The 72,089-nt window shown below is 38.1% G+C and overlaps 2 protein-coding genes and 1 long non-coding RNA gene across 5 annotated transcripts; all 3 read left to right on the top strand.

Moving 5' to 3' along the window:
- The first annotated feature begins 30,727 nt into the window (after nucleotides 1-30,727).
- Nucleotides 30,728-32,025, top strand: LOC143518280 (E3 SUMO-protein ligase ZBED1-like). 2 transcript variants are annotated; one of them, XM_077010731.1, is made up of 3 exons: nucleotides 30,728-30,897; nucleotides 30,988-31,386; nucleotides 31,481-32,025. In XM_077010731.1, exons 1-3 carry the CDS (start codon nucleotides 30,826-30,828, stop codon nucleotides 31,886-31,888), a joined length of 879 nt encoding a protein of 292 aa, XP_076866846.1. In that variant the 5' UTR covers nucleotides 30,728-30,825; the 3' UTR covers nucleotides 31,889-32,025. The 2 variants fall into 2 exon arrangements, with proteins under 2 accessions (XP_076866846.1, XP_076866847.1); XM_077010732.1 differs by having other exon boundaries at nucleotides 30,988-31,065.
- Nucleotides 32,026-32,848: 823 nt separating this feature from the next.
- On the top strand, nucleotides 32,849-34,584 carry LOC143518281 (uncharacterized). Its single transcript, XR_013132139.1, has 3 exons — nucleotides 32,849-33,071; nucleotides 33,386-33,570; nucleotides 33,981-34,584. It is a non-coding gene; the product is annotated as an uncharacterized LOC143518281 (long non-coding RNA).
- Nucleotides 34,585-37,263: 2,679 nt separating this feature from the next.
- Nucleotides 37,264-40,414, top strand: LOC143519518 (uncharacterized). 2 transcript variants are annotated; one of them, XM_077013059.1, is made up of 5 exons: nucleotides 37,264-37,794; nucleotides 37,976-38,870; nucleotides 39,051-39,212; nucleotides 39,301-39,390; nucleotides 39,720-40,414. In XM_077013059.1, exons 2-5 carry the CDS (start codon nucleotides 38,835-38,837, stop codon nucleotides 40,047-40,049), a joined length of 618 nt encoding a protein of 205 aa, XP_076869174.1. In that variant the 5' UTR covers nucleotides 37,264-37,794; nucleotides 37,976-38,834; the 3' UTR covers nucleotides 40,050-40,414. The 2 variants fall into 2 exon arrangements, with proteins under 2 accessions (XP_076869174.1, XP_076869175.1); XM_077013060.1 differs by having other exon boundaries at nucleotides 39,057-39,212.
- The last annotated feature ends 31,675 nt before the right edge of the window (nucleotides 40,415-72,089 follow it).

Below are 72,089 nucleotides of genomic sequence, written 5' to 3' on the forward strand. Positions count from 1 at the left end.
AGAGTTTTCTTTTCACCTACTGCTTGAGTCCACATCAGGTTTTTCTAAATGGACAGCAGAATCCTTTCATATCTAAAAGGAACAGACATTGAAGAGAGGTTGATACAGGACACCAACATTTTTATTACTGAATCATGATTGATGCAATGACTTTTTTATATTTTTCACTCTTTATGAGTTTTGGCTGACTTGGTCTTTTTCATTTTTCCACCCATACCTTTTGAGCACAACTCGAACAGAACAGCAGAAGACAGAACAAGCATTAGAAGATGAAGGTAATCAAAGACACATTGAATACAACATGTGTACATAATAAATTGTCAGCATTAAACAGTAATTGGTGTGACACTAGTGTGCAATATTCTGTAAGATTCTGTTTGGTCATGTAGAGTTTTCTTTTCACCTACTGTTTAAGTCCACATCAGGTTCTTTCAAATGGACAGCAGAATCTTTTTCATATCTAAAAGGTATAGACATTGAAGAGAGTGTCATGCAGGACACCAATATTTTCATTACTGAATCATGATTTATGCAATGACATTTTATATTTTTCACTCTTTATGAGTTTTGGCTGACTTGGTCTTTTTCATTTTTCTACCCATACCTTTTGAGCACAACTCGAACGGAACAGCAGAGGACAGAACAAGCATTAGAAGATGAAGGTAATCAAAGACACAATGAATACAACATGTGTACATAATAAATTGTCTGCATTAAACAGTAATTGGTGTGACACTAGTGTGCAATATTCTGTAAGATTCTGTTTGGTCATATAGAGTTTTCTTTTCACCTACTGCTTGAGTCCACACCAGGTTCTTCCAAATGGACAGCAGAATCTTTTTCATATCTAAAATGTATAGACATTGAAGAGAGTGTGATGCAGGACACCAACATTTTCATTACTGAATCATGATTGATGCAATGACATTTTATATTTTTCACTCTTTATGAGTTTTGGATGACTTTTCATTTTTCCTCCCATACCTTTTGAGCACAACTCGAACGGAACAGCAGAGGACAGAACAAGCATTAGAAGATGAAGGTAATCAAAGACACATTGAATACAACATGTGTACATAATAAATTGTCAGCATTAAACAGTAATTGGTGTGACACTAGTGTGCAATATTCTGTATGATTCTGTTTGGTCATGTAGAGTTTTCTTTTCACCTACTGCTTGAGTCCACATCAGGTTCTTCCAAATGGACAGCAGAATCCTTTTCATATCTAAAAGGTATAGACATTGAAGAGAGGTTGATACAGGACACCAACATTTTTATTACTGAATCATGATTGATGCAATGACATTTTATATTTTTCACTCTTTATGAGTTTTGGATGACTTGGTCTTTTTCATTTTTCCACCCATACCTTTTGAGCACAACTCGAACGGAACAGCAGAGGACAGAACAAGCATTAGAAGATGAAGGTAATCAAAGACACATTGAATACAACATGTGTACATAATAAATTGTCAGCATTAAACAGTAATTGGTGTGACACTAGTGTGCAATATTCTGTAAGATTCTGTTTGGTCATGTAGAGTTTTCTTTTCACCTACTGCTTGAGTCCACATCAGGTTCTTCCAAATGGACAGCAGAATCCTTTTCATATCTAAAAGGTATAGACATTGAAGAGAGGTTGATACTGGACACCAACATTTTCATTACTTAATCATGATTGATGGAATGACATTTTATATTTTTCACTCTTTATGAGTTTTGGCTGACTTGGTCTTTTTCATTTTTCCACCCATACCTTTTGAGCACAACTCGAACAGAACAGCAGAGGACAGAACAAGCATTAGAAGATGAAGGTAATCAAAGACACATTGAATACAACATGTGTACATAATAAATTGTCTGCATTAAACAGTAATTGGTGTGACACTACTGTGCAATATTCTGTAAGATTCTGTTTGGTCATGTAGAGTTTTCTTTTCACCTACTGCTTGAGTCCACATCAGGTTTTTCCAAATGGACAGCAGAATCCTTTCATATCTAAAAGGTATAGACATTGAAGAGAGGTTGATACAGGACACCAACATTTTTATTACTGAATCATGATTGATGCAATGACTTTTTTATATTTTTCACTCTTTATGAGTTTTGGCTGACTTGGTCTTTTTCATTTTTCCACCCATACCTTTTGAGCACAACTCGAACAGAACAGCAGAAGACAGAACAAGCATTAGAAGATGAAGGTAATCAAAGACACATTGAATACAACATGTGTACATAATAAATTGTCAGCATTAAACAGTAATTGGTGTGACACTAGTGTGCAATATTCTGTAAGATTCTGTTTGGTCATGTAGAGTTTTCTTTTCACCTACTGTTTAAGTCCACATCAGGTTCTTTCAAATGGACAGCAGAATCTTTTTCATATCTAAAAGGTATAGACATTGAAGAGAGTGTCATGCAGGACACCAATATTTTCATTACTGAATCATGATTTATGCAATGACATTTTATATTTTTCACTCTTTATGAGTTTTGGCTGACTTGGTCTTTTTCATTTTTCTACCCATACCTTTTGAGCACAACTCGAACGGAACAGCAGAGGACAGAACAAGCATTAGAAGATGAAGGTAATCAAAGACACAATGAATACAACATGTGTACATAATAAATTGTCTGCATTAAACAGTAATTGGTGTGACACTACTGTGCAATATTCTGTAAGATTCTGTTTGGTCATGTAGAGTTTTCTTTTCACCTACTGCTTGAGTCCACATCAGGTTTTTCCAAATGGACAGCAGAATCCTTTCATATCTAAAAGGTATAGACATTGAAGAGAGGTTGATACAGGACACCAACATTTTTATTACTGAATCATGATTGATGCAATGACTTTTTTATATTTTTCACTCTATGAGTTTTGGCTGACTTGGTCTTTTTCATTTTTCCACCCATACCTTTTGAGCACAACTCGAACAGAACAGCAGAAGACAGAACAAGCATTAGAAGATGAAGGTAATCAAAGACACATTGAATACAACATGTGTACATAATAAATTGTCAGCATTAAACAGTAATTGGTGTGACACTAGTGTGCAATATTCTGTAAGATTCTGTTTGGTCATGTAGAGTTTTCTTTTCACCTACTGTTTAAGTCCACATCAGGTTCTTTCAAATGGACAGCAGAATCTTTTTCATATCTAAAAGGTATAGACATTGAAGAGAGTGTCATGCAGGACACCAATATTTTCATTACTGAATCATGATTTATGCAATGACATTTTATATTTTTCACTCTTTATGAGTTTTGGCTGACTTGGTCTTTTTCATTTTTCTACCCATACCTTTTAAGCACAACTCGAACGGAACAGCAGAGGACAGAACAAGCATTAGAAGATGAAGGTAATCAAAGACACAATGAATACAACATGTGTACATAATAAATTGTCTGCATTAAACAGTAATTGGTGTGACACTAGTGTGCAATATTCTCTAAGATTCTGTTTGGTCATGTAGAGTTTTCTTTTCACCTACTGCTTGAGTCCACATCAGGTTGTTCCAAATGGACAGCAGAATCCTTTTCATATCTAAAAGGTAAAGACACTGAAGAGAGTGTCATGCAGGACACCAATATTTTCATTACTGAATCATGATTTATGCAATGACATTTTATATTTTTCACTCTTTATGAGTTTTGGATGACTTGGTCTTTTTCATTTTTCCACCCATACCTTTTGAGCACAACTCGAACGGAACAGCAGAGGACAGAACAAGCATTAGAAGATGAAGGTAATCAAAGACACATTGAATACAACATGTGTACATAATAAATTGTCAGCATTAAACAGTAATTGGTGTGACACTAGTGTGCAATATTCTGTAAGATTCTGTTTGGTCATATAGAGTTTTCTTTTCACCTACTGCTTGAGTCCACACCAGGTTCTTCCAAATGGACAGCAGAATCTTTTTCATATCTAAAAGGTATAGACATTGAAGAGAGTGTGATGCAAGACACCAACATTTTCATTACTGAATCATGATTGATGCAATGACATTTTATATTTTTCACTCTTTATGAGTTTTGGATGACTTTTCATTTTTCCACCCATACCTTTTGAGCACAACTCGCACGGAACAGCAGAGGACAGAACAAGCATTAGAAGATGAAGGTAATCAAAGACACATTGAATACAACATGTGTACATAATAAATTGTCAGCATTAAACAGTAATTGGTGTGACACTAGTGTGCAATATTCTGTAAGATTCTGTTTGGTCATGTAGATTTTTCTTTACACCTACTGCTTGAGTCCACATCAGGTTCTTCCAAATGGACAGCAGAATCCTTTTCATATCTAAAAGGTATAGACATTGAAGAGAGGTTGATACAGGACACCAACATTTTTATTACTGAATCATGATTGATGCAATGACATTTTATATTTTTCATTCTTTATGAGTTTTGGATGACTTGGTCTTTTTCATTTTTCCACCCATACCTTTTGAGCACAACTCGAACGGAACAGCAGAGGACAGAACAAGCATTAGAAGATGAAGGTAATCAAAGACACATTGAATACAACATGTGTACATAATAAATTGTCTGCATTAAACAGTAATTGGTGTGACACTACTGTGCAATATTCTGTAAGATTCTGTTTGGTCATGTAGAGTTTTCTTTTCACCTACTGCTTGAGTCCACATCAGGTTTTTCCAAATGGACAGCAGAATCCTTTCATATCTAAAAGGTATAGACATTGAAGAGAGGTTGATACAGGACACCAACATTTTTATTACTGAATCATGATTGATGCAATGACTTTTTTATATTTTTCACTCTTTATGAGTTTTGGCTGACTTGGTCTTTTTCATTTTTCCACCCATACCTTTTGAGCACAACTCGAACAGAACAGCAGAAGACAGAACAAGCATTAGAAGATGAAGGTAATCAAAGACACATTGAATACAACATGTGTACATAATAAATTGTCAGCATTAAACAGTAATTGGTGTGACACTAGTGTGCAATATTCTGTAAGATTCTGTTTGGTCATGTAGAGTTTTCTTTTCACCTACTGTTTAAGTCCACATCAGGTTCTTTCAAATGGACAGCAGAATCTTTTTCATATCTAAAAGGTATAGACATTGAAGAGAGTGTCATGCAGGACACCAATATTTTCATTACTGAATCATGATTTATGCAATGACATTTTATATTTTTCACTCTTTATGAGTTTTGGCTGACTTGGTCTTTTTCATTTTTCTACCCATACCTTTTGAGCACAACTCGAACGGAACAGCAGAGGACAGAACAAGCATTAGAAGATGAAGGTAATCAAAGACACAATGAATACAACATGTGTACATAATAAATTGTCTGCATTAAACAGTAATTGGTGTGACACTACTGTGCAATATTCTGTAAGATTCTGTTTGGTCATGTAGAGTTTTCTTTTCACCTACTGCTTGAGTCCACATCAGGTTTTTCCAAATGGACAGCAGAATCCTTTCATATCTAAAAGGTATAGACATTGAAGAGAGGTTGATACAGGACACCAACATTTTTATTACTGAATCATGATTGATGCAATGACTTTTTTATATTTTTCACTCTATGAGTTTTGGCTGACTTGGTCTTTTTCATTTTTCCACCCATACCTTTTGAGCACAACTCGAACAGAACAGCAGAAGACAGAACAAGCATTAGAAGATGAAGGTAATCAAAGACACATTGAATACAACATGTGTACATAATAAATTGTCAGCATTAAACAGTAATTGGTGTGACACTAGTGTGCAATATTCTGTAAGATTCTGTTTGGTCATGTAGAGTTTTCTTTTCACCTACTGTTTAAGTCCACATCAGGTTCTTTCAAATGGACAGCAGAATCTTTTTCATATCTAAAAGGTATAGACATTGAAGAGAGTGTCATGCAGGACACCAATATTTTCATTACTGAATCATGATTTATGCAATGACATTTTATATTTTTCACTCTTTATGAGTTTTGGCTGACTTGGTCTTTTTCATTTTTCTACCCATACCTTTTAAGCACAACTCGAACGGAACAGCAGAGGACAGAACAAGCATTAGAAGATGAAGGTAATCAAAGACACATTGAATACAACATGTGTACATAATAAATTGTCAGCATTAAACAGTAATTGGTGTGACACTAGTGTGCAATATTCTGTAAGATTCTGTTTGGTCATATAGAGTTTTCTTTTCACCTACTGCTTGAGTCCACACCAGGTTCTTCCAAATGGACAGCAGAATCTTTTTCATATCTAAAAGGTATAGACATTGAAGAGAGTGTGATGCAAGACACCAACATTTTCATTACTGAATCATGATTGATGCAATGACATTTTATATTTTTCACTCTTTATGAGTTTTGGATGACTTTTCATTTTTCCACCCATACCTTTTGAGCACAACTCGCACGGAACAGCAGAGGACAGAACAAGCATTAGAAGATGAAGGTAATCAAAGACACATTGAATACAACATGTGTACATAATAAATTGTCAGCATTAAACAGTAATTGGTGTGACACTAGTGTGCAATATTCTGTAAGATTCTGTTTGGTCATGTAGATTTTTCTTTACACCTACTGCTTGAGTCCACATCAGGTTCTTCCAAATGGACAGCAGAATCCTTTTCATATCTAAAAGGTATAGACATTGAAGAGAGGTTGATACAGGACACCAACATTTTTATTACTGAATCATGATTGATGCAATGACATTTTATATTTTTCATTCTTTATGAGTTTTGGATGACTTGGTCTTTTTCATTTTTCCACCCATACCTTTTGAGCACAACTCGAACGGAACAGCAGAGGACAGAACAAGCATTAGAAGATGAAGGTAATCAAAGACACATTGAATACAACATGTGTACATAATAAATTGTCTGCATTAAACAGTAATTGGTGTGACACTACTGTGCAATATTCTGTAAGATTCTGTTTGGTCATGTAGAGTTTTCTTTTCACCTACTGCTTGAGTCCACATCAGGTTTTTCCAAATGGACAGCAGAATCCTTTCATATCTAAAAGGTATAGACATTGAAGAGAGGTTGATACAGGACACCAACATTTTTATTACTGAATCATGATTGATGCAATGACTTTTTTATATTTTTCACTCTTTATGAGTTTTGGCTGACTTGGTCTTTTTCATTTTTCCACCCATACCTTTTGAGCACAACTCGAACAGAACAGCAGAAGACAGAACAAGCATTAGAAGATGAAGGTAATCAAAGACACATTGAATACAACATGTGTACATAATAAATTGTCAGCATTAAACAGTAATTGGTGTGACACTAGTGTGCAATATTCTGTAAGATTCTGTTTGGTCATGTAGAGTTTTCTTTTCACCTACTGTTTAAGTCCACATCAGGTTCTTTCAAATGGACAGCAGAATCTTTTTCATATCTAAAAGGTATAGACATTGAAGAGAGTGTCATGCAGGACACCAATATTTTCATTACTGAATCATGATTTATGCAATGACATTTTATATTTTTCACTCTTTATGAGTTTTGGCTGACTTGGTCTTTTTCATTTTTCTACCCATACCTTTTGAGCACAACTCGAACGGAACAGCAGAGGACAGAACAAGCATTAGAAGATGAAGGTAATCAAAGACACAATGAATACAACATGTGTACATAATAAATTGTCTGCATTAAACAGTAATTGGTGTGACACTACTGTGCAATATTCTGTAAGATTCTGTTTGGTCATGTAGAGTTTTCTTTTCACCTACTGCTTGAGTCCACATCAGGTTTTTCCAAATGGACAGCAGAATCCTTTCATATCTAAAAGGTATAGACATTGAAGAGAGGTTGATACAGGACACCAACATTTTTATTACTGAATCATGATTGATGCAATGACTTTTTTATATTTTTCACTCTATGAGTTTTGGCTGACTTGGTCTTTTTCATTTTTCCACCCATACCTTTTGAGCACAACTCGAACAGAACAGCAGAAGACAGAACAAGCATTAGAAGATGAAGGTAATCAAAGACACATTGAATACAACATGTGTACATAATAAATTGTCCGCATTAAACAGTAATTGGTGTGACACTAGTGTGCAATATTCTGTAAGATTCTGTTTGGTCATGTAGAGTTTTCTTTTCACCTACTGTTTAAGTCCACATCAGGTTCTTTCAAATGGACAGCAGAATCTTTTTCATATCTAAAAGGTATAGACATTGAAGAGAGTGTCATGCAGGACACCAATATTTTCATTACTGAATCATGATTTATGCAATGACATTTTATATTTTTCACTCTTTATGAGTTTTGGCTGACTTGGTCTTTTTCATTTTTCTACCCATACCTTTTAAGCACAACTCGAACGGAACAGCAGAGGACAGAACAAGCATTAGAAGATGAAGGTAATCAAAGACACAATGAATACAACATGTGTACATAATAAATTGTCTGCATTAAACAGTAATTGGTGTGACACTAGTGTGCAATATTCTCTAAGATTCTGTTTGGTCATGTAGAGTTTTCTTTTCACCTACTGCTTGAGTCCACATCAGGTTGTTCCAAATGGACAGCAGAATCCTTTTCATATCTAAAAGGTAAAGACACTGAAGAGAGTGTCATGCAGGACACCAATATTTTCATTACTGAATCATGATTTATGCAATGACATTTTATATTTTTCACTCTTTATGAGTTTTGGATGACTTGGTCTTTTTCATTTTTCCACCCATACCTTTTGAGCACAACTCGAACGGAACAGCAGAGGACAGAACAAGCATTAGAAGATGAAGGTAATCAAAGACACATTGAATACAACATGTGTACATAATAAATTGTCAGCATTAAACAGTAATTGGTGTGACACTAGTGTGCAATATTCTGTAAGATTCTGTTTGGTCATATAGAGTTTTCTTTTCACCTACTGCTTGAGTCCACACCAGGTTCTTCCAAATGGACAGCAGAATCTTTTTCATATCTAAAAGGTATAGACATTGAAGAGAGTGTGATGCAAGACACCAACATTTTCATTACTGAATCATGATTGATGCAATGACATTTTATATTTTTCACTCTTTATGAGTTTTGGATGACTTTTCATTTTTCCACCCATACCTTTTGAGCACAACTCGCACGGAACAGCAGAGGACAGAACAAGCATTAGAAGATGAAGGTAATCAAAGACACATTGAATACAACATGTGTACATAATAAATTGTCAGCATTAAACAGTAATTGGTGTGACACTAGTGTGCAATATTCTGTAAGATTCTGTTTGGTCATGTAGATTTTTCTTTACACCTACTGCTTGAGTCCACATCAGGTTCTTCCAAATGGACAGCAGAATCCTTTTCATATCTAAAAGGTATAGACATTGAAGAGAGGTTGATACAGGACACCAACATTTTTATTACTGAATCATGATTGATGCAATGACATTTTATATTTTTCATTCTTTATGAGTTTTGGATGACTTGGTCTTTTTCATTTTTCCACCCATACCTTTTGAGCACAACTCGAACGGAACAGCAGAGGACAGAACAAGCATTAGAAGATGAAGGTAATCAAAGACACATTGAATACAACATGTGTACATAATAAATTGTCTGCATTAAACAGTAATTGGTGTGACACTACTGTGCAATATTCTGTAAGATTCTGTTTGGTCATGTAGAGTTTTCTTTTCACCTACTGCTTGAGTCCACATCAAGTTCTTCCAAATGGACAGCAGAATCCTTTTCATATCTAAAAGGTATAGACCAGAGGTGGGGACTCGAGTCACAACGTGAATTGTTACCGGGCGGGGTGTAAAATGGACACAAATTAAGTATTATATCGCGATCGATCGCCAGTGGTTGTTGCCAGAGCGAACTTGTAACTCATTGAATCATAGATAAGGATCAGAGGTAAATAAACTAGATTTTTTTTTCAGCGTGAGAAATCTGGGGGGCCTTATAAGAAAAGGCTCTTCCCCCTACTGTTACCTTATTAATTTGTGGAACTAATAAAAGACCAGCACCTGTATTCTGTAAGATTCTGTTTGGTCATGTAGAGTTTTCTTTTCACCTACTGCTTGAGTCCACATCAGGTTCTTCCAAATGGACAGCAGAATCCTTTTCATATGTAAAAGGTAAAGACATTGAAGAGAATTTGATACAGGACACCAACATTTTTATTACTGAATCATGATTGATGCAATGACATTTTATATTTTTCACTCTTTATGAGTTTTGTCTGACTTGGTCTTTTTCATTTTTCCACCCATACCTTTTGAGCACAACTCGAACGGAACAGCAGAGGACAGAACAAGCATTAGAAGATGAAGGTAATCAAAGACACATTGAATACAACATGTGTACATAATAAATTGTCAGCATTAAACAGTAATTGGTGTGACACTACTGTGCAATATTCTGTAAGATTCTGTTTGGTCATGTAGAGTTTTCTTTTCACCTACTGCTTGAGTCCACATCAGGTTCTTCCAAATGGACAGCAGAATCCTTTTCATATGTAAAAGGTAAAGACATTGAAGAGAATTTGATACAGGACACCAACATTTTTATTACTGAATCATGATTGATGCAATGACATTTTATATTTTTCACTCTTTATGAGTTTTGGCTGACTTGGTCTTTTTCATTTTTCCACCCATACCTTTTGAGCACAACTCGAACGGAACAGCAGAGGACAGAACAAGCATTAGAAGATGAAGGTAATCAAAGACACATTGAATACAACATGTGTACATAATAAATTGTCAGCATTAAACAGTAATTGGTGTGACACTACTGTGCAATATTCTGTAAGATTCTGTTTGGTCATGTAGAGTTTTCTTTTCACCTACTGCTTGAGTCCACATCAGGTTCTTCCAAATGGACAGCAGAATCCTTTCATATCTAAAAGGTAAAGACATTGAAGAGAGGTTGATACAGGACACCAACATTTTTATTACTGAATCATGATTGATGCAATGACATTTTATATTTTTCACTCTTTATGAGTTTTGGATGACTTGGTCTTTTTCATTTTAAGATGTTATCTAGTACAGATATTATTGTTTATTGCGTTTTTAAAGCTGTACTGTCGTCTCAGTTTTTCTTTATTTAGTTTATTAAGAAAGGAAAAAAAAAATTTCGGGGGGGAGGGGGGGGGGGGTAGCGGGCCCAGGTTTAAAGGTCACGGTTCGCTACTGGCATGCGCATTGCGATTACGACGTCACCGCATCAACGGACAAACTTCTCAAAAAAGCTTATATTTCAAGCACAAAGTGGACTTTTGCTTTCTTTCCAGTGTATTTCATCTATAGTTATATTTTGAAACGGTTTATGGGATTAAATTATTAACTTCATCAAGCGTTTTAACCATTGATCTGTAATATAGATCAATGGTTTTAACAACCCACTTTGAATTAACCTTCATTTTATAATTACCCCAGGCGTTTATTTGGATTGAAACATTATTCCCATGAACAGCACACTTTTGGATTCTGGAGGGCGCAGTTCTTACATAAAACATCCAGGCATCACCTGCTCAGTTTTTAATTGGAATTAAATTGTGATTTCTGGGACATTGGGACATTAGGATATCCGGCACATTTCAAATTCTGTGCATTGACATAATGTCATGAGATGGACTGAACAGCTTTTGTATAGTGGAAAGGTGATTTTGATATACACGAAGGAAGTCATTTAAATAAAGTCATGAAGTCATTTAACTGTCCAAGGTGCTGAAATGAACTTGATATTCATTGGATATTTTACGTATATATTATAAATAATGCATAGTTCGATTTTTCAGATTGAACAAAAAAAAAAAAAAAAAACCAGTAGTGGCAACTAAAAATGTGCCCTGTTGGCTATCAGGCACCGGTGAGGTGGGCACTGGGTATTGATCTATTGGCCCTTGTGATCCTCCTGTAACTGAGCCCGTCATTCTCATCACTGTCATTAAGAAACCTAGCGCAGCGCGTTTCCTCTCGGCTCCCTGATCCAGGGCCTCCACGCTCAATATCATTATTGAAGTTATGGGGTCACACACCCGGTGGCGGATTTGAACTCTCGTCGTTCTGCGTGACTGACCAGTGCGCTACCCATTACACCAAGAACGGGCAAGGTCAAAGGTCAAAAATTCATAATATACAAAGATAAAATATTCGAAACGTGCGCATGCGCATTGCGATTATGCCGTGACACCGCACCAACGGATAAACCTCTCAAAGAAGCCTATGTTTCAAGCACAAAGTGGACTTTTGCTTTCTTTCCATTTTATTTCACCTATAGTTATAGTTTGAAACGATTTATCGTATTAAATTACTAATTTCATCAGGCGTTTTAAGAACCCACCTTGAATTAACCTTCATTTTATGATTACTTTCATTCCATAAACCCCAGGCGCTTATTTGGATTGAAACATTAGTCCCATGACCAACACACTTTTGTATTCACACTTTTTGTAGTTTTTAAAACAGACTATTCATATATAAGGCCACTGGAAACATGTCAGCACCAGCTAAGTCTCTTTATTAAGAGCTGAGCAGATCTCTCCAAAAGCCGCCGGGCGCAGTGGCGCGTACCTGTAATCCACGTTACTTGGAGGCTGAGCTTGGAGGAGCTTGTGAGTTCGGGGCTTCTGGGCTGCACCGCGCTGTGTTGATCGGTTGTCCGCACTAAGCTCGCTGTCGATATGGTGTCCCTGAGGGAGCTTCAGGCCACCAGGTCGGAAACAGAGCAGGTCAAAGCCCCCTTACCGATCAGTAGTGGGAGCGCATCTGAGAACAGACGCTGTAGCGCAGCCCGAGCGATAAAGTGTGACCGAACCTTTTACAGCGCACCTGTCTGACTTTTGTGCTGGAACCTGCTTGACTGATTTTATGTCTAAAACTCATCTCAACGTGTTTGATTAGCTCGTTAATTTAGCATCAGAATTAAAGTGATAATTTCGTGCCAAATCTGAGGCTAACAAAAACTGTTTGGAATTTTTAATGGCAGATTAAAAGCAAAATGAGTTAACCACAACAGCAATGAACTCATTTTATTGCCTTGTAAAGCATATAAAATTATAAAATTGTTGTGATTTCTGGAACATTCCAAATTCGGCACGTTGATAATGCGATAGGATTCAGTGCAATGTTGATATTGATATACATGAACGAAATCATTTAACTGAATTCATGAAGTCATTTAACTGTCCATGATGCCGAAATGAACTTGATATTCATTCGATAATTTACATACATGTTATGATATGTATATATAACAGTGGCGTGCACACATAGACATCAGGTGGTGCTAAAGCACCACCAACTCTGCCCTTTATCAACGAAAGTGCCCTTTTGAAACTTCGTTTTTTTTTTTTATTATTATTATCATTTTACTGAGGTCGGTTTGAAATGATCTTTTGAAAGCCTGAGCGATTAAAAACAATGCCCTGAAATGAGCCACCACCTCACACACCCGACCTCTCTCTTCCTTTAACACCAGATGCGCTGCAGCAGTTCAGTTCAGCGAGTGGAAGGAAGCGTCTTCAGCACAGCACACACGCTCACAGATAGACTTCTTCTCCCGTCCCCACCAGCCAGGTCTCATACACATCAAGTCAAATCGTACCGTTTGCCCTCTAAGCCCAAAGTGAAATCATTTTCTTGTGTTGTAAAATGTCTCATACAGCACTAAACTACTAAGCATTTTTAGCCGACTGGTCACCTGATAAACTAGTCGCACTAGCCCAAATCAATGATAGATAACGTGAGGACGACCACATACAAATAATTAAGGTAGAGTTTGCAAATCTATGTGTTAAGCTGAACGTCTTCTGTTGTATAGGTTTTGTTAGGCAACATAAATTACATTCATTTGTGAAAGAAGAAACGGGAAGTTCCCCATTACCTGTGAAAAATGCCCATCTGCATTCATGTAATGACAACATTCAGTAGCCTATAACTCCTTCTCCTACTTTACGGTCTTTTACTGTCTTAATTGTAGGCCTATATTGATTTACTAATTGCAAAATATATGCAACAAGGCCTGCAGTCAGTGGAGGGTAAACAGAAGTTACCTGAAGGACATGACTGTATATTGGATATGAGGTGGGACCAAGTCAGTGTTTTGCAAGTCTCAAGTAAGTCCAAGTCTTTATCCTCAAGTCCCGAGTCAAGTCTCAAGCAAAGACAGTCAAGTCAAGTCAAGTCTCGAGTCAAGACAGGCAACAGTCAAGTCAAGTCCCAAGTCTGAAACTTGGAATTTCAAGTCCTTTCCAGTCTTTTTTTTTTTTTTTAACCAATGTTGCAGGTATATTTTAAATGTAAATAATAGACATGTGTTCTTTTTTAAATCTGTAATCTCCTCAAATCTTGATAAAACATGTGCAACTGAAAACACGAAGTATAAAAAAAATTTAAATTACACCTCTTTATTGCACAGTTCAATTTGTTAAAATTAGCTGCAAAAATATTCATACTTTAAACTACAATTTTCCAGAAATAAATATTCTGTGAAAAAGTCATAAGTAGAACTCCATGTTCAAATAAAAAGTGCTGATATTTTCACAGTACAATACAAAGAACCATAACAGCATTTTTCCCTCTCTTCTCTTATCTGGTTTCTTGGAGAACATGTGTGTCCATGTGTGAGTGACACGTAGATGTCTTCAAATACACAATCCATGCTGAGATAGAACTGGATATGATGGTGACAGAGAGAGGCTCTCTTCCCTGAGTTCAGATACAGAACCCCGGGTTGCCAACTCTCACGCATTGAGCGTGAGACACGCATTTGACTGTCTTCACACGCTCTCACGCCACACATCCGATTTCAATCAATCAATCAAATTTTATTTATATAGCGCTTTTTACAACAGTTGTTGTCACAAAGCAGCTTTACAAGTGCCGAGTCCTAGCCCCCAGTGAGCAAGCCAAGGGCGACAGTGGCAAGGAAAAACTCCCTAGTTTTTTGCATGAGGAAGAAACCTTGAGAGGAACCAAGACTCAGGAGGGGAACCCATCCTCCTCTGGCCGACACCGGTCACCATGACAACAACAACAATTTAAACAGAAAGAAATAAAGAAAAGGAAAAGATGTAGTAATGTCCATCATGGTGTAGGCTCATCCGGTCAGGCAGTAGGTGGCTGGCACTGGATGGATCGCTTGTCTCTCCTCATCTCATTTTTCCTCGAGCAGGCGGGCAGCCATGTGGAGAAAATAAAACAGGGAAAATTAGCTCTGTATGAGGACATATACAGGACAGATAAAATTTAACACATTTCAGGAGTGTGGCAGCAACTCCGGCATTAAGTTAAACTATTACAGCCTAGCTAAAAAGGCAGAACCAGAAGGTAACATAGGCTTGGGGGCATTCTGAGACAATGGCATCCATCCACTGCCCTGTCAACAAACTTGAGTGACCACGAGCATTGACAGGACGACAGCACCAGCGCCCCAGTCTACCATAAAACCCTTCGTCTATAAACCCCTGGATCTGTACATTTATCTAAGGGGGGATATTAATTATCAAACGCTAAACCAAATAGGTGGGTTTTCAACCTAGACTTAAAGATTTTGACTGTGTCAGAGTCCCGTATGCAATTTGGAAGGTTGTTCCAAAGCTGGGGGGCGTTATAAGAAAAGGCTCTTCCCCCGTATTGATTTTAAAATTCTATTATTAACATATAAAGCACTGCACGGGCTTGCTCCTGAATACCTCCAGGAACTTATTTCCTACTATGAACCCCCACGTCCACTAAGATCACAGAGTGCTGGTCTTTTATTAGTTCCACAAATGAATGAGGTAACAGTAGGGGAAGAGCCTTTTCTTATAAGGCCCCCCAGATTTCTCACGCCGAAAAAAAAAATCTAGTTTATTTACCTCTGATCCTTATCTATGATTCAATGAGTTACAAGTTCGCTCTGGCAACAACCACTGGCGATCGATCGATCGCGATATAATACTTAATTTGTGTCCATTTTACACCCCGCCCGGTAACAATTCACGTTGTGACTCGAGTCCCCACCTCTGGTCTATACCTTTTAGATATGAAAAGGATTCTGCTGTCCATTTGGAAGAACTTGATGTGGACTCAAGCAGTAGGTGAAAAGAAAACTCTACATGACCAAACAGAATCTTACAGAATATTGCACACTAGTGTCACACCAATTACTGTTTAATGCAGACAATTTATTATGTACACATGTTGTATTCAATGTGTCTTTGATTACCTTCATCTTCTACTGCTTGTTCTGTCCTCTGCTGTTCCGATCGAGTTGTGCTCAAAAGGTATGGGTGGAAAAATGAAAAAGAACAAGTCATCCAAAACTCATAAAGAGTGAAAAATATAAAATGTCATTGCATAAATCATGATTAAGTAATGAAAATATTGGTGTCCTGCATGACACTCTCTTCAGTGTCTTTACCTTTTAGATATGAAAAGGATTCTGCTGTCCATTTGGAACAACCTGATGTGGACTCAAGCAGTAGGTGAAAAGAAAACTCTACATGACCAAACAGAATCTTACAGAATATTGCACACTAGTGTCACACCAATTACTGTTTAATGCAGACAATTTATTATGTACACATGTTGTATTCAATGTGTCTTTGATTACCTTCATCTTCTACTGCTTGTTCTGTCCTCTGCTGTTCCGTTCGAGTTGTGCTCAAAAGGTATGGGTGGAAAAATGAAAAAGACCAAGTCAGCCAAAACTCATAAAGAGTGAAAAATATAAAATGTCATTGCATAAATCATGATTAAGTAATGAAAATATTGGTGTCCTGCATGACACTCTCTTCAGTGTCTTTACCTTTTAGATATGAAAAGGATTCTGCTGTCCATTTGGAACAACCTGATGTGGACTCAAGCAGTAGGTGAAAAGAAAACTCTACATGACCAAACAGAATCTTACAGAATATTGCACACTAGTGTCACACCAATTACTGTTTAATGCAGACAATTTATTATGTACACATGTTGTATTCAATGTGTCTTTGATTACCTTCATCTTCTAATGCTTGTTCTGTCCTCTGCTGTTCCGTTCGAGTTGTGCTCAAAAGGTATGGGTGGAAAAATGAAAAAGACCAAGTCAGACAAAACTCATAAAGAGTGAAAAATATAAAATGTCATTGCATCAATCATGATTCAGTAATAAAAATGTTGGTGTCCTGTACCAACCTCTCTTCAATGTCTATACCTTTTAGATATGAAAAGCATTCTGCTGTCCATTTGGAACAACATGATGTGGACTCAAGCAGTAGGTGAAAAGAAAACTCTACATGACCAAACAGAATCTTACAGAATATTGCACACTAGTGTCACACCAATTACTGTTTAATGCTGACAATTTATTATGTACACATGTTGTATTCAATGTGTCTTTGATTACCTTCATCTTCTAATGCTTGTTCTGTCCTTTGCTGTTCCGTTCGAGTTGTGCTCAAAAGGTATGGGTGGAAAAATGAAAAAGACCAAGTCATCCAAAACTCATAAAGAGTGAAAAATATAAAATGTCATTGCATCAATCATGATTCAGTAATGAAAATGTTGGTGTCCTGCATCACACTCTCTTCAATGTCTATACCTTTTAGATATGAAAAAGATTCTGCTGTCCATTTGGAAGAACCTGATGTGGACTCAAGCAGTAGGTGAAAAGAAAACTACATGACCAAACAGAATCTTACAGAATATTGCACACTAGTGTCACACCAATTACTGTTTAATGCGGACAATTTATTATGTACACATGTTGTATTCAATGTGTCTTTGATTACCTTCATCTTCTAATGCTTGTTCTGTCCTCTGCTGTTCCGTTCGAGTTGTGCTCAAAAGGTATGGGTGGAAAAATGAAAAAGACCAAGTCAGACAAAACTCATAAAGAGTGAAAAATATAAAATGTCATTGCATCAATCATGATTCAGTAATAAAAATGTTGGTGTCCTGTATCAACCTCTCTTCAATGTCTATACCTTTTAGATATGAAAAGGATTCTGCTGTCCATTTGGAAGAACCTGATGTGGACTCAAGCAGTAGGTGAAAAGAAAACTCTACATGACCAAACAGAATCTTACAGAATATTGCACACTAGTGTCACACCAATTACTGTTTAATGCAGACAATTTATTATGTACACATGTTGTATTCAATGTGTCTTTGATTACCTTCATCTTCTAATGCTTGTTCTGTCCTCTGCTGTTCCGTTCGAGTTGTGCTCAAAAGGTATGGGTGGAAAAATGAAAAAGACCAAGTCAGCCAAAACTCATAAAGAGTGAAAAATATAAAATGTCATTGCATAAATCATGATTCAGTAATAAAAATGTTGGTGTCCTGTATCGAATTCTCTTCAATGTCTTTACCTTTTACATATGAAAAGGATTCTGCTGTCCATTTGGAAGAACCTGATGTGGACTCAAGCAGTAGGTGAAAACTCTACATGACCAAACAGAATCTTACAGAATACAGGTGCTGGTCTTTTATTAGTTACACAAATTAATAAGGTAACAGTAGGGGGAAGAGCCTTTTCTTATAAGGCCCCCCAGATTTCTCACGCCGAAAAAAAAAATCTAGTTTATTTACCTCTGATCCTTATCTATGATTCAATGAGTTACTAGTTCGCTCTGGCACCAACCACTGGCGATCGATCGATCGCGATATAATACTTAATTTGTGTCCATTTTACACCCCGCCCGGTAACAATTCACGTTCGCTGACCCCCCCCATTTGATTGGTTGTGCTGCAGCTCATGCACACACACATACACACACACAAAACGTACAGAGTGTGGAAAAGCAGAGGACCGGTCTGCGTCAGAAGGACGGAAATGAAATTAATGGGGTGCACTTTATAAATATTAATATGCGTTTTAAAATTTAGATTTGGGGTAAAAAAATCAAGTCTTTGCAAGTAAACAGGTTCAAGTCCAATTCAAGTCCCAAGTTATTGGTGTAAAAGTCCAAGTCAAGTCTAAGTCTCTGAATATTTTTTCAAGTCAGGTCAAAAGTCTTAATATTAATGACTCGAGTCTGACTCGAGTCCAAGTCATGTGACTCGAGTCCCCACCTCTGATGGCAACTAAAAATATGCCCTGTTGGCTATCAGCAGTGTTGGTTAAGTTACTTTTAAAAAGTAATTCGTTACAGTTACAAGTTACCTTGTTTAAAATGTAATTGTAGTGTAACTTTTCTGATTACTTTTGAAAAGTAATGTAACTAATTACTTTTGGATTACATTTTGATTACTTTAAGGTTTAAATGAGTATTGACCCATGATCAACATTTAATTTTTGAGAACTGACAGTGTGAACCTTAAAAGAGTACTAAGCTGAGAGAGAATTGCTGACAGGCAATCACAGGAGGTCCACAAGAAGAGATGCCTGCACCAGGCATGTAAGATCAGACTACTGTCATCGGGCCATGCTCTTTTCTGCTCCTCCCCCAGGCTCTACCATTTTCACAGTTTGCGGACTAACACAAGCAGGTTCACAAACCACTTCTTTCCCACAGTGGTCACCTTACTGAACTCTTCCCAAAGACCATTCTTTCCTTCCCCTCTATCCATACCTTACCATCCATACAAAATCTGTACAGTGTTCCTCTTCAATTCACATCTGTATAGCCCTATCTACAGTGGTATAGGATAATCTGTATGATTCCATCTGTATTTATCACATTTATTTATGCCATGCTATTTTTCTTTGCCCTGTGCATTGTACTGCCATAACTACATTACACACACATGCATTTCCCTAGGTAATTTATCTACTCTGCACATATCTATTAACCATCTTTACTTACACTAGCTGTAACTAACTGCATTGTATCTCTAAATACTGCATTCTATACAATCTGCACGTGTTGCACTTGATTAGATACCAAACTGCATTTCATTACTTCATACCAGAGGTGGGGACTCGAGTCACATGACTTGGACTCGAGTCAGACTCGAGTCATTAATATTAATACTTTTGACTTGACTTGAAAAAATATTCAGAGACTTAGACTTGACTTGGACTTTTACACCAATAACTTGGGACTTGAATTGGACTTGAACCTGTTTACTTGCAAAGACTTGATTTTTTTTAATCCCAAATCTAAATTTTAAAATGCATATTAATATTTATAAAGTGCGCCCCATTAATTACATTTCAGTCCTTCTGACGCAGACCGGCGTTACACCAGATTTTGTGACCGTCGAGTTTTGTGACCACAGGGGGCGCTATTTCACAGTTTCTGTTCAGAGGCACAAACGCTTTACGAATGCTACGTAAACTACGCTGATGCACTTTCTTTACTCATTTTGTTGGTGTCCATGAGCCAAAATATGACAGATGTTTATATTTACATTTATCGTCTCTTAATTACATAAATGTACTTTAAATGTACTTAAACAAAGAAATCATGAATGGGATGTACAGGTGAGCCTTTTTAACTGGGGTCACCAATTCTGACGGCAGCCATCAGAATATGTGACCCCACTGAATCTCCAGGTAACAATAGTAGCCTACACCGTGACCCCACAATAACAGAAAACAATGGAAAAATAACCCTAACCTTTTATTTAGTCTATATTTAAACATTTTATCCAAATGTTTAGAATAACCATTCGTAATGACAGCATCTTGCTTACGATGAAGCTTGCTATTTTCGTGTAAAATGATGTAACGAAACATTCTTGTTTAAGTACATTTATGTAATTAAGAGAAGATAAAATGTAAATGATCTGTCATCTTTTGGCTGGCGGACACCAACAAAACGAGTAAAGAAACGCATCAGCGTAGCATTCGTAAAGCGTTGGTGTCTGTAAAAAAAAAAGACTCGAAAGGACTTGAAATTCCAAGTTTCAGACTTGGGACTTGACTTGACGGTTGCTTGTCTTGACTCGAGACTTGACTTGAGTTGACTGTCTTTGCTTGAGACTTGACTCGGGACTTGAGGATAAAGACTTGGACTTACTTGAGACTTGCAAAACACTGACTTGGTCCCACCTCTGGCTAAAGAGTTTGGAGTAGCACACACACACCTACACACACTCAAATAAAGCAGGTAAAGTACCTGAGCATGGAGTAGCACACACACACCTACACACACTCAAATAACGCAGGTAAAGTACCTGAGTTTGGAGTAACACACACACACACACTCTCTCTCTCTCTCACACACACACACACCCCCACACACTCAAATAAAGCAGGTAAAGTACCTGAGTTTGGAGTAGCACACACACACCTACACGCACTCAAATAAAGCAGGTAAAGTACCTGAGTTTGGAGTAGCACACACACACCTGCACACACTCAAATATTACAGGTATAGTACCTGAGTTTGGAGTAGCACACACACACCTACACACACTCAAATAAAGCAGGTAAAGTACCTGAGTTTGGAGTAGCACACACACACCTACACACACCCACACACTCAAATAACGCAGGTAAAGTACCTGAGTTTGGAGTAGCAGTTGCTGAGTTTTGAGCTCTTTGGTTTTCATGTCCAGTTGCTCCATCATCTTCTGCACTTCTAACTCCTAAACACGCACACAAGAAAAACAAACAAATACAAACAACTCTCACCGTCTTTATACACATAAACACCCGACTGGGTACGGCAGAAGAGGGGTTTTTGCGCGTGCGTATCGTGTGGGTGTGGGATCTTACTTTCTGCTTGTGTATTTTGTGGGTGTGTTGAAGCTGAGAGTCGAGCTGTAATCTGAGCTGATCCAGCTGGGATGTGTGTGAAGCCTGCATCCTCTCCCTCTCCTCCAGATGAGCCCTCAACAAGCGCTCCCTCTCCACGCTCTCCTGAACACACACCGTGTGATGAACACACATTGGCTCGGTCTCTCAGGTGATCACTGAGCTGTGAGTAAATGAATTCTCCCTACTGCACCTCCTCCAGGTGCTCGTGTCTGAGGGTGAGGAGCTGCTCCTGGTGCTCCTGCGACAGCTGCTCCAGCTTCCTGCTGTGCTCCCTCTGCACCTCCTCCCTCACCTCCTGCAACAGACCAGACAGCTGGCCACAAACACACACAAATAGACACACACACCTTAAACAACTGAAATGAACCATTCCTTCAAGATGAAAGTGTACCAGAAAGCTTAAAGTTATGTGGAATCAAAGATAGTTCCACTTTGAACCTAAATTTGGAGTTAATAATTTAGTTTGAAACAACTAAATGAAGATTTTGGCAGGTCTTAACAAAATTTATTAATTTTCCCCATGCACGCTCACTGTCTAACCTCTAGTTTGAGTGAAGCTAACTGTTCCTCTTTCCTCTCCTGAAGCCGTTTCCTCTCAGCGTTAAGCTCCTCCTCTGACTCCGCCTTTAACTTGTCCAGGTCCCGCCTCCTCTGCGCCTGCAGTCTCTCTCGCTCTGCTTCCAGTTCAGAGTGCATCTCTCTCGACCTGGCCTCATTCTCCTCCCTATAAGCTCACACGTACACACGTGTCATTGTGTTTCAGTGCGTTTGGATCATTACACAGCGGGATTTAACGCTGAAATCATGAAGCTCACTTAGTAAGCAAGTGTTGCTGTTCAATGTATAGTAATGCTAATTTCTGTTGGCACGGTTATGGGATTTCAGGATAGGTTTAGCTCCAAGCTAGTGGCAGTGGTTTTCCCGTTGGATTTTACAGTAGCTCTAATGCAGGGATGTCAAAGTCAAATACACCGAGGGCCAAAAAACCAAATTTGCTACAAGCCGAGGGCCGGACTGGTTCAATGTTTATTAAAACATATTGAAATGATTGCACATGGCCTATTGAACCAAGACCTAACACAGTGTATATTATTTAATGCTTAAATGAATAAAGCAATATTTTCTTATGGATCTGTCAGTAATTTCAAGTGAAAACATTTTTCAACAAGCAAACAGATAAAAACAAACTTCCTTCAAAGAAAACATGTCCTGTACATTAAATGAATAAAGTAATAAAGGTTTGAAAAGTGCTGCAATTTAGGCTAAAGTACTTGAAAATGCTTGAAATTGTAACGACTTCGTTTCACAACAAATAGCTGTCTGACTGAACAGTTCCTGTATTACGTTAACAAATACGAGTCTCTTGCAATTCCAGGACGAAACATGAGAGAACGTGAAGACGTTAATATTGGGCGTTTTGAAAATAAACCATTAAATAATGTGAATAAAAAATTATTTCGAATAATTTCGAATATATATAGGCACCTGGGGGATGGTCTGGCTGCCGGTGGATGTGCTGATACCGGGGTTCACCTGGGGAGTAACACTGCAGTCGGAGCCTACAATACCAGCATCACTGCTCCGACACGGAATGAAAGCCTGGCATTCATCAACAGACATTTACAGTGACAATATCAAAACCCAGAACTTTCAATTCTACCTTTTACCTAGTCTGATTGTGTGAATTATGTGTGACTTGTGTATTTGTGTGTTAACGGGCCGCCCAATGGAGGATGGGTTCCCTTTTGAGTCTTGGTTCTCCCGAGGTTTCTTCCTATTCCCCACCACCATAGGGAGTTTTTCCTCGCCACTGTCGCCTTTGGCTTGCTCATTAGGGTTCTGGACCCATAGTATTGTTAACCTTGTAAATCCTGTAAAGCTGCTTTGCGACAACTTGAGTTGTTAAAAGTGCTATACAAATAAACTTTGACTAAACTTTGATATATGTATAAATATTTAACTTAATTAAGTTTAACTGGTGCGCGCAAATTCGAGAGGTGCACGACCTTGCGAATCGACAGTGTGCGACGCCCTCGGGCACGGGCGGAGCCACTGCGATTACGTCATTTTCGCTGCGCAGACCCTCACCGCTTGTGTGCGCTGCAGTGACTTCGCGGGCTACCGTTGCATTGTGGGGAATGTAGTGTTTGTGCGTGCAAAACACTACACGTCGGGCGGCTGTGGCCTGCGGGCCGGTTCTAATAGTAATTAAATATCATCCAGGGGGCCATAGATAATCAATTTGCGGGCCGGATCTGGCCCGCGGGCCTTGACTTTGACATATGTGCTCTAATGCCTTCGAAAACACAGAAGGTGAGTGTCGGATGTACCTGGTAGGTTTTGAATCCTACCAAAAACAACTGCATATACACTTCATCAAAAGCTTTGAGCCAAGCGATCTAACTTGTCTAGTCTTCTCCAGTAAAGACTGTTACAGGTATTTGCAGCATCCCTATTGCAGGTGTCACTGAGTCATTCCCCACATTACAAATCTCTCAGTCCCTGTACTTTGTACTTCTATAGTTTGGTGTGTGTTTGTTTATTTGTGTTTCACTTTCTGTCCATGTCTGCTCCCTAAGCTGCTGTCGTTTGAGGTGTGTGTGTGTGTGTGTACCTGAGTTTGTTTATTTGTGTGTCTTTTTCTCAAATTTTTAACTGAATTGAAGTTGAATTATCAAAAGCTGTGTGTGTATATGCATGTGTGTGCGTGTGTTGACCACATTTTGGTATTAACAGCATTAGTGAGACCAACCTCTCTGCCACTTGTGGTCTCATCTTCTCATCTTCCTCTCTCTTTCCATCTTTCTAATCCTGCCAAAGGGAAGGATGTGTAAAAGTGTTTAGTACATCCACACACTCAACATCCCATGATACTGGTGAGACAAATTCATTCCTCATGCACATGTATTGGATTTGTGTAGGATCTGGTCAGGTTGGCTATCCAAATGCATCACAGAAACCATGTACAACACAAGGTAACTGGGAAATTAAAGTAAAGTAATGTAAAGTAGCCATTGTCTGTAGTTAACCCTGTCTGTAAAGTAGCCAATGTCTGTAGTTAACCCTGTCTGTAAAGTAGCCAATGTCTGTAGTTAACCCTGTCTGTAAAGTAGCCATTGTTATTTCTAAATACGATTTCTAAATGGCAAACAGATGATCAAGCTACCCAAGTGTTGCTGGACTATGTGTGTGTAGATGTGTGTGTAAGGTGCCTCCTGGACAGGTGTGTGTGGGCATGTGTCCTGGGGGGGGTGCCTACACCTGCTGGAGGGTGAGGGGGCCCGGGACTCACCAGCCCTGCGAAGGGTTCTGCTGGGGAGAGGTCCACCGGGTCGAGAATGTGGTCTGAAAATTTGGAGATGAAACCCACCTGATTGGAAGTGATAAAGATCACAAATAAGGACAATTCATAAAAATATGCAAAGTGGGTTTAAAAGAAATTTAAAAATCACAATCAGGTAATAGTGAAAATCCAATAGTGAAGATCCAAACTCACTCCTGGGGCCTTCAGTCCCTCTGATTCCTTGTTTATTTTCTCCTTCTTCTTCTCTTTCTTCTTCTTCTCCTTGTTCTTTCTGGTTCCTGTGGAGGCGGAGCCTGAGATGGCAGAGGCAGTCCGGCCGTGGCATGTCTGAACACGCTCCCGCTCCTGGGCCACTAGTTGGCGGTAGTGCTCATCACAGGGGTGGTCCCAGGTGGACTGGCCCGTGGAGAAGTTGTGTGTGTGTGTGTGTGCGCTCTCCCCTGCAGGAACATTGCCACTATTGCCGTGTTCTATGCCCTGCCAGTGATCCAGCTGGTCATCACATATCAGACATTGTGTGTTCTCCACTGTACACTGTCATCCGCAGCTCTAGTGTTTGTCGGTCATGCCTTCCGCCTCCCATCTGTATAACACAGTCTACAGTCAGACAAATGTGCTGAGAGGAGCTGAGAGGAGCTGAGAGGTTCTGAGAGGAGCTGAGAGGTACTGAGAGGAGCTGAGAGGTACTGAGAGGAGCTGAGAGGTACTGAGAGGTTCTGAGAGGTACTGAGAGGATGTACAGGAACAGGTTTTCCTCTCCTTAGACATTTGGACTGTGACATTAGGACCTTGGTAATTACAGCATCAGAGTAGCATCAGATGTAAACATGGCATCACAGTCCAGACACGATGTTTTGAAGATGAGTGCTGACCCCACTCTGTTATTCTCTTTTGTGTGTTTATTAGGTTGTAAATGTGACTGGTAACCAAGACATCTGCTACTACAACTTCCTCTGTGCCCACCCACTAGGGGCTCTGAGGTATGAAAGAAATGCTACTTTAAGATCCACCTTTGTTACATTAAACCACCTGTTTTATAATGAGCATCTTGGAGTCTTCTTAATTTTGTATGTACCAATAAACATTAATTGACCTTCTTCCAAAGGTAGTTTATGGCTGATCTTTAACTTAATATGAGCATCTCTTTATTCTGCACCTGACGGGACCAGCTAACAAAAAGGAAAATAACTCATTTTACGCTTTCCGGACATAAACGGCGTCTCAGCGGAAGTGACAAAATAAGAGACAAAATAGTTAACAAAATAGCATCAAATAAGAATACAGAAGATTACTCAAATATACATTCTGACTTGGAAATGACATGTAAACATGTAACCTTTATAGTAGCTACAGTGACAACAGCAGTAAGAGAACCTGGACCTCTCACTCACAATCTCCCTCATTCTTTCACATCCCCCCTCCCTCTCTCTCTCCATCCTTCTCTTCCTCTTCATCCCTCCCTCCCTCCCTCTCTCACCCTCTATCTCTCAGGTATTTGGGAAGGGTAACAGAGTATTCTGGATTGTATTCTCGGTCATTCATGTAGTGGCTACTAAGCTGCTGAGCACCCAGCTCTATTACGTGGTGGCGCTGGAGACTGGGTGAGGACTCACACACACACACACACACACTGGAGACTGGGTGAAGACTCACACACACACACACACACACACTGGAGACTGGGTGAGGACTCACACACACACACACACACACACACACACACACACACACACACACACACACACACACTGGAGACTGGGTGAAGACTCACACACACACACACACACACACACTGGAGACTGGGTGAAGACTCACACACACACACACACTGGAGACTGGGTGAAGACTCACACACACACACACACACACTGGAGACTGGGTGAGGACTCACACACACACACACACACACACACACACACACACACACTGGAGACTGGGTGAAGACTCACACACACACACACACACACTGGAGACTGGGTGAGGACTCACACACACATACACACACTGGAGACTGGGTGAAGACTCACACACACACACACACACACTGGAGACTGGGTGAAGACTCACACACACACACACACACTGGAGACTGGGTGAAGACTCACACACACACACACACACTGGAGACTGGGTGAAGACTCACACACACACACACACACTGGAGACTGGGTGAAGACTCACACACACACACACACACTGGAGACTGGGTGAAGACTCACACACACACACACACACACACTGGAGACTGGGTGAAGACTCACACACACTCACACACACTGGAGACTGGGTGAAGACTCACACACACTCACACACACTGGAGACTGGGTGAAGACTCACACACACACACACACACTGGAGACTGGGTGAAGACTCACACACACACACACACACACTGGAGACTGGGTGAAGACTCACACACACACACACACACACTGGAGACTGGGTGAGGACTCACACACACTCACACACACTGGAGACTGGGTGAAGACTCACACACACTCACACACACTGGAGACTGGGTGAGGACACACACACACACACACACACACACACACTCACACACACTGGAGACTGGGTGAGGACTCACACACACACACACACACACTGGAGACTGGGTGAGGACACACACACACTCACACACACTGGAGACTGGGTGAGGACACACACACACACACACACACACACACACACACACACACACACACACACACACACACACACACACTCACACACACTGGAGACTGGGTGAGGACTCACACACACACACTGGAGACTGGGTGAAGACTCACACACACTCACACACACTGGAGACTGGGTGAGGACACACACACACACACACACACACACACACACACACACACACTGGAGACTGGGTGAGGACACACACACACACACACTGGAGACTGGGTGAGGACTCACACACACACACACACACAGGAGACTGGGTGAGGACACACACACACACACACACACACACACACACACACACTTACAGACATGCACAAATATGCCAAACAATTTTACAAGCAGCACAGATCCTGAGCAACACTGCATGGCTATGGGAACAAGTGACAATAGACTTTTAAAGTGTTGGTGTGTGTGTGTTTCAGACTCTGGTATATTACGCAGGATGCTCTAGGTCATCTACACTGATTGTATTCGGCAGTGCAGCGGGCCCATGTATATAGTAAGTACAGCGTACCTTAACACACTCTGTGTTCCTTTCTACCCCAGAGCACCACTGTACACTCTCACACACACTGAACACTCACACTGTACACTCTCACACATCTGTCTCTTCTGTTAGGACCGCATGGTGCTGTTTGTAATGGGAAACATAGTTAACTGGTCACTGTAAGTGTTTACTCTCTCTCCCTCTCTCACACACACACACACACACACTGGATGATTGTCTATGATTGCCCTGGATTGCCCATGTGGTATAAACATGCATTTAAATGGTTTTTGCACTGTGTGTGTCTGTTTTGTGTCTGTGCACACATGGCTGCATATGGTCTCATTAAAAGGCCCAATGACTTTGCCTCCTACCTGCTGGCTATTGCTATCTGTAAGCTGCTATTATACTTTGCCTTCTACATCATCATGAAGGTACAGTGTGCGTGAGTGCGTGCGTGTGCATTTCACCAGCTGCGTTCGGGACACTTTATACATGTTCTTCAGTGCTGTAATGACCAACATACTTTGAGTCACTGTGTGGTGACAGGAAACTGCACACAAAAGTCCACAGAGTCCCACAGTATGACGTTTGTTTTATTACAGGTTATAGATTCTTTTCTTTTATATCGTTGTCATCGGGTGAGGGGGTGCACCGGCCGCTCTCAGGTCCCCTTCACACACACACACACAGATATACAGGTGAGGGGGTGCACCGGCCGCTCTCAGGTCCCCTTCACACACACACACACACAAATATACAGGTGAGGGGGTGCACCGGCCGCTCTCAGGTCCCCTTCACACACACACACACACACACTGATATACAGGTGAGGGGGTGCACCGGTCACTCTCAGGTCCCCTTCACACACACACACAAATATACAGGTGATGGGGTGCACCGGTCGCTCTCAGGTCCCCTACACACACACACACAAATATACAGGTGAGGGGGTGCACCGGTCGCTCTCAGGTCCCCTACACACACACACACAAATATACAGGTGAGGGGGTGCACCGGTCGCTCTCAGGTCCCCTTCACACACACACACACACACAGATATACAGGTGAGGGGGTGCACCGGCCGCTCTCAGGTCCCCTTCACACACACACACACACACACTGATATACAGGTGAGGGGGTGCACCGGTCACTCTCAGGTCCCCTTCACACACACACACAAATATACAGGTGATGGGGTGCACCGGCCGCTCTCAGGTCCCCTTCACACACACACACACAGATATACAGGTGAGGGGGTGCACCGGTCGCTCTCAGGTCCCCTACACACACACACACAAATATACAGGTGATGGGGTGCACCGGTCGCTCTCAGGTCCCCTTCACACACACACACACACACAGATATACAGGTGAGGGGGTGCACCGGTCGCTCTCAGGTCCCCTACACACACACACACAAATATACAGGTGATGGGGTGCACCGGTCGCTCTCAGGTCCCCTACACACACACACACAAATATACAGGTGAGGGGGTGCACCGGTCGCTCTCAGGTCCCCTACACACACACACACAAATATACAGGTGATGGGGTGCACCGGTCGCTCTCAGGTCCCCTTCACACACACACACACACACAAATATACAGGTGAGGGGGTGCACCGGTCGCTCTCAGGTCCCCTACACACACACACACACAAATATACAGGTGATGGGGTGCACCGGTCGCTCTCAGGTCCCCTTCACACACACACACACACACACACACACACACACACACACACACACACACACACAGATATACAGGTGAGGGGGTGCACCGGTCACCCTCAGGTCCCCTTCACACACACACACACACACACACACACACACACACACACACACACACACACACACACACACACACACACACACACACACACACACAGGTGAGGGGGTGCACCGGTCGCCCTCAGGTCCCTTGTGTCCAAATACCACACTTTTGGTCATAGCGTTTCCTAATCGGAGCGCTGAGTTCGTGTTGGAGAGAGATCAGGCAGGGCTCGAAGGATATATTTTAAATCCTGATTGGTACATTTATTCACAGCACACGTGGAAAAAAGGAAAAGAAAAACTTGTATAAAGAGAAAACAAATGAAAGTTAAAATTCTGGGGTTACCAACAGAGATTCAACTGCACCATAGCAGGTTAAAACAACCTCTCTGTTACCGGCTTACTGCAACCAGTAAGAAAATGGAATTGTCCCAATGACGACTCACCCCACCAGTTTCACACACTCTAGAAACCAAACAAACCTCTCATTCCTCACTGCACTCTCATGTCCCTATAAACCCATAACCCCGCCCTCTGTCTAATTGGACCAAACCAATTATTGACTGGGGTGCGTTCACAGGGATATGCAATAGAATACTCTAACATAAACACATACATAATATGACAAATAATAACACATACACAACATAGGTACCTTCAAACAATATTTACATGGATATCCCTTTGTATCTTTTACCTTTGTGTATTCTTTTCCCAGGATGCTTCAGCTGCCCCCCTCTATGCTATATGACCATGGGCTCTTCTGGCCTGCATAAATGAAGCACTGAGAGGCACCTGCATTCCCTTGCATTTCCCCAACACAGGTAAGTATACATTTCCCAAGTGCACATACATTTCCCCTTTCACAACATGATTCATAAAGCATATGATAACAGTAAATAATCAAATCATAGAGTCTTTGCAGTAATGGGGATGAGACAGGTTCTCAGGGACTTTGTAGCTACATTGGATCCAACTTATGTTCTCCCAACTAGGAAGGTATGTGTGATGACATGGAAAAAGTACTGAAATACTTTAGTACTACTAAAGTAGTACTGAAATAATCATTATTTTCTACCTTCCCTTTAGGCTGTAAAGGCCATGGCTGAGGCCAAATACCAGCAAGAGAAGGAGAAGGCCAAAGCTGAGGTCCTGAAAGTCCCTGCAGTGAGTTTGACTGCAGACATGTGGACATCTCTCAATATGGATGCATATTTGAAATTCCCACAGGCACATACAGCTGAAAATTTGGCATGTGTGAAATCCTCCCTCATGGAAGAATGGGGAATAAAATCAAAAGTCACATGTCTGGTTACTGATGGCGCATCTGCCTGTGGCAAGAACCTTAAGCTGCGTCATGCAGTCTGCATTGCTCACACCCTGAATCTAGTTGTTAAAAAGGCTCTTGAACTGACCCCAGTGCTGTCCACCATTCGTACAAAGGCAAGGAAGCTGGTGGGCTATTTTAGGAGCAGCACAACTGCCAACGTCAGTAACTTTTATTTTCATATTGTTTACACATTTTGTATTGCTACATATGTAACACATTTTATCACTTAACACTTTCTTTTTATCTTTAAAGGAGAAGCTGGACCTTGTTCAAGAGCACATGAGAAAACCAAAAAAGAAACTGATTCAGGAGGTTGAAACAAGATGGAACAGCACATTTCAAATGCTGGAGCGAGTAGCAGAACTCGGGGAGCCTGTGGGGGCAGCTTTGGCTGCCTTACAAACTGACATTCCTGCGCTGACCTCTGATGATTACAATAATATCTGTGCATGCCTGTCTATACTGTCTCCTTTTCATGAGGCTACTATAGAGCTGTCGGAGGAGAAAAAGGTATCTGGCTCCAAAGTGGTGCCATCATTGAAAATGGTTGAAAAGATGCTCCAGGAAGTGGCAGCAAAGGCAACAGTCCCAATTTCAGCTCCATTTAATTATGTGAACTCATTTTTTCTCTTGAACTTCACATGCCATAACAAGTTTTGAATAATGAACTCAGGTTTATAAGTTTTCCAAAATTAAACTTACGGTAATCCATTGTCTTGACTATTTGAGAGTTTTGTCTGGGTTGTTAGAGTTCATTTAACTCAGTGGTTCCCAAACTTTTTCTGCCGTGCCCCCCTTTAGTAGATGAGAATATTTTTGCGCCCCCCCCCCCCCCATATTGACTAGGGATGTGTTGAAAACTTACAAAAACAATAGGTTCACAACTTTGGTCAAACATGAAAAAAATTAACTGCAAGAAACATTTTAAATGGTTCAAGAATTCTAAATGTAATTTAAAATAAATAAGGAGATGAAATAAGAGAAACAGCAATACATATGCGGCTAGTTTGCAAGCGCAGACATCACGCAGAGCACAAAGCATGTAACGGCCAGAAATATGTGTACTGTCTCTTTAAGGGAGCGAGTTGAGCGTGCGTATGGAATATTGTTTTTTTAGCTTTCCGCCGTAGACCGAGTCAGACCACTGCTCTTTAATTTATTTCTGTAAGTAACGCATTAAATGAGCTTTGGACAACTCACCAGTTCATGTATGAACAGTGAAGTATTGCTGGAGCCCAGGTTTATTTTGGTCAACCAGCAAATAAACGGACTAAGTGGAATACCACCAGCGCGAGTATTAGGGTTGAACTAACTCCGAAAAGCAAGCAATACAAGCATATAATTAGAGTGAATAGATCTGTTTTTATGGATCGGTCACATTGTCCCCGATACCCGATCTAGAATTTTTTCAGATATTAATATCGGAATCGGTGCATCCCTAATATTGACACATGTGCACGTTTTACTTTCAAGCTCCGCGCCCCCCCTGCAATAGCTCCGCGCCCCACCTAGGGGGCGCGCCCCCCACTTTGGGAACCACTGATTTAACTGACGTTTATCATTAAAAAAGGAGGGTGGAGGTGGAGAAATGCTGATAATACGGTGTGTGGAGAGGGGGGATTGGCGCCATTTTGGAGCTGGACAAAACAATAAGTATGATCCGGCTTTTCACGGCAGTTAAGCCATAATATTCTAGCGAAATATTTAACTGATTACGGACTACAATTAGAGGCAGAGTGATTGTTGTAGAATTATTATGTGTGGAAACTGCTAGAATGTAAGTCTTTTCTGCCCTATAGTCAACACATTACCAAAGGCAGACATCTGTACGGTTCGTTCTGAGGTGAGGGAGTTTTACCACAGACAAGTCTGTATTAGTCGTGACATGATAAAATAAATCTATTAAAAATTAGAAATGAAAACTGGTTAATTCGTGCTGTTTATCAGCCTGATAGCCTTTAATACATCAGATACAGCAGATCTGCTTTAAAAAATTTTGTTTATTAGTCGCCAGTGCCTTGTTTTAATTTTCCTTTCCATGTTAAATGGTGCGGTGCTGCGTTTAATGAGGCACCAAACTCATAAAGGTAATCTGTTTGATTAACCAATTTCAACTTCCCTTTACAGTTATGTATGTTTTTTATTTATTTGCGACAGAGGTAATCACAACGTTTACACTGTTGAAAACAATAGTGGACTTCTTCCAGTGGCGGAGGGACACCCCTCACTACGGACTACAATTAGAGGCGGATAAAGTACTGTGGAAAGTTCCAGAAGGCGAACAAATTGGATTCCCGCTTTTTTCCTTAACGGAGCTCGAGTTATAGACGGTTCTCTCTAAGGTGAGGTAGTTTTTCAACGGAAACGTTTTAATCCATTTCAGACCCGACATGAAAATGAACCGATGATTTTTAATATTCAAAGAGAAGAGAATTTTTGAACCCTTTGTATTATCAGCCTGAGAATGTGTCTTAAGCCCCCCGCTCTATCTAGAGAACGATGACGAGTGGACTGCACGCTTAGCTAACTAGTTAGCTAGCTCGTTTAGCTAACTGGTGAACTGACAACTTGGCTAGCTAGGTTATCTCACTAGTTAATGCTAGCTAACTAGCCATTTTACATTAAAACTGATCCAGCTCTTTTCTCTTTTTCTTATCCCATAAGAATGAAAATAACTTGGAATGGTCTGTGAGAATACATTGGCTAGCTAGCAAACGGCAATTACTTTAAATCTTTTTTTTTTCCTTGACAGATTTTTTCAGGCATGTCCCATTCATGAAGTGGAAATGTAAGTTTTGTGCAATCTCTACTAATGGTCAAGGAAGAATACTACAGCACTACAAAAAGAGCATCACAGACATTACCGAAGGTGTTCAGGCCTCATCTGTATTCATGCAGACTGTTTGAAAACATTTCAAACCCAAGCAGAACTTAAAATTCATTTGAAAGAACATACAATAGAATCACAGAAGACTGTAGCCAAATTATCCTGTGATTTGTGTAAATTCTCAGAGCCTAGCAACATTAACAAATACTTCACTCATCTGAAGACTCATTTGAGAAACAGAGAAGTTGTTAGATGTCCATTTGCAGGGAGTTCTTTTAAGTGTGCTGTCGACTTTTACTGCACATAGAAGTCGTAATCATAAGTTCTCCACCTTAGAAAATTTCATACCGGAGCTATTGGCACAGAATATTCATCCTGTGCCTTTAATAGAAGAGGATTTTGTTTCCGACACTGACACTGCATTTGATTCTGCAGCAGAGATTGAGAATGGACTTGAAAATGGAAAGGTAATTGAGCATCAGTTGGGAAGTTTATTTCTTCGCATGCAAACAATTTTGCATGTATCAAATTCAGCAATACAAGAAATTATTGATATTGGAGAATTTACCCAACAAAATATTAAAACTGTTGTACATACAGTGGGCAAAATAAGTATTTGGTCAGTCACCAATTGTGCAAGTTCTCCCACTTAAAAAGATGAGAGAGGCCTGTAATTGACATCATAGGTAGACTATGAGAGACAAAATGTGAAAAAAAATTGAGAAAATCATTTTGTCTGACTTTTAAAGACTTTATTTGCAAATAATGGTGGAAAATAAGTATTTGGTCACCTACAAACAAGCAAGATTTCTGGCTGTCACAGACCTGTAACTTCTTTTTTAAGAGGCTCCTCTTTCCCCCACTCATTACCTGTATTAATGGCACCTGTTTGAAGTCGTTAACAGTATAAAAGACACCTGCCCACAACCTCAAACAGTCACACTCCAAACTCCACTATGGTGAAGACGAAAGAGCTGTCGGAGGACACCAGAAACCGAATTGTAGACCTGCACCAGGCTGGGAAGACTGAATCTGCAATAGGCAAGCAGCTTGGTGTGAAGAAATCTACTGTGAGAGCAATAATCAGAAAATGGAAGACCTACAAGACCACTACCAATCTCCCTCGATCTGGGGCTCCACGCAAGATCTCAGCCCGTGGGGTCAAAATGATCACAAGAACGGTGAGGAAAAATCCCAGAACCACAAGGGGGGATCTAGTGAATGACCTGCAGAAAGCTGGGACCAACGTTACAAAGGCTACCATCAGCAACACACTACGACGCCAGGGACTCAGATCTTGCAGTGCCAGACGTGTCCCCCTGCTTAAGCCAGTCCATATCCAGGCACGTCTGAAGTTTGCTAGAGAGCATTTGGATGTTCCAGAAGAGTATTGGGAGAATGTCATATGGTCAGATGAAACCAAAGTAGAACTATTTGGTAAAAACATAACTCGTTGTGTTTGGAGGACAGTGAATGCTGAGTTGCATCCATCGAAAACCTTTGGAGGGAGTTAAAAGTCCGTGTTGCCCGCCGACAGCCCCAAAACATCACTGCTCTAGAGGAGATCTGCATGGAGGAATGGGCCAACATACCAGCAACAGTGTGTGCCAACCTTGTGAAGACTTACAGAAAACATTTGACCTCTGTCATTGCCAACAGAGGATATACAACAAAGTATTGAGATGAACTTTTGTTATTGACCAAATACTTATTTTCCACCATTATTTGCAAATAAATTCTTTAAACATCAGACAAAATGATTTTCTCAATTTTTTTTTTTTTTCCACATTTTGTCTCTCATAGTCTACCTATGATGTCAATTACCGGCCTCTGTTGTAGCATCATTGAACAATTACAAACTTTGAACCCCTTAAAATTGCTTTCAAGGCAGGGTCCTCTTGGCACAGAGTGCAAAAGACAGACATTTTATAGGAAGAATTTTACTGTTATTGAACCAGTCGAGTATGTGTTAAATGTACAGGAAAAAAAGCACACTTTTGTTTATGTTCCTATTTTAGATTTGCTCAGTAAACTGTTGGAAAGAAATGAGAAATAAGGCACTTGAGAGATCCAGTGAACAAGAAGGCAATTACTGTTCAGTTAAAGATGGAGAATACTTTAAAGAAAACAGAATTCTCGCTGAGGAATTAGGTGTAGCTCTTGGACTATATATTGATGATTTTGAGCTTTGTAATCCATTAGGTACTTCAAAAAAGAAGCACAAAGTTTGTGCTATATATTGGGTGATTGCAAATTTACCTATTAGACTACGCTCAACATTATCATCAATTTATCTAGCTGTATTGTGCAAAAACATACACATAAAACAATATGGTTACAGCAAGGTTTTAGAGCCCTTAATTAGGGATCTTAAGCTCCTTGAGAGAGAAGGTGTGTGTGTTCAAAGTGTTGGCTCTCATGTCAAAGGGACTGTTTTGTACATATCTGCCGATAATCTGGGGGTACACTCGCTTGCTGGATTTCAAGAGTCTTTCAATGTTGATAAGTTGTGCCGATTTTGTTTGACAAATCGTGCTGATATTCAGCATTATGATGTTAGAAGTGGGGCTTTTACCTTGAGAACACCAGAATCATTTGATGAAGCTGTTAAGGTGCTTAAACAAAGTGATCTGACTTCTTTTGATGGAGTGAAGAAGGACTGTCCTTTAAACAGACTGACACACTTTCATGCTACAAAAGGATTTCCACCTGATTTTCTTCATGATGCATTAGAAGGAATTGTACCTGTGGAACTCTGTATATGCCTCTCGCATCTGATTTCAAAGAGGTATTTTACATTGAATGATCTTAATTGCAGAATAACAACATTCCCCTTTCAGTTCTGTGACAAAACTAACAGACCTCAGACAATACAAACAAACTTTCAAAAAAAATGGAACAATAGGTGGCAATGGACATGAGAATTGGACACTTCTGAGATTTCTTCCACTGTTAGTTGGTCATCTCATTCCAGAAAGTGAAAAGGCTTGGCATTTAATTCTTGAATTGAAAGACATTGTTGAGTTGTTAAGCAGCCCCTCGTTCACAACAGAAACCCTGTGCTACCTTCAAGCCAAATTTTCTGACCACCGACAGTTTTTCCTTGTACTAAATTGCACCCTAAACATCATTATTTGGAACATTACCCTATGCTAATAAAAAAATGTGGTCCCTTAATTGAATTTTGGACTATGAGATTTGAGGCTAAACACTGTTTCTTTAAAAAGGTGGTTCGTGATTCTGGTAACTTCAAAAATATTCTTCACACTTTGGCTACAAGACATCAACTAATGTTAGCATATTTGGAGATGCCAACTCTTTTTAAACCAAGCATCGAAACGGGACGAGTATCTGTTGTACCTGTGAACATCTTGGATGCTACAATCAGCGTGGCTATTTCAAACAAGTTTAAAGCCCTGGACTCTGTTTCACTCACCTCAACAGCTTATTTAAGTGGGACAAAATATTCCAAAGGTGCTCTCTGTTGGCTACACAAGCGGAATACCAGATCTTGGGAGAGTGCTTGAGATCTGTTTAGTGGATGGCCACATATTTTTCATTGTTGAAATGTTTGAAGCTGGCTTTGTTGAGCATCTAAGGTGTTACCAGCTCAACATCAAAGTTCCTGCAGTAACTGTGGTTGTTGATCCTGACCAGCTGAATGACTACACCCCCCTTGCTGCATATCTTGTTGATGGAAAGGTGCTCGTCACTCCAAGGACGTTTATAATACAGTAAGGTACAGAAAAAAGATCCTTGCTTTTTATTATTATTAATTTTGTGTGTGTTTTAACTCACAGGTGGTCTAATACAATCATACACCATATTAACTAAAGACCATGCACTTCACTCATGATAGTTTAATTTTATGCTGGTTACAGATTTTCAACTTTTTCTCCTTTTGTGTCACACTGTTATAGCTGTTGGTGCCTCCATGATGCTTCTTCGAGTCATTGTTTCACCTCAAGAGATCAGGCGTGTCACCCTAGAGAGTGTACCTGACTCGGTAAAGGACCTATGTGAAGCACTGCGTACAAATATGGGCTTTGCGAGGAAACTTCATTTTACAGTTTGAAGATCCAGACTTTGGAAATGAGCTCTGCAATTTGACGGATATCAAAGATCTACCAAATGATCGAGCAACACTGAAAATTTTGTTCACTTTTTCTGGTTCTGTATCTGACTCAACACTAGATACTGCAAGCTTGAGTTCCCCAAGTAGTGCTTCCTCAGTGGAATGGCCTGACCCTTTTCTTATTCCTGATTCCTCCCATGATGTTGAACTTCAGCTCAGTGCAGCAAATGATGCCTGTGCCAAAGATGGCACAGTGATGGCCATCTCCAAGAGTGTTAAGAGTGAAATACTTGACAAACTAGCTGACATGATCTCCAAAATCACTCCTTATCCAAGAAAAGACCACTATGAAAGTGTAGCCACAGCTCTTGTAGAAAAGCACCCTAGTCTCAGAGAGCCGGGTTCTGTCAAAGGTATTGCTGGGTATTCAGCTTGAAATTCAAAATGGGCAATTACCATCATAGACTGATGGTAGCTGGATGCCCTGAGGTTCTTGTAAATAAGAGAAAGAAGGGGCAGACCAACCACAAGGCAATCAAGAAGTCAAAGAAGGGAGAGATTCACTTCTTGCCAGATCCACCTGAAGGTCAAAGTGCAGATATATCAGAGGAAAAACAGAAGACCATGCTTCTAGAGGTCTTCTTCTGTGATCATCTCAGCGAAGAAAGGAAATAATTGGGGATGAGCCACTCATCTCTGAACTTATGGACAGATGGCCTGCATTGTTTAATGAGAGACAGGTAAGTATACATCCACAGGATGATGAACAAAGAAATGATCTGTTGGTTAATGTTAAAAGATCACATGTAATTTTAATATGTAAATTCATATGTAAGATTTTCATTTGCTATTGCTTTACACTCTACTAGACTTTTACACTCTTATCACCCCATGTTTACTGTCTTATACGTCTGTTTGAGATAAAGGCAGAGTTCTGTAGAATAGTCACTGCTGACCTGCTCCAGTCATTCCTGGATGGACTGGATGCCTTGATGTCAAGTCTTTTGGAATTCTATAAAGCAGCTGTCTCATCAAACAGGAGGTTGACTCTTAGCAGTGTTATGCAGTGCCTTAATAAGGAGGTACGTATGAAAATGTACTTAACAATATGTACTACATTAAAGAATCTTGTTTCATTACTGTATTTACTCAGTCTCTCTTTGTATGTAGGACACAAATCAGAACAGAAGAACGGCTGCCCTGCTTGGTCTTCCACTGTTCTTGTCAGAAGACACCTCTGACATAATCAGGATGTGTGATGTAAGAAAATATATTTATGCATTAAGATAATGGGTGCATTCATTCAGAATTCAGCTGACTAGTTAATCACTATCTTCAAAAGTACTTCCATTATAAGCATTTTAACCAACAAGTAACCCTAGTTGGCAATGTTTGGGATAGTTGTTGGCAGTGTTTAAACTTTGAAGTTTTTGTGTCAAATTTCTGTTGTATGTCTGGTTAGATGACAAACAGCCATGTTCAAATGGTCAAAGAGTAGTGCACACATCAGTGGAGCTGAAATAAGGAGGTGGTTTTAATAAAGTAGCAGGTCAGGATACATTAGAACTAAATTTGTGCATTTGTTTTAGGTTCATGGTGAAACCCTGGATGTCCTCATGAAGGGAAAGTGTGTTGGAATTCTAATTGGACATGAAGGTGTCCTGCATGATGCTTTCCTTCATGAAATTATCAACGTGGCTGTGGTGGTAGAAGAGGCAGTCGTTCTTCATGAAATCAGAGACGTGCCCACTGGTTTTGCTATGTTAATGGGCACCATCTACTGCCTTAATCTGCAGTACCCTCACAAAATGAAGTACTCATTTGAATTCCTGCAGAAGGTCGTCATGAAGATGAACCCTGACCAGTGTTCAGCAAGGGTACATGGACTTAGAAATAAATTGCTGAGATTTTGTTTATAGATTGATTGGCTGCACACCAAGTCTCATCTGGGAGGGTGATATTGACAAAATGTTGAAAACAATAGATTTTTGTTTCATCTCACACTGTTGGACACTGTTGCTGTACAAAATTCTTTTTATTTACCATATCAAAAGCAAGCACTGTTGAATGTTGAGACGTTAAAATTTTTGTTAATTTGTTTGCTCTCAATCCTTGTCGATGTTAATCTGCTTGCTTGTGCAGAGCAACTCGTGAGATTTAGAGGCAGAAACATGGCATGCAATTGTTCTTCAAGTTTTAGTAACACAAATCATTTACTTGGAGGAAATGCATTGTCAACACTAAGCATTGTTTAGAAATATACACGTTTTATGTAATGTGTAATGTCCTCATTCAAATAAATTTAATATTTCTAAACAAGTGAACACTGGATTTGACTGGTAAACTTGCCATTTTTAGTCAAGATGAGAAATCTTAATAGAATCTACTTAAAAGCATTAGTGTTCTTAACTTTAAAATGGCAGTTGTGAATATAGTTGGAAGTTAAGTTCACTTGAAAGCATGAATCTAAATAAAGAGGAATTATGTGTATATTTGACAAGACAAAGTCAATTGTAGGGAATTACTACAGTAAAATGGTAAGTTATTCTAATTCTCTGTTTCAAGTTCAAACAACTAATTTATCATTAGTTAAACAACTTCCAAAACTTACCATTCTGAGTAGAAACAAAGGTTATAATGAAGTTGAGTTTACTCACATTTTTAAGGCAGCAGGTGAACTTGAGTTTGTAAGTTTAACCAACCTGAAATTTTTTTACAGTGTAGGGAGCTGGGGGAGCACCTCATCAGACTCCTTAGGGAAAGGCTTGACAAAATCCAAAGCATGAGCATTATGTCACTGGCAACACTACTAGACCCAAGGTACAAATCACTTGGTTTCTTTAGCCCAACAAAGGCAGATGAAGCAATAAAACGACTCACCTCTGAATGTGCCAGTGTAATCTCCAGAGAATCGCATCCATCTTCAGCTGCAGCTTCAACATCACAGGATGCTGCAGCTGAAAGACCTGGTCAGTATTTTTGCTTTGGTTTAAAGTAGGGGTGGGCATAGATTAAATTTTTTTTACTAGATTAATCTCACTGAAATCTTGAAATTTATCTAGATTAAAATGGCTCATTCAGAATATGCGTGCTACCCAAGTAATGACTAAAAGTCAGTCTTTGAGATAGGGTTTCTTAATACAGGGGGTGCATTAGACCAGGGGCTCATCTCCTGTTTCCAATTTGCATCAATGACTGCTTGAGGAAGCTGTTCTACTTTGATACTTGAAGAAAAGAAAAAAAGCTCAATAAAATGTACGTGTTCAAAGGTTTATTCAGTTAAACATGAAAATAGTACTGTATGCCTACATACTTTAAGAGGGCATATTTAGTCAAACATGAATTTGTAAGCCTACTGTACATTTAAAGGGGTTGATAACGTGTTTATTCAGCTAAACATGAGATTTGAAATGTAAGCCAACATTTAGTATTTAAAAATGAATTTTCCATGAAGCAAACCTGGCGACTTCGTGGCTGCATCCATATAAACACACGTACGATTTGTAATTAACAGGTTTAAAAACTCGTTCTCGCCGCTACTGTGCAATTTGGTTAGGAATACAACCGAGCTAAACTATCAAGGTGAATGTCATCAGTTTGCTTACCTATTTTCACTCATAGGTAATTTGAACTCCATCCAACAAACCCGCGATATGGCGATACAGTTCGCTTCCTTATAAACACAATTTGGCGCTGCACGTCCAAACGATACACTTCCTGTATCGGTCACGTGTGTTTAAAGCGATACACGCACCAATAAGTTTCACTCTTGTGCGCTCGGACAGTGCTGACGCCAATGATCTATATTACTATTATTATTAATACTATTAATATATTACTACTATATATACTATAGTATATTACTACTATTATTAGTGTAGATCAATGGCTGACACACCAGTGTCGTTCGTCCCATCACTGGCCAACGGTACATCGATGGTAGCAGATTTTTCACAACACTCTCGTGAAAATTGCTAGTTAGTTTGTTGTAGCACTAACGAACCATCTAAGAAACGGTTTATCAGGGCTCCATACTGCGACTAAAATGGACGCAATCGCGACCACAAATATTAATTTGCGAGTAATATAATTATTTCACTCGCCACTGGCAACACGTGATACAACAGCATTATTTTTTGTAATAAAAAAATAAATGTCCACCACTTCTTTTGAGTTTGTATGTTAAAAGTTAATGACACGAATTTACAATCACGTGTAGGGATGTTAATTGGTTTGTAACTGCTACTTTGGACGAAATTTAAAGGGCGAGTTTTATAGACTCAGGAAATGTTTGAACCATGTTGCTACGATGTCTTATCCAAGAGATATTAATAAAACCATCGAAAAACATCAACAGGAGACCTCAGAGGGAAGATGTGGGTTTTTATATACCCGAGCTACATCACACGTGTGTGGTTCTGATCGACTGGGCTCTGGTGAAGATGTCTAGAATGTTTGGGTTCAAACAGCAACATGTTGTGATATGTTGTGTTGGCGTCGCGCTTTACAATTCTTGAATGCTGAAAACCGACCGACATCTGAAACCGATCGCACACCGGCCACAAAACGATATCGACGGCCTTTTCGAGTCGTTTAAATCGAGTAGTTAAAATGATCGTCAAGTAGTTAGAATTAGAGAAGCCTATGGTATGTGCTTTTTAAAAATGGTTAGTTATCATTTTGTTTTCACGGACTGCTTGAGCCCACCGCTAGTAAAATGCCTCAGTACGGCAAGCAGGAAGCTTGTGAAGACCAAAAAAATGGTAATCATTGAATGCAGTACAATACGTGAGTAAAATATGGCAGTGAATGAATGCTGATTAACGCTATAAAAATCCACGGGCTTTAATTACAGATGCTCTTTAGTGAATGGTCATTCAGACTACGAAAGAAAAGAAAATATAAATGCCATTTACTGTTCTGCATTTTTTGAAAGAGTATGTTATGTAATGTTCTCTTAAGTAATATTCTAATGTTCTGAAGAGTTTCACCAAACATTGAATTTCCTTATGATGACAAAAAGGTTTTTATTTCTATTCAACAGCAAAAAAGTATTAGTAAGGTTAGATTAGTAACATTTCTCCATCTGTGAATAGATTCTATATCAATTCAGTCACTTTTTAAAACCATACTTAACACTGTTGCCAAAGTGGGATAGACATTGGAATATGTTTTTAGAGCCAATCATCTTGAGGTTTGTAGACCATTACTTAAGAAATGCAACGCTATGTTAAGCCTTGCCCGCCCCCAACTATTAGTCATATCCCAGTTTTAGTGTTGCATGTGTTTTATTTTTTCATTTCAGGTGTCACACCCTTGTTGGTAATAACTCCAAACTTCATTGGTTTTATGTGTGACTAGTTTACTTCCATGTTAAAATACCCTGTGTTTGGTCTTGTGCTTTGCTTGGCTTTGTTTCCAGTGTTGTGCATGAATACATTCAATTAATACTGTTAAATAATATGTGAGCAAAACTCGTAAGGAACAGCAGAGAAAGGAAATCAATGTGACATTGAATACAACATGTGTACATAATAAATTGGCCGCATTAAACAGTAATTGGTGTGACACTAGTGTGCAATATTCTGTAAGATTCTGTTTGGTCATGTAGAGTTTTCTTTTCACCTACTGCTTGAGTCCACATCAGGTTCTTCCAAATGGACAGCAGAATCCTTTTCATATCTAAAAGGTATAGACATTGAAGAGAGTGTGATACAGGACACCAACATTTTCATTACAGAGTGTGATACAGGACACCAACATTTTCATTACTGAATCATGATTGATGCAATGACATTTTATATTTTTCACTCTTTATGGGTTTTGGCTGACTTGGTCTTTTTCATTTTTCCACCCATACCTTTTGAGCACAACTCGAACGGAACAGCAGAGGACAGAACAAGCATTAGAAGATGAAGGTAATCAAAGACACATTGAATACAACATGTGTACATAATAAATTGTCTGCATTAAACAGTAATTGGTGTGACACTAGTGTGCAAAATTCTGTAAGATTCTGTTTGGTCATGTAGAGTTTTCTTTTCACCTACTGCTTGAGTCCACATCAGGTTCTTCCAAATGGACAGCAGAATCCTTTTCATATCTAAAAGGTACAGACATTGAAGAGAGTGTGATGCAGGACACCAATATTTTCATTACTGAATCATGATTGATGCAATTACATTTTATATTTTTCACTCTTTATGAGTTTTGCATGACTTGGTCTTTTTCATTTTTCCACCCATACCTTTTGAGGACAACTCGAACGGAACAGCAGAGGACAGAACAAGCATTAGAAGATGAAGGTAATCAAAGACACATTGAATACAACATGTGTACATAATAAATTGTCCGCATTAAACAGTAATTGGTGTGACACTAGTGTGCAATATTCTGTAAGATTCTGTTTGGTCATGTAGAGTTTTCTTTTCACCTACTGCTTGAGTCCACATCAGGTTCTTTCAAATGGACAGCAGAATCTTTTTCATATCTAAAAGGTATAGACATTGAAGAGAGTGTCATGCAGGACACCAATATTTTTATTACTGAATCATGATTGATGCAATGACATTTTATATTTTTCACTCTTTATGAGTTTTGGCTGACTTGGTCTGTTTCATTTTTCCACCCATACCTTTTGAGCACAACTCGAACGGAACAGCAGAGGACAGAACAAGCATTAGAAGATGAAGGTAATCAAAGACACATTGAATACAACATGTGTACATAATAAATTGTCTGCATTAAACAGTAATTGGTGTGACACTAGTGTGCAATATTCTGTAAGATTCTGTTTGGTCATGTAGAGTTTTCTTTTCACCTACTGCTTGAGTCCACATCAGGTTCTTCCAAATGGACAGCAGAATCTTTTTCATATCTAAAAGGTAAAGACATTGAAGAGAATTCGATACAGGACACCAACATTTTCATTACTGAATCATAATTGATGCAATGACATTTTATATTTTTCACTCTTTATGAGTTTTGGCTGACTTGGTCTTTTTCGTTTTTCCACCCATACCTTTTGAGCACAACTCGAACAGAACAGCAGAAGACAGAACAAGCATTAGAAGATGAAGGTAATCAAAGACACATTGAATACAACATGTGTACATAATAAATTGTCTGCATTAAACAGTAATTGGTGTGACACTAGTGTGCAATATTCTGTAAGATTCTGTTTGGTCATGTAGAGTTTTCTTTTCACCTACTGCTTGAGTCCACATCAGGTTCTCCCAAATGGACAGCAGAATCTTTTTCATATCTAAAAGGTATAGACATTGAAGAGAGTGTGATGCAGGACACCAACATTTTCATTACTGAATCATGATTGATGCAATGACATTTTATATTTTTCACTCTTTATGAGTTTTGGATGACTTTGTCTTTTTCATTTTTCCTCCCATACCTTTTGAGGACAACTCGAACGGAACAGCAGAGGACAGAACAAGCATTAGAAGATGAAGGTAATCAAAGACACATTGAATACAACATGTGTACATAATAAATTGTCTGCATTAAACAGGAATTGGTGTGACACTAGTGTGCAATATTCTGTAAGATTCTGTTTGGTCATGTAGAGTTTTCTTTTCACCTACTGCTTGAGTCCACATCAGGTTCTCCCAAATGGACAGCAGAATCTTTTTCATATCTAAAAGGTATAGACATTGAAAAGAGTGTGATGCAGGACACCAACATTTTCATTACTGAATCATGATTGATGCAATGACATTTTATATTTTTCACTCTATGAGTTTTGGCTGACTTGGTCTTTTTCATTTTTCCACCCATACCTTTTGAGCACAACTCGAACGGAACAGCAGAGGACAGAACAAGCATTAGAAGATGAAGGTAATCAAAGACACATTGAATACAACATGTGTACATAATAAATTGTCTGCATTAAACAGTAATTGGTGTGACACTAGTGTGCAATATTCTGTAAGATTCTGTTTGGTCATGTAGAGTTTTCTTTTCACCTACTGCTTGAGTCCACATCAGGTTGTTCCAAATGGACAGCAGAGTCCTTTTCATATCTAAAAGGTAAAGACATTGAAGAGAGGTTGATACAGGACACCAACATCTTTATTACTGAATCATGATTGATGCAATTACATTTTATATTTTTCACTCTTTATGAGTTTTGCATGACTTGGTCTTTTTCATTTTTCCACCCATACCTTTTGAGGACAACTCGAACGGAACAGCAGAGGACAGAACAAGCATTAGAAGATGAAGGTAATCAAAGACACATTGAATACAACATGTGTACATAATAAATTGTCCGCATTAAACAGTAATTGGTGTGACACTAGTGTGCAATATTCTGTAAGATTCTGTTTGGTCATGTAGAGTTTTCTTTTCACCTACTGCTTGAGTCCACATCAGGTTCTTCCAAATGGACAGCAGAATCTTTTTCATATCTAAAAGGTAAAGACATTGAAGAGAATTCGATACAGGACACCAACATTTTCATTACTGAATCATGATTGATGCAATGACATTTTATATTTTTCACTCTTTATGAGTTTTGGCTGACTTGGTCTTTTTCATTTTTCCACCCATACCTTTTGAGCACAACTGGAACGGAACAGCAGAGGACAGAACAAGCATTAAAAGATGAAGGTAATCAAAGACACATTGAATACAACATGTGTACATAATAAATTGTCTGCATTAAACAGGAATTGGTGTGACACTAGTGTGCAATATTCTGTAAGATTCTGTTTGGTCATGTAGAGTTTTCTTTTCACCTACTGCTTGAGTCCACATCAGGTTCTTCCAAATGGACAGCAGAATCTTTTTCATATCTAAAAGGTAAAGACATTGAAGAGAATTCGATACAGGACACCAACATTTTCATTACTGAATCATAATTGATGCAATGACATTTTATATTTTTCACTCTTTATGAGTTTTGGCTGACTTGGTCTTTTTCGTTTTTCCACCCATACCTTTTGAGCACAACTCGAACAGAACAGCAGAAGACAGAACAAGCATTAGAAGATGAAGGTAATCAAAGACACATTGAATACAACATGTGTACATAATAAATTGTCTGCATTAAACAGTAATTGGTGTGACACTAGTGTGCAATATTCTGTAAGATTCTGTTTGGTCATGTAGAGTTTTCTTTTCACCTACTGCTTGAGTCCACATCAGGTTCTCCCAAATGGACAGCAGAATCTTTTTCATATCTAAAAGGTATAGACATTGAAGAGAGTGTGATGCAGGACACCAACATTTTCATTACTGAATCATGATTGATGCAATGACATTTTATATTTTTCACTCTTTATGAGTTTTGGATGACTTTGTCTTTTTCATTTTTCCTCCCATACCTTTTGAGGACAACTCGAACGGAACAGCAGAGGACAGAACAAGCATTAGAAGATGAAGGTAATCAAAGACACATTGAATACAACATGTGTACATAATAAATTGTCTGCATTAAACAGGAATTGGTGTGACACTAGTGTGCAATATTCTGTAAGATTCTGTTTGGTCATGTAGAGTTTTCTTTTCACCTACTGCTTGAGTCCACATCAGGTTCTTCCAAATGGACAGCAGAATCTTTTTCATATCTAAAAGGTAAAGGCATTGAAGAGAATTCGATACAGGACACCAACATTTTCATTACTGAATCATAATTGATGCAATGACATTTTATATTTTTCACTCTTTATGAGTTTTGGCTGACTTGGTCTTTTTCGTTTTTCCACCCATACCTTTTGAGCACAACTCGAACAGAACAGCAGAAGACAGAACAAGCATTAGAAGATGAAGGTAATCAAAGACACATTGAATACAACATGTGTACATAATAAATTGTCTGCATTAAACAGTAATTGGTGTGACACTAGTGTGCAATATTCTGTAAGATTCTGTTTGGTCATGTAGAGTTTTCTTTTCACCTACTGCTTGAGTCCACATCAGGTTGTTCCAAATGGACAGCAGAGTCCTTTTCATATCTAAAAGGTAAAGACATTGAAGAGAGGTTGATACAGGACACCAACATCTTTATTACTGAATCATGATTGATGCAATTACATTTTATATTTTTCACTCTTTATGAGTTTTGCATGACTTGGTCTTTTTCATTTTTCCACCCATACCTTTTGAGCACAACTCGAACGGAACAGCAGAGGACAGAACAAGCATTAGAAGATGAAGGTAATCAAAGACACATTGAATACAACATGTGTACATAATAAATTGTCAGCATTAAACAGTAATTGGTGTGACACTAGTGTGCAATATTCTGTAAGATTCTGTTTGGTCATGTAGAGTTTTCTTTTCACCTACTGCTTGAGTCCACATCAGGTTCTTCCAAATGGACAGCAGAATCTTTTTCATATCTAAAAGGTAAAGACATTGAAGAGAATTCGATACAGGACACCAACATTTTCATTACTGAATCATGATTGATGCAATGACATTTTATATTTTTCACTCTTTATGAGTTTTGGCTGACTTGGTCTTTTTCATTTTTCCACCCATACCTTTTGAGCACAACTCGAACGGAACAGCAGAGGACAGAACAAGCATTAAAAGATGAAGGTAATCAAAGACACATTGAATACAACATGTGTACATAATAAATTGTCTGCATTAAACAGGAATTGGTGTGACACTAGTGTGCAATATTCTGTAAGATTCTGTTTGGTCATGTAGAGTTTTCTTTTCACCTACTGCTTGAGTCCACATCAGGTTCTTCCAAATGGACAGCAGAATCTTTTTCATATCTAAAAGGTAAAGACATTGAAGAGAATTCGATACAGGACACCAACATTTTCATTACTGAATCATAATTGATGCAATGACATTTTATATTTTTCACTCTTTATGAGTTTTGGCTGACTTGGTCTTTTTCGTTTTTCCACCCATACCTTTTGAGCACAACTCGAACAGAACAGCAGAAGACAGAACAAGCATTAGAAGATGAAGGTAATCAAAGACACATTGAATACAACATGTGTACATAATAAATTGTGTGCATTAAACAGTAATTGGTGTGACACTAGTGTGCAATATTCTGTAAGATTCTGTTTGGTCATGTAGAGTTTTCTTTTCACCTACTGCTTGAGACCACATCAGGTTCTTCCAAATGGACAGCAGTATCTTTTTCATATCTAAAAGGTATAGACATTGAAGAGAGTGTGATGCAGGACACCAACATTTTCATTACTGAATCATGATTGATGCAATGACATTTTATATTTTTCACTCTTTATGAGTTTTGGCTGACTTGGTCTTTTTCATTTTTCCACCCATACCTTTTGAGCACAACTCGAACGGAACAGCAGAGGACAGAACAAGCATTAGAAGATGAAGGTAATCAAAGACACAATGAATACAACATGTGTACATAATAAATTGTCCGCATTAAACAGTAATTGGTGTGACACTAGTGTGCAATTTTCTGTAAGATTCTGTTTGGTCATGTAGAGTTTTCTTTTCACCTACTGCTTGAGTCCACATCAGGTTCTCCCAAATGGACAGCAGAATCTTTTTCATATATAAAAGGTATAGACATTGAAGAGAGTGTGATGCAGGACACCAACATTTTCATTACTGAATCATGATTGATGCAATGACATTTTATATTTTTCACTCTTTATGAGTTTTGGATGACTTTGTCTTTTTCATTTTTACACCCATACCTTTTGAGGACAACTCGAACGGAACAGCAGAGGACAGAACAAGCATTAGAAGATGAAGGTAATCAAAGACACATTGAATACAACATGTGTACATAATAAATTGTCTGCATTAAACAGGAATTGGTGTGACACTAGTGTGCAATATTCTGTAAGATTCTGTTTGGTCATGTAGAGTTTTCTTTTCACCTACTGCTTGAGTCCACATCAGGTTCTTCCAAATGGACAGCAGAATCTTTTTCATATCTAAAAGGTAAAGACATTGAAGAGAATTCGATACAGGACACCAACATTTTCATTACTGAATCATGATTGATGCAATGACATTTTATATTTTTCACTCTTTATGAGTTTTGGCTGACTTGGTCTTTTTCATTTTTCCACCCATACCTTTTGAGCACAACTGGAACGGAACAGCAGAGGACAGAACAAGCATTAGAAGATGAAGGTAATCAAAGACACATTGAATACAACATGTGTACATAATAAATTGTCTGCATTAAACAGTAATTGGTGTGACACTAGTGTGCAATATTCTGTAAGATTCTGTTTGGTCATGTAGAGTTTTCTTTTCACCTACTGCTTGAGTCCACATCAGGTTCTCCCAAATGGACAGCAGAATCTTTTTCATATCTAAAAGGTATAGACATTGAAGAGAGTGTGATGCAGGACACCAACATTTTCATTACTGAATCATGATTGATGCAATGACATTTTATATTTTTCACTCTTTATGAGTTTTGGATGACTTTGTCTTTTTCATTTTTCCTCCCATACCTTTTGAGGACAACTCGAACGGAACAGCAGAGGACAGAACAAGCATTAGAAGATGAAGGTAATCAAAGACACATTGAATACAACATGTGTACATAATAAATTGTCTGCATTAAACAGGAATTGGTGTGACACTAGTGTGCAATATTCTGTAAGATTCTGTTTGGTCATGTAGAGTTTTCTTTTCACCTACTGCTTGAGTCCACATCAGGTTCTTCCAAATGGACAGCAGAATCTTTTTCATATCTAAAAGGTAAAGGCATTGAAGAGAATTCGATACAGGACACCAACATTTTCATTACTGAATCATAATTGATGCAATGACATTTTATATTTTTCACTCTTTATGAGTTTTGGCTGACTTGGTCTTTTTCGTTTTTCCACCCATACCTTTTGAGCACAACTCGAACAGAACAGCAGAAGACAGAACAAGCATTAGAAGATGAAGGTAATCAAAGACACATTGAATACAACATGTGTACATAATAAATTGTCTGCATTAAACAGTAATTGGTGTGACACTAGTGTGCAATATTCTGTAAGATTCTGTTTGGTCATGTAGAGTTTTCTTTTCACCTACTGCTTGAGTCCACATCAGGTTGTTCCAAATGGACAGCAGAGTCCTTTTCATATCTAAAAGGTAAAGACATTGAAGAGAGGTTGATACAGGACACCAACATCTTTATTACTGAATCATGATTGATGCAATTACATTTTATATTTTTCACTCTTTATGAGTTTTGCATGACTTGGTCTTTTTCATTTTTCCACCCATACCTTTTGAGCACAACTCGAACGGAACAGCAGAGGACAGAACAAGCATTAGAAGATGAAGGTAATCAAAGACACATTGAATACAACATGTGTACATAATAAATTGTCAGCATTAAACAGTAATTGGTGTGACACTAGTGTGCAATATTCTGTAAGATTCTGTTTGGTCATGTAGAGTTTTCTTTTCACCTACTGCTTGAGTCCACATCAGGTTCTTCCAAATGGACAGCAGAATCTTTTTCATATCTAAAAGGTAAAGACATTGAAGAGAATTCGATACAGGACACCAACATTTTCATTACTGAATCATGATTGATGCAATGACATTTTATATTTTTCACTCTTTATGAGTTTTGGCTGACTTGGTCTTTTTCATTTTTCCACCCATACCTTTTGAGCACAACTCGAACGGAACAGCAGAGGACAGAACAAGCATTAAAAGATGAAGGTAATCAAAGACACATTGAATACAACATGTGTACATAATAAATTGTCTGCATTAAACAGGAATTGGTGTGACACTAGTGTGCAATATTCTGTAAGATTCTGTTTGGTCATGTAGAGTTTTCTTTTCACCTACTGCTTGAGTCCACATCAGGTTCTTCCAAATGGACAGCAGAATCTTTTTCATATCTAAAAGGTAAAGACATTGAAGAGAATTCGATACAGGACACCAACATTTTCATTACTGAATCATAATTGATGCAATGACATTTTATATTTTTCACTCTTTATGAGTTTTGGCTGACTTGGTCTTTTTCGTTTTTCCACCCATACCTTTTGAGCACAACTCGAACAGAACAGCAGAAGACAGAACAAGCATTAGAAGATGAAGGTAATCAAAGACACATTGAATACAACATGTGTACATAATAAATTGTCTGCATTAAACAGTAATTGGTGTGACACTAGTGTGCAATATTCTGTAAGATTCTGTTTGGTCATGTAGAGTTTTCTTTTCACCTACTGCTTGAGACCACATCAGGTTCTTCCAAATGGACAGCAGTATCTTTTTCATATCTAAAAGGTATAGACATTGAAGAGAGTGTGATGCAGGACACCAACATTTTCATTACTGAATCATGATTGATGCAATGACATTTTATATTTTTCACTCTTTATGAGTTTTGGCTGACTTGGTCTTTTTCATTTTTCCACCCATACCTTTTGAGCACAACTCGAACGGAACAGCAGAGGACAGAACAAGCATTAGAAGATGAAGGTAATCAAAGACACAATGAATACAACATGTGTACATAATAAATTGTCCGCATTAAACAGTAATTGGTGTGACACTAGTGTGCAATTTTCTGTAAGATTCTGTTTGGTCATGTAGAGTTTTCTTTTCACCTACTGCTTGAGTCCACATCAGGTTCTCCCAAATGGACAGCAGAATCTTTTTCATATATAAAAGGTATAGACATTGAAGAGAGTGTGATGCAGGACACCAACATTTTCATTACTGAATCATGATTGATGCAATGACATTTTATATTTTTCACTCTTTATGAGTTTTGGATTACTTTGTCTTTTTCGTTTTTCCACCCATACTTTTTGAGCACAACTCGAACAGAACAGCAGAGGACAGAACAAGCATTAGAAGATGAAGGTAATCAAAGACACAATGAATACAACATGTGTACATAATAAATTGTCCGCATTAAACAGTAATTGGTGTGACACTAGTGTGCAATTTTCTGTAAGATTCTGTTTGGTCATGTAGAGTTTTCTTTTCACCTACTGCTTGAGTCCACATCAGGTTCTCCCAAATGGACAGCAGAATCTTTTTCATATATAAAAGGTATAGACATTGAAGAGAGTGTGATGCAGGACACCAACATTTTCATTACTGAATCATGATTGATGCAATGACATTTTATATTTTTCACTCTTTATGAGTTTTGGCTGACTTGGTCTTTTTCGTTTTTCCACCCATACTTTTTGAGCACAACTCGAACAGAACAGCAGAAGACAGAACAAGCATTAGAAGATGAAGGTAATCAAAGACACATTGAATACAACATGTGTACATAATAAATTGTCTGCATTAAACAGTAATTGGTGTGACACTAGTGTGCAATATTCTGTAAGATTCTGTTTGGTCATGTAGAGTTTTCTTTTCACCTACTGCTTGAGTCCACATCAGGTTGTTCCAAATGGACAGCAGAGTCCTTTTCATATCTAAAAGGTAAAGACATTGAAGAGAGGTTGATACAGGACACCAACATCTTTATTACTGAATCATGATTGATGCAATTACATTTTATATTTTTCACTCTTTATGAGTTTTGCATGACTTGGTCTTTTTCATTTTTCCACCCATACCTTTTGAGCACAACTCGAACGGAACAGCAGAGGACAGAACAAGCATTAGAAGATGAAGGTAATCAAAGACACATTGAATACAACATGTGTACATAATAAATTGTCTGCATTAAACAGTAATTGGTGTGACACTAGTGTGCAATATTCTGTAAGATTCTGTTTGGTCATGTAGAGTTTTCTTTTCACCTACTGCTTGAGACCACATCAGGTTCTTCCAAATGGACAGCAGTATCTTTTTCATATCTAAAAGGTATAGACATTGAAGAGAGTGTGATGCAGGACACCAACATTTTCATTACTGAATCATGATTGATGCAATGACATTTTATATTTTTCACTCTTTATGAGTTTTGGCTGACTTGGTCTTTTTCATTTTTCCACCCATACCTTTTGAGCACAACTCGAACGGAACAGCAGAGGACAGAACAAGCATTAGAAGATGAAGGTAATCAAAGACACAATGAATACAACATGTGTACATAATAAATTGTCCGCATTAAACAGTAATTGGTGTGACACTAGTGTGCAATTTTCTGTAAGATTCTGTTTGGTCATGTAGAGTTTTCTTTTCACCTACTGCTTGAGTCCACATCAGGTTCTCCCAAATGGACAGCAGAATCTTTTTCATATCTAAAAGGTATAGACATTGAAGAGAGTGTGATGCAGGACACCAACATTTTCATTACTGAATCATGATTGATGCAATGACATTTTATACTTTTCACTCTTTATGAGTTTTGGATGACTTGGTCTTTTTCATTTTTCCACCCATACCTTTTGAGGACAACTCGAACGGAACAGCAGAGGACAGAACAAGCATTGGAAGATGAAGGTAATCAAAGACACATTGAATACAACATGTGTACATAATAAATTGTCAGCATTAAACAGTAATTGGTGTGACACTAGTGTGCAATATTCTGTAAGATTCTGTTTGGTCATGTAGAGTTTTCTTTTCACCTACTGCTTGAGTCCACATCAGGTTCTTCCAAATGGACAGCAGAATCCTTTTCATATCTAAAAGGTAAAGACATTGAAGAGAGTGTGATACAGGACACCAACATTTTTATTACTGAATCATGATTGATGCAATGACATTTTATATTTTTCACTCTTTATGAGTTTTGGCTGACTTGGTCTTTTTCATTTTTCCACCCATACCTTTTGAGCACAACTCGAACGGAACAGCAGAGGACAGAACAAGCATTAGAAGATGAAGGTAATCAAAGACACAATGAATACAACATGTGTACATAATAAATTGTCAGCATTAAACAGTAATTGGTGTGACACTAGTGTGCAATATTCTGTAAGATTCTGTTTGGTCATGTAGAGTTTTCTTTTCACCTACTGCTTGAGACCACATCAGGTTCTTCCAAATGGACAGCAGAATCTTTTTCATATCTAAAAGGTATAGACATTGAAGAGAGTGTGATGCAGGACACCAACATTTTCATTACTGAATCATGATTGATGCAATGACATTTTATATTTTTCACTCTTTATGAGTTTTGGCTGACTTGGTCTTTTTCATTTTTCCACCCATACCTTTTGAGCACAACTCGAACGGAACAGCAGAGGACAGAACAAGCATTAGAAGATGAAGGTAATCAAAGACACAATGAATACAACATGTGTACATAATAAATTGTCCGCATTAAACAGTAATTGGTGTGACACTAGTGTGCAATTTTCTGTAAGATTCTGTTTGGTCATGTAGAGTTTTCTTTTCACCTACTGCTTGAGTCCACATCAGGTTCTCCCAAATGGACAGCAGAATCTTTTTCATATCTAAAAGGTAAAGACATTGAAGAGAATTCGATACAGGACACCAACATTTTCATTACTGAATCATAATTGATGCAATGACATTTTATATTTTTCACTCTTTATGAGTTTTGGCTGACTTGGTCTTTTTCGTTTTTCCACCCATACCTTTTGAGGACAACTCGAACGGAACAGCAGAGGACAGAACAAGCATTAGAAGATGAAGGTAATCAAAGACACATTGAATACAACATGTGTACATAATAAATTGTCAGCATTAAACAGTAATTGGTGTGACACTAGTGTGCAATATTCTGTAAGATTCTGTTTGGTCATGTAGAGTTTTCTTTTCACCTACTGCTTGAGTCCACATCAGGTTCTTCCAAATGGACAGCAGAATCCTTTTCATATCTAAAAGGTAAAGACATTGAAGAGAGTGTGATACAGGACACCAACATTTTTATTACTGAATCATGATTGATGCAATGACATTTTATATTTTTCACTCTTTATGAGTTTTGGCTGACTTGGTCTTTTTCATTTTTCCACCCATACCTTTTGAGCACAACTCGAACGGAACAGCAGAGGACAGAACAAGCATTAGAAGATGAAGGTAATCAAAGACACAATGAATACAACATGTGTACATAATAAATTGTCAGCATTAAACAGTAATTGGTGTGACACTAGTGTGCAATATTCTGTAAGATTCTGTTTGGTCATGTAGAGTTTTCTTTTCACCTACTGCTTGAGACCACATCAGGTTCTTCCAAATGGACAGCAGAATCTTTTTCATATCTAAAAGGTATAGACATTGAAGAGAGTGTGATGCAGGACACCAACATTTTCATTACTGAATCATGATTGATGCAATGACATTTTATATTTTTCACTCTTTATGAGTTTTGGCTGACTTGGTCTTTTTCATTTTTCCACCCATACCTTTTGAGCACAACTCGAACGGAACAGCAGAGGACAGAACAAGCATTAGAAGATGAAGGTAATCAAAGACACAATGAATACAACATGTGTACATAATAAATTGTCCGCATTAAACAGTAATTGGTGTGACACTAGTGTGCAATTTTCTGTAAGATTCTGTTTGGTCATGTAGAGTTTTCTTTTCACCTACTGCTTGAGTCCACATCAGGTTCTCCCAAATGGACAGCAGAATCTTTTTCATATCTAAAAGGTAAAGACATTGAAGAGAATTCGATACAGGACACCAACATTTTCATTACTGAATCATAATTGATGCAATGACATTTTATATTTTTCACTCTTTATGAGTTTTGGCTGACTTGGTCTTTTTCGTTTTTCCACCCATACCTTTTGAGGACAACTCGAACGGAACAGCAGAGGACAGAACAAGCATTAGAAGATGAAGGTAATCAAAGACACATTGAATACAACATGTGTACATAATAAATTGTCAGCATTAAACAGTAATTGGTGTGACACTAGTGTGCAATATTCTGTAAGATTCTGTTTGGTCATGTAGAGTTTTCTTTTCACCTACTGCTTGAGTCCACATCAGGTTCTTCCAAATGGACAGCAGAATCCTTTTCATATCTAAAAGGTAAAGACATTGAAGAGAGTGTGATACAGGACACCAACATTTTTATTACTGAATCATGATTGATGCAATGACATTTTATATTTTTCACTCTTTATGAGTTTTGGCTGACTTGGTCTTTTTCATTTTTCCACCCATACCTTTTGAGCACAACTCGAACGGAACAGCAGAGGACAGAACAAGCATTAGAAGATGAAGGTAATCAAAGACACAATGAATACAACATGTGTACATAATAAATTGTCAGCATTAAACAGTAATTGGTGTGACACTAGTGTGCAATATTCTGTAAGATTCTGTTTGGTCATGTAGAGTTTTCTTTTCACCTACTGCTTGAGACCACATCAGGTTCTTCCAAATGGACAGCAGAATCTTTTTCATATCTAAAAGGTATAGACATTGAAGAGAGTGTGATGCAGGACACCAACATTTTCATTACTGAATCATGATTGATGCAATGACATTTTATATTTTTCACTCTTTATGAGTTTTGGCTGACTTGGTCTTTTTCATTTTTCCACCCATACCTTTTGAGCACAACTCGAACGGAACAGCAGAGGACAGAACAAGCATTAGAAGATGAAGGTAATCAAAGACACAATGAATACAACATGTGTACATAATAAATTGTCCGCATTAAACAGTAATTGGTGTGACACTAGTGTGCAATTTTCTGTAAGATTCTGTTTGGTCATGTAGAGTTTTCTTTTCACCTACTGCTTGAGTCCACATCAGGTTCTCTCAAATGGACAGCAGAATCTTTTTCATATCTAAAAGGTAAAGACATTGAAGAGAATTCGATACAGGACACCAACATTTTCATTACTGAATCATAATTGATGCAATGACATTTTATATTTTTCACTCTTTATGAGTTTTGGCTGACTTGGTCTTTTTCGTTTTTCCACCCATACCTTTTGAGCACAACACGAACGGAACAGCAGAGGACAGAACAAGCATTAGAAGATGAAGGTAATCAAAGACACAATGAATACAACATGTGTACATAATAAATTGTCCGCATTAAACAGTAATTGGTGTGACACTAGTGTGCAATTTTCTGTAAGATTCTGTTTGGTCATGTAGAGTTTTCTTTTCACCTACTGCTTGAGTCCACATCAGGTTCTTCCAAATGGACAGCAGAATCCTTTTCATATCTAAAAGGTAAAGACATTGAAGAGAGTGTGATACAGGACACCAACATTTTTATTACTGAATCATGATTGATGCAATGACATTTTATATTTTTCACTCTTTATGAGTTTTGGCTGACTTGGTCTTTTTCATTTTTCCACCCATACCTTTTGAGCACAACACGAACGGAACAGCAGAGGACAGAACAAGCATTAGAAGATGAAGGTAATCAAAGACACATTGAATACAACATGTGTACATAATAAATTGTCAGCATTAAACAGTAATTGGTGTGACACTAGTGTGCAATATTCTGTAAGATTCTGTTTGGTCATGTAGAGTTTTCTTTTCACCTACTGCTTGAGTCCACATCAGGTTCTTTCAAATGGACAGCAGAATCTTTTTCATATCTAAAAGGTATAGACATTGAAGAGAGTGTCATGCAGGACACCAATATTTTTATTACTGAATCATGATTGATGCAATGACATTTTATATTTTTCACTCTTTATGAGTTTTGGCTGACTTGGTCTTTTTCATTTTTCCACCCATACCATTTGAGCACAACTCGAACGGAACAGCAGAGGACAGAACAAGCATTAGAAGATGAAGGTAATCAAAGACACATTGAATACAACATGTGTACATAATAAATTGTCCGCATTAAACAGTAATTGGTGTGACACTAGTGTGCAATTTTCTGTAAGATTCTGTTTGGTCATGTAGAGTTTTCTTTTCACCTACTGCTTGAGTCCACATCAGGTTGTTCCAAATGGACAGCAGAGTCCTTTTCATATCTAAAAGGTAAAGACATTGAAGAGAGGTTGATACAGGACACCAACATCTTTATTACTGAATCATGATTGATGCAATTACATTTTATATTTTTCACTCTTTATGAGTTTTGCATGACTTGGTCTTTTTCATTTTTCCACCCATACCTTTTGAGGACAACTCGAACGGAACAGCAGAGGACAGAACAAGCATTAGAAGATGAAGGTAATCAAAGACACATTGAATACAACATGTGTACATAATAAATTGTCCGCATTAAACAGTAATTGGTGTGACACTAGTGTGCAATATTCTGTAAGATTCTGTTTGGTCATGTAGAGTTTTCTTTTCACCTACTGCTTGAGTCCACATCAGGTTCTTCCAAATGGACAGCAGAATCTTTTTCATATCTAAAAGGTAAAGACATTGAAGAGAATTCGATACAGGACACCAACATTTTCATTACTGAATCATGATTGATGCAATGACATTTTATATTTTTCACTCTTTATGAGTTTTGGCTGACTTGGTCTTTTTCATTTTTCCACCCATACCTTTTGAGCACAACTGGAACGGAACAGCAGAGGACAGAACAAGCATTAAAAGATGAAGGTAATCAAAGACACATTGAATACAACATGTGTACATAATAAATTGTCTGCATTAAACAGGAATTGGTGTGACACTAGTGTGCAATATTCTGTAAGATTCTGTTTGGTCATGTAGAGTTTTCTTTTCACCTACTGCTTGAGTCCACATCAGGTTCTTCCAAATGGACAGCAGAATCTTTTTCATATCTAAAAGGTAAAGACATTGAAGAGAATTCGATACAGGACACCAACATTTTCATTACTGAATCATAATTGATGCAATGACATTTTATATTTTTCACTCTTTATGAGTTTTGGCTGACTTGGTCTTTTTCGTTTTTCCACCCATACCTTTTGAGCACAACTCGAACAGAACAGCAGAAGACAGAACAAGCATTAGAAGATGAAGGTAATCAAAGACACATTGAATACAACATGTGTACATAATAAATTGTCTGCATTAAACAGGAATTGGTGTGACACTAGTGTGCAATATTCTGTAAGATTCTGTTTGGTCATGTAGAGTTTTCTTTTCACCTACTGCTTGAGTCCACATCAGGTTCTTCCAAATGGACAGCAGAATCTTTTTCATATCTAAAAGGTAAAGGCATTGAAGAGAATTCGATACAGGACACCAACATTTTCATTACTGAATCATAATTGATGCAATGACATTTTATATTTTTCACTCTTTATGAGTTTTGGCTGACTTGGTCTTTTTCGTTTTTCCACCCATACCTTTTGAGCACAACTCGAACAGAACAGCAGAAGACAGAACAAGCATTAGAAGATGAAGGTAATCAAAGACACATTGAATACAACATGTGTACATAATAAATTGTCTGCATTAAACAGTAATTGGTGTGACACTAGTGTGCAATATTCTGTAAGATTCTGTTTGGTCATGTAGAGTTTTCTTTTCACCTACTGCTTGAGTCCACATCAGGTTCTCCCAAATGGACAGCAGAATCTTTTTCATATATAAAAGGTATAGACATTGAAGAGAGTGTGATGCAGGACACCAACATTTTCATTACTGAATCATGATTGATGCAATGACATTTTATATTTTTCACTCTTTATGAGTTTTGGATGACTTTGTCTTTTTCATTTTTACACCCATACCTTTTGAGGACAACTCGAACGGAACAGCAGAGGACAGAACAAGCATTAGAAGATGAAGGTAATCAAAGACACATTGAATACAACATGTGTACATAATAAATTGTCTGCATTAAACAGGAATTGGTGTGACACTAGTGTGCAATATTCTGTAAGATTCTGTTTGGTCATGTAGAGTTTTCTTTTCACCTACTGCTTGAGTCCACATCAGGTTCTTCCAAATGGACAGCAGAATCTTTTTCATATCTAAAAGGTAAAGACATTGAAGAGAATTCGATACAGGACACCAACATTTTCATTACTGAATCATGATTGATGCAATGACATTTTATATTTTTCACTCTTTATGAGTTTTGGCTGACTTGGTCTTTTTCATTTTTCCACCCATACCTTTTGAGCACAACTGGAACGGAACAGCAGAGGACAGAACAAGCATTAGAAGATGAAGGTAATCAAAGACACATTGAATACAACATGTGTACATAATAAATTGTCTGCATTAAACAGTAATTGGTGTGACACTAGTGTGCAATATTCTGTAAGATTCTGTTTGGTCATGTAGAGTTTTCTTTTCACCTACTGCTTGAGACCACATCAGGTTCTTCCAAATGGACAGCAGTATCTTTTTCATATCTAAAAGGTATAGACATTGAAGAGAGTGTGATGCAGGACACCAACATTTTCATTACTGAATCATGATTGATGCAATGACATTTTATATTTTTCACTCTTTATGAGTTTTGGCTGACTTGGTCTTTTTCATTTTTCCACCCATACCTTTTGAGCACAACTCGAACGGAACAGCAGAGGACAGAACAAGCATTAGAAGATGAAGGTAATCAAAGACACAATGAATACAACATGTGTACATAATAAATTGTCCGCATTAAACAGTAATTGGTGTGACACTAGTGTGCAATTTTCTGTAAGATTCTGTTTGGTCATGTAGAGTTTTCTTTTCACCTACTGCTTGAGTCCACATCAGGTTCTCCCAAATGGACAGCAGAATCTTTTTCATATCTAAAAGGTATAGACATTGAAGAGAGTGTGATGCAGGACACCAACATTTTCATTACTGAATCATGATTGATGCAATGACATTTTATACTTTTCACTCTTTATGAGTTTTGGATGACTTGGTCTTTTTCATTTTTCCACCCATACCTTTTGAGGACAACTCGAACGGAACAGCAGAGGACAGAACAAGCATTGGAAGATGAAGGTAATCAAAGACACATTGAATACAACATGTGTACATAATAAATTGTCAGCATTAAACAGTAATTGGTGTGACACTAGTGTGCAATATTCTGTAAGATTCTGTTTGGTCATGTAGAGTTTTCTTTTCACCTACTGCTTGAGTCCACATCAGGTTCTTCCAAATGGACAGCAGAATCCTTTTCATATCTAAAAGGTAAAGACATTGAAGAGAGTGTGATACAGGACACCAACATTTTTATTACTGAATCATGATTGATGCAATGACATTTTATATTTTTCACTCTTTATGAGTTTTGGCTGACTTGGTCTTTTTCATTTTTCCACCCATACCTTTTGAGCACAACTCGAACGGAACAGCAGAGGACAGAACAAGCATTAGAAGATGAAGGTAATCAAAGACACAATGAATACAACATGTGTACATAATAAATTGTCAGCATTAAACAGTAATTGGTGTGACACTAGTGTGCAATATTCTGTAAGATTCTGTTTGGTCATGTAGAGTTTTCTTTTCACCTACTGCTTGAGACCACATCAGGTTCTTCCAAATGGACAGCAGAATCTTTTTCATATCTAAAAGGTATAGACATTGAAGAGAGTGTGATGCAGGACACCAACATTTTCATTACTGAATCATGATTGATGCAATGACATTTTATATTTTTCACTCTTTATGAGTTTTGGCTGACTTGGTCTTTTTCATTTTTCCACCCATACCTTTTGAGCACAACTCGAACGGAACAGCAGAGGACAGAACAAGCATTAGAAGATGAAGGTAATCAAAGACACAATGAATACAACATGTGTACATAATAAATTGTCCGCATTAAACAGTAATTGGTGTGACACTAGTGTGCAATTTTCTGTAAGATTCTGTTTGGTCATGTAGAGTTTTCTTTTCACCTACTGCTTGAGTCCACATCAGGTTCTCCCAAATGGACAGCAGAATCTTTTTCATATCTAAAAGGTAAAGACATTGAAGAGAATTCGATACAGGACACCAACATTTTCATTACTGAATCATAATTGATGCAATGACATTTTATATTTTTCACTCTTTATGAGTTTTGGCTGACTTGGTCTTTTTCGTTTTTCCACCCATACCTTTTGAGGACAACTCGAACGGAACAGCAGAGGACAGAACAAGCATTAGAAGATGAAGGTAATCAAAGACACATTGAATACAACATGTGTACATAATAAATTGTCAGCATTAAACAGTAATTGGTGTGACACTAGTGTGCAATATTCTGTAAGATTCTGTTTGGTCATGTAGAGTTTTCTTTTCACCTACTGCTTGAGTCCACATCAGGTTCTTCCAAATGGACAGCAGAATCCTTTTCATATCTAAAAGGTAAAGACATTGAAGAGAGTGTGATACAGGACACCAACATTTTTATTACTGAATCATGATTGATGCAATGACATTTTATATTTTTCACTCTTTATGAGTTTTGGCTGACTTGGTCTTTTTCATTTTTCCACCCATACCTTTTGAGCACAACTCGAACGGAACAGCAGAGGACAGAACAAGCATTAGAAGATGAAGGTAATCAAAGACACAATGAATACAACATGTGTACATAATAAATTGTCAGCATTAAACAGTAATTGGTGTGACACTAGTGTGCAATATTCTGTAAGATTCTGTTTGGTCATGTAGAGTTTTCTTTTCACCTACTGCTTGAGACCACATCAGGTTCTTCCAAATGGACAGCAGAATCTTTTTCATATCTAAAAGGTATAGACATTGAAGAGAGTGTCATGCAGGACACCAATATTTTTATTACTGAATCATGATTGATGCAATGACATTTTATATTTTTCACTCTTTATGAGTTTTGGCTGACTTGGTCTTTTTCATTTTTCCACCCATACCATTTGAGCACAACTCGAACGGAACAGCAGAGGACAGAACAAGCATTAGAAGATGAAGGTAATCAAAGACACATTGAATACAACATGTGTACATAATAAATTGTCCGCATTAAACAGTAATTGGTGTGACACTAGTGTGCAATTTTCTGTAAGATTCTGTTTGGTCATGTAGAGTTTTCTTTTCACCTACTGCTTGAGTCCACATCAGGTTCTCCCAAATGGACAGCAGAATCTTTTTCATATATAAAAGGTATAGACATTGAAGAGAGTGTGATGCAGGACACCAACATTTTCATTACTGAATCATGATTGATGCAATGACATTTTATATTTTTCACTCTTTATGAGTTTTGGCTGACTTGGTCTTTTTCATTTTTCCACCCATACCTTTTGAGCACAACTCGAACGGAACAGCAGAGGACAGAACAAGCATTAAAAGATGAAGGTAATCAAAGACACATTGAATACAACATGTGTACATAATAAATTGTCTGCATTAAACAGGAATTGGTGTGACACTAGTGTGCAATATTCTGTAAGATTCTGTTTGGTCATGTAGAGTTTTCTTTTCACCTACTGCTTGAGTCCACATCAGGTTCTTTCAAATGGACAGCAGAATCTTTTTCATATCTAAAAGGTATAGACATTGAAGAGAGTGTCATGCAGGACACCAATATTTTTATTACTGAATCATGATTGATGCAATGACATTTTATATTTTTCACTCTTTATGAGTTTTGGCTGACTTGGTCTTTTTCATTTTTCCACCCATACCATTTGAGCACAACTCGAACGGAACAGCAGAGGACAGAACAAGCATTAGAAGATGAAGGTAATCAAAGACACATTGAATACAACATGTGTACATAATAAATTGTCCGCATTAAACAGTAATTGGTGTGACACTAGTGTGCAATTTTCTGTAAGATTCTGTTTGGTCATGTAGAGTTTTCTTTTCACCTACTGCTTGAGTCCACATCAGGTTGTTCCAAATGGACAGCAGAGTCCTTTTCATATCTAAAAGGTAAAGACATTGAAGAGAGGTTGATACAGGACACCAACATCTTTATTACTGAATCATGATTGATGCAATTACATTTTATATTTTTCACTCTTTATGAGTTTTGCATGACTTGGTCTTTTTCATTTTTCCACCCATACCTTTTGAGGACAACTCGAACGGAACAGCAGAGGACAGAACAAGCATTAGAAGATGAAGGTAATCAAAGACACATTGAATACAACATGTGTACATAATAAATTGTCCGCATTAAACAGTAATTGGTGTGACACTAGTGTGCAATATTCTGTAAGATTCTGTTTGGTCATGTAGAGTTTTCTTTTCACCTACTGCTTGAGTCCACATCAGGTTCTTCCAAATGGACAGCAGAATCTTTTTCATATCTAAAAGGTAAAGACATTGAAGAGAATTCGATACAGGACACCAACATTTTCATTACTGAATCATGATTGATGCAATGACATTTTATATTTTTCACTCTTTATGAGTTTTGGCTGACTTGGTCTTTTTCATTTTTCCACCCATACCTTTTGAGCACAACTGGAACGGAACAGCAGAGGACAGAACAAGCATTAAAAGATGAAGGTAATCAAAGACACATTGAATACAACATGTGTACATAATAAATTGTCTGCATTAAACAGGAATTGGTGTGACACTAGTGTGCAATATTCTGTAAGATTCTGTTTGGTCATGTAGAGTTTTCTTTTCACCTACTGCTTGAGTCCACATCAGGTTCTTCCAAATGGACAGCAGAATCTTTTTCATATCTAAAAGGTAAAGACATTGAAGAGAATTCGATACAGGACACCAACATTTTCATTACTGAATCATAATTGATGCAATGACATTTTATATTTTTCACTCTTTATGAGTTTTGGCTGACTTGGTCTTTTTCGTTTTTCCACCCATACCTTTTGAGCACAACTCGAACAGAACAGCAGAAGACAGAACAAGCATTAGAAGATGAAGGTAATCAAAGACACATTGAATACAACATGTGTACATAATAAATTGTCTGCATTAAACAGTAATTGGTGTGACACTAGTGTGCAATATTCTGTAAGATTCTGTTTGGTCATGTAGAGTTTTCTTTTCACCTACTGCTTGAGTCCACATCAGGTTCTCCCAAATGGACAGCAGAATCTTTTTCATATCTAAAAGGTATAGACATTGAAGAGAGTGTGATGCAGGACACCAACATTTTCATTACTGAATCATGATTGATGCAATGACATTTTATATTTTTCACTCTTTATGAGTTTTGGATGACTTTGTCTTTTTCATTTTTCCTCCCATACCTTTTGAGGACAACTCGAACGGAACAGCAGAGGACAGAACAAGCATTAGAAGATGAAGGTAATCAAAGACACATTGAATACAACATGTGTACATAATAAATTGTCTGCATTAAACAGGAATTGGTGTGACACTAGTGTGCAATATTCTGTAAGATTCTGTTTGGTCATGTAGAGTTTTCTTTTCACCTACTGCTTGAGTCCACATCAGGTTCTTCCAAATGGACAGCAGAATCTTTTTCATATCTAAAAGGTAAAGGCATTGAAGAGAATTCGATACAGGACACCAACATTTTCATTACTGAATCATAATTGATGCAATGACATTTTATATTTTTCACTCTTTATGAGTTTTGGCTGACTTGGTCTTTTTCGTTTTTCCACCCATACCTTTTGAGCACAACTCGAACAGAACAGCAGAAGACAGAACAAGCATTAGAAGATGAAGGTAATCAAAGACACATTGAATACAACATGTGTACATAATAAATTGTCTGCATTAAACAGTAATTGGTGTGACACTAGTGTGCAATATTCTGTAAGATTCTGTTTGGTCATGTAGAGTTTTCTTTTCACCTACTGCTTGAGTCCACATCAGGTTCTCCCAAATGGACAGCAGAATCTTTTTCATATATAAAAGGTATAGACATTGAAGAGAGTGTGATGCAGGACACCAACATTTTCATTACTGAATCATGATTGATGCAATGACATTTTATATTTTTCACTCTTTATGAGTTTTGGATGACTTTGTCTTTTTCATTTTTACACCCATACCTTTTGAGGACAACTCGAACGGAACAGCAGAGGACAGAACAAGCATTAGAAGATGAAGGTAATCAAAGACACATTGAATACAACATGTGTACATAATAAATTGTCTGCATTAAACAGGAATTGGTGTGACACTAGTGTGCAATATTCTGTAAGATTCTGTTTGGTCATGTAGAGTTTTCTTTTCACCTACTGCTTGAGTCCACATCAGGTTCTTCCAAATGGACAGCAGAATCTTTTTCATATCTAAAAGGTAAAGACATTGAAGAGAATTCGATACAGGACACCAACATTTTCATTACTGAATCATGATTGATGCAATGACATTTTATATTTTTCACTCTTTATGAGTTTTGGCTGACTTGGTCTTTTTCATTTTTCCACCCATACCTTTTGAGCACAACTGGAACGGAACAGCAGAGGACAGAACAAGCATTAGAAGATGAAGGTAATCAAAGACACATTGAATACAACATGTGTACATAATAAATTGTCTGCATTAAACAGTAATTGGTGTGACACTAGTGTGCAATATTCTGTAAGATTCTGTTTGGTCATGTAGAGTTTTCTTTTCACCTACTGCTTGAGTCCACATCAGGTTCTCCCAAATGGACAGCAGAATCTTTTTCATATCTAAAAGGTATAGACATTGAAGAGAGTGTGATGCAGGACACCAACATTTTCATTACTGAATCATGATTGATGCAATGACATTTTATATTTTTCACTCTTTATGAGTTTTGGATGACTTTGTCTTTTTCATTTTTCCTCCCATACCTTTTGAGGACAACTCGAACGGAACAGCAGAGGACAGAACAAGCATTAGAAGATGAAGGTAATCAAAGACACATTGAATACAACATGTGTACATAATAAATTGTCTGCATTAAACAGGAATTGGTGTGACACTAGTGTGCAATATTCTGTAAGATTCTGTTTGGTCATGTAGAGTTTTCTTTTCACCTACTGCTTGAGTCCACATCAGGTTCTTCCAAATGGACAGCAGAATCTTTTTCATATCTAAAAGGTAAAGGCATTGAAGAGAATTCGATACAGGACACCAACATTTTCATTACTGAATCATAATTGATGCAATGACATTTTATATTTTTCACTCTTTATGAGTTTTGGCTGACTTGGTCTTTTTCGTTTTTCCACCCATACCTTTTGAGCACAACTCGAACAGAACAGCAGAAGACAGAACAAGCATTAGAAGATGAAGGTAATCAAAGACACATTGAATACAACATGTGTACATAATAAATTGTCTGCATTAAACAGTAATTGGTGTGACACTAGTGTGCAATATTCTGTAAGATTCTGTTTGGTCATGTAGAGTTTTCTTTTCACCTACTGCTTGAGTCCACATCAGGTTCTCCCAAATGGACAGCAGAATCTTTTTCATATATAAAAGGTATAGACATTGAAGAGAGTGTGATGCAGGACACCAACATTTTCATTACTGAATCATGATTGATGCAATGACATTTTATATTTTTCACTCTTTATGAGTTTTGGATGACTTTGTCTTTTTCATTTTTACACCCATACCTTTTGAGGACAACTCGAACGGAACAGCAGAGGACAGAACAAGCATTAGAAGATGAAGGTAATCAAAGACACATTGAATACAACATGTGTACATAATAAATTGTCTGCATTAAACAGGAATTGGTGTGACACTAGTGTGCAATATTCTGTAAGATTCTGTTTGGTCATGTAGAGTTTTCTTTTCACCTACTGCTTGAGTCCACATCAGGTTCTTCCAAATGGACAGCAGAATCTTTTTCATATCTAAAAGGTAAAGACATTGAAGAGAATTCGATACAGGACACCAACATTTTCATTACTGAATCATGATTGATGCAATGACATTTTATATTTTTCACTCTTTATGAGTTTTGGCTGACTTGGTCTTTTTCATTTTTCCACCCATACCTTTTGAGCACAACTGGAACGGAACAGCAGAGGACAGAACAAGCATTAGAAGATGAAGGTAATCAAAGACACATTGAATACAACATGTGTACATAATAAATTGTCTGCATTAAACAGTAATTGGTGTGACACTAGTGTGCAATATTCTGTAAGATTCTGTTTGGTCATGTAGAGTTTTCTTTTCACCTACTGCTTGAGACCACATCAGGTTCTTCCAAATGGACAGCAGTATCTTTTTCATATCTAAAAGGTATAGACATTGAAGAGAGTGTGATGCAGGACACCAACATTTTCATTACTGAATCATGATTGATGCAATGACATTTTATATTTTTCACTCTTTATGAGTTTTGGCTGACTTGGTCTTTTTCATTTTTCCACCCATACCTTTTGAGCACAACTCGAACGGAACAGCAGAGGACAGAACAAGCATTAGAAGATGAAGGTAATCAAAGACACAATGAATACAACATGTGTACATAATAAATTGTCCGCATTAAACAGTAATTGGTGTGACACTAGTGTGCAATTTTCTGTAAGATTCTGTTTGGTCATGTAGAGTTTTCTTTTCACCTACTGCTTGAGTCCACATCAGGTTCTCCCAAATGGACAGCAGAATCTTTTTCATATCTAAAAGGTATAGACATTGAAGAGAGTGTGATGCAGGACACCAACATTTTCATTACTGAATCATGATTGATGCAATGACATTTTATACTTTTCACTCTTTATGAGTTTTGGATGACTTGGTCTTTTTCATTTTTCCACCCATACCTTTTGAGGACAACTCGAACGGAACAGCAGAGGACAGAACAAGCATTGGAAGATGAAGGTAATCAAAGACACATTGAATACAACATGTGTACATAATAAATTGTCAGCATTAAACAGTAATTGGTGTGACACTAGTGTGCAATATTCTGTAAGATTCTGTTTGGTCATGTAGAGTTTTCTTTTCACCTACTGCTTGAGTCCACATCAGGTTCTTCCAAATGGACAGCAGAATCCTTTTCATATCTAAAAGGTAAAGACATTGAAGAGAGTGTGATACAGGACACCAACATTTTTATTACTGAATCATGATTGATGCAATGACATTTTATATTTTTCACTCTTTATGAGTTTTGGCTGACTTGGTCTTTTTCATTTTTCCACCCATACCTTTTGAGCACAACTCGAACGGAACAGCAGAGGACAGAACAAGCATTAGAAGATGAAGGTAATCAAAGACACAATGAATACAACATGTGTACATAATAAATTGTCAGCATTAAACAGTAATTGGTGTGACACTAGTGTGCAATATTCTGTAAGATTCTGTTTGGTCATGTAGAGTTTTCTTTTCACCTACTGCTTGAGACCACATCAGGTTCTTCCAAATGGACAGCAGAATCTTTTTCATATCTAAAAGGTATAGACATTGAAGAGAGTGTGATGCAGGACACCAACATTTTCATTACTGAATCATGATTGATGCAATGACATTTTATATTTTTCACTCTTTATGAGTTTTGGCTGACTTGGTCTTTTTCATTTTTCCACCCATACCTTTTGAGCACAACTCGAACGGAACAGCAGAGGACAGAACAAGCATTAGAAGATGAAGGTAATCAAAGACACAATGAATACAACATGTGTACATAATAAATTGTCCGCATTAAACAGTAATTGGTGTGACACTAGTGTGCAATTTTCTGTAAGATTCTGTTTGGTCATGTAGAGTTTTCTTTTCACCTACTGCTTGAGTCCACATCAGGTTCTCCCAAATGGACAGCAGAATCTTTTTCATATCTAAAAGGTAAAGACATTGAAGAGAATTCGATACAGGACACCAACATTTTCATTACTGAATCATAATTGATGCAATGACATTTTATATTTTTCACTCTTTATGAGTTTTGGCTGACTTGGTCTTTTTCGTTTTTCCACCCATACCTTTTGAGGACAACTCGAACGGAACAGCAGAGGACAGAACAAGCATTAGAAGATGAAGGTAATCAAAGACACATTGAATACAACATGTGTACATAATAAATTGTCAGCATTAAACAGTAATTGGTGTGACACTAGTGTGCAATATTCTGTAAGATTCTGTTTGGTCATGTAGAGTTTTCTTTTCACCTACTGCTTGAGTCCACATCAGGTTCTTCCAAATGGACAGCAGAATCCTTTTCATATCTAAAAGGTAAAGACATTGAAGAGAGTGTGATACAGGACACCAACATTTTTATTACTGAATCATGATTGATGCAATGACATTTTATATTTTTCACTCTTTATGAGTTTTGGCTGACTTGGTCTTTTTCATTTTTCCACCCATACCTTTTGAGCACAACTCGAACGGAACAGCAGAGGACAGAACAAGCATTAGAAGATGAAGGTAATCAAAGACACAATGAATACAACATGTGTACATAATAAATTGTCAGCATTAAACAGTAATTGGTGTGACACTAGTGTGCAATATTCTGTAAGATTCTGTTTGGTCATGTAGAGTTTTCTTTTCACCTACTGCTTGAGACCACATCAGGTTCTTCCAAATGGACAGCAGAATCTTTTTCATATCTAAAAGGTATAGACATTGAAGAGAGTGTCATGCAGGACACCAATATTTTTATTACTGAATCATGATTGATGCAATGACATTTTATATTTTTCACTCTTTATGAGTTTTGGCTGACTTGGTCTTTTTCATTTTTCCACCCATACCTTTTGAGCACAACTGGAACGGAACAGCAGAGGACAGAACAAGCATTAGAAGATGAAGGTAATCAAAGACACATTGAATACAACATGTGTACATAATAAATTGTCTGCATTAAACAGTAATTGGTGTGACACTAGTGTGCAATATTCTGTAAGATTCTGTTTGGTCATGTAGAGTTTTCTTTTCACCTACTGCTTGAGTCCACATCAGGTTCTCCCAAATGGACAGCAGAATCTTTTTCATATCTAAAAGGTATAGACATTGAAGAGAGTGTGATGCAGGACACCAACATTTTCATTACTGAATCATGATTGATGCAATGACATTTTATATTTTTCACTCTTTATGAGTTTTGGATGACTTTGTCTTTTTCATTTTTCCTCCCATACCTTTTGAGGACAACTCGAACGGAACAGCAGAGGACAGAACAAGCATTAGAAGATGAAGGTAAACAAAGACACATTGAATACAACATGTGTACATAATAAATTGTCTGCATTAAACAGGAATTGGTGTGACACTAGTGTGCAATATTCTGTAAGATTCTGTTTGGTCATGTAGAGTTTTCTTTTCACCTACTGCTTGAGTCCACATCAGGTTCTTCCAAATGGACAGCAGAATCTTTT

Source organism: Brachyhypopomus gauderio, chromosome 7 (assembly GCF_052324685.1).
Source record: "Brachyhypopomus gauderio isolate BG-103 chromosome 7, BGAUD_0.2, whole genome shotgun sequence".
Taxonomy (NCBI): Eukaryota; Metazoa; Chordata; class Actinopteri; order Gymnotiformes; family Hypopomidae; genus Brachyhypopomus; species Brachyhypopomus gauderio.

What these genes read in the sequence shown, in the direction of transcription:
- LOC143519518 (XM_077013059.1), top strand. Translation starts at nt 38,835, where the DNA reads ATGGACAGATGGCCTGCATTGTTTAATGAGAGACAG. An exon ending in CATTGTTTAATGAGAGACAG is followed by an intron (nt 38,871 to 39,050) that starts GTAAGTATACAT and finishes CGTCTGTTTGAG; the next exon opens with ATAAAGGCAGAGTTCTGTAG. An exon ending in TGCAGTGCCTTAATAAGGAG is followed by an intron (nt 39,213 to 39,300) that starts GTACGTATGAAA and finishes CTTTGTATGTAG; the next exon opens with GACACAAATCAGAACAGAAG.
- LOC143518280 (XM_077010731.1), top strand. Translation starts at nt 30,826, where the DNA reads ATGGGGATGAGACAGGTTCTCAGGGACTTTGTAGCTACATTGGATCCA. An exon ending in ATGTTCTCCCAACTAGGAAG is followed by an intron (nt 30,898 to 30,987) that starts GTATGTGTGATG and finishes CCTTCCCTTTAG; the next exon opens with GCTGTAAAGGCCATGGCTGA. An exon ending in GGAGCAGCACAACTGCCAAC is followed by an intron (nt 31,387 to 31,480) that starts GTCAGTAACTTT and finishes TTATCTTTAAAG; the next exon opens with GAGAAGCTGGACCTTGTTCA.